A 71,850-nucleotide genomic window follows, 5' to 3' on the forward strand; every position below is an offset into this window, starting at 1 on the left:
GCCCTGGAGGGCCACACCCGGACCCTAGACCTGAGGCTCCCCACCTCCTGAGGTTTGTGCTACAAACTGGGCTTTTAGTATTGCAGCTCCAGCCGTCTGAAATCAGGATGTGTGAAGAGCTCCGTTTTGCTTTTGTAACGTGAAATGAACACCGCTGCCGGCCGCCCCCACAAGCATGTGATTTCAAAGGGGAGGGGGAAAAAAGACAGGAGATTGAGAAAGAAGGAAGACGAAAACCTTTTATAAATGTTACTGTCTGCCATCTCTCCCCCTCCCACCCCCAGTGTAACTGCGGTATGTTTATCTACAGTTATCTACAAATATCTACAGATTATCTACACTCTTTGCAGATATGACTCTTTGGTTGAGTTGAATATTCCGGCCCCCCTACCCCACCCCACCCTTCACTTTACACTGCAACTATCAAGAAGAGAAGAGAAAAAGAACACACACACACACCACAAATTGCATAATTGCTGAAAGGAAGAAAATAATATTAATAATAACAATAAATATACCAATGTCATGAAAGACCTGACCCAAAGCTTTGGCACTAATCCACGTAACTGGGGAGGAAACCCTTCCAATAATTTGGAAATAAGAGTGACAAAAGCAAAAGCTCTCCTAGAGGGGGAAGGGAGGTTCTTTGGTGATGGGCGGGTGATACACAGAATTGTAGAATGCTAGGGTCATAAGGGACACCCCTCCCAAAGGGCTATCTAGTCCAAACTCCCTACAACGCAGGAATCACACAACATAAACCTGCAGCCTTGGCCAGCCTGACTCCCTCCATCTGTTTCAGACCACAACTCCCATCAGCAGAACTGTGCTATCTGGGGCTGATGGGAGTTGTAGTCTGAAGCCGATAGAGGCGGTCAAGGGGCAATGGTTGCAATAGTCCAGGCTTCCTCAAACTCGGCCCTCCAGATGATTTGAGACTACAATTCCCATCATCCCTGACCACTGGTCCTGCTAGCTAGGGATCATGGGAGTTGTAGGCCAAAAACATCTGGAGGGCAGAGGTTGAAGAAGCCTGCAATAGTCCATCAGCCATCTTCTTAAGGGCAGTGCTTGACAACATGGTTTAGTCCAGCCCTTGAAAGAATGCACAATTACCACTACACTTTCTTTAAACTTTAAAGGATCCCTTTTTGCTCAACACATTGCGATTGAACCAGACTTTCTTGCAGCAGGAAAATAATAATATATAATTAACTAGAACACATCTGCTTTCGTCCGTGACTCTTCCAAAAGCTGCTAAAGCCTTCCAAAAGCAGAGTTCTCACTGCAGTAGTAACACTGTATATCCGGGGAAAGAGGGAGGAGGCAGGAGAAGCTCCCTTGAAGGAGATCAAGGAGCAACTTGCAGAATCTGGGGTGCAGAGGCACGAAGTTGCACTCAGAGCTTGGGTATGTTTAGGCTAGAGGTGGGTCATGATTGCTGTTGTACATATGAGATAGATTTGCCAAGTTGAAGATAGATAAGCCTGTATCAGGGATGATCAGAGCACCAGGGAGAACAGTGTTAGAACATCTGCTTGGCATGCAGAAGGTCCCAGGTTCAGTCCCCGGCATGTCCTGGTAGGGCTGGAAGAGAACCTTGCCTGATACCCTGGATAGACACTGCCAGCTGGGAGTAGACAATATTGAACTCTGAACTCCAGAGAACTGTTGCCTGAGTCCCTTCCAGGAAGCCCACACTTAAGGCATTAACTCTCCCCATCCTGTTGCCCCTGCCCCCCCCCAACCACTGGTAAACTAAGTGATAGACATCCACTGATCATAGGTGATTTATTTAGCTGTGCTAGCAAAGCATTTCTGGGGAAGGCATAGCTCAGTGGTAGAGCCTGGGGTGCAGAAACCTCCAATCCCTGCATCTCCAGGCAGAGAAGCCCTGGAAACCTGCTGCCAGCCTGTGCAGGCAATACTGAGTCCAATAGACTAAGGGTCCAACTTGGAATATAGTGGTGTCTTATGTTGCCAAAAGCTGTGAATGGATCTTCTTGCAATGACCCCCCCAAAACCCCTTTAAAGCCCATCTATGTCAGACAAGCCACCTCCGCTTCTTACATCAAGTTTAAAGAGTACACCTAAGAAAGTAGGTGGTGCTGTGGGGACGCGGGTGGCGCTGTGGTCTAAACCACAGAGCCTAGGACTTGCCAATCAGAAGGTTGGCGGTTCGAATCCCTGCAATGGGGTGAGCTCCCGTTGCTCCCCTGCTCCTGCCCACCTAGCAGTTCGAAAGCACGTCAAAGTGCAAGTAGATAAATAGGTACCACTCTGGCGGGAAGGTAAATGGCGTTTCCGTGCGCTGCTCTGGTTCGCCAGAAGCGGCTTAGTCATGCTGGCCACATGACCCGGAAGCTGTCTGCAGACAAACGCCGGCTCCCTCGGCCTATAGAGTGAGCTGAGCGCGCAACCCCAGAGTTGTCTGCGACTGGACCTAATGGTCAGGCGTCCCTTTACCTTTAAGAAAGTAATAAGCAAAGGCTGGTGCCCATTGGGGCTGATAGGGGAAAACGCAGGGAGGCCAACAGTAGGTGGCGCCAGAGCCAGCAGTGGGAGGAGCCAACTCAATTCTGGTTTTGTCCTTTCTGAGCTAGGGGACTTGACGCAAGGCAGCTTCTAGGAAGGTCAGAGAGTCCGACAGCTCTTTCAAAGAAGAGCAGGTGCATAGGACAACAGACCACTGCTGAAATTTGAAAGCCAAAACTCCGCTGCTGATTAAAGCACACTTTGTCAGATAAAGTGGAATGGAAGCAGTGATCTCCAGCCCACCAAAGCAATAAATGTATTCGCCTTTAAGGCGTTGCAAATCTTGGTTCTGTTTGTGCTCCAATGAATGCCCCTCCTCCTCCAGAAGGGGCAGTAACACAGTGGCAGAGGGAGGGGGGCATGCGGGGCGGACAGGTTCAACCCCTGGCATCTCCAGGTAGGACCAAGAGAGACGACTTCTGCCTGATGCTCCAGAGAGCCACTGCCAGTCAGTGTAGAACCAATAGCCTGATTCGGTAAAAAGGCAATTTCGTATACTGGGGTGAGAGCTGAACCAGAGGCGCAGTGGTGCAATGCATATTATTCCTGCAAAGGGTTGCAGGATCAATCTCCAACATCTCTAGGTTAGAGCTGGGAATGGTTCCTCTCTGAATCCCTAGGGGGCAGCTGCCAGTCAGCGCAGACAGTACTAAGCGTGATGAACCAGTAAGGCAGCAAGGGAGAGAATCTCCTGTGCATGCAGAAAGTCCCAGGTTGAATGCCAGGTTCTCCCCAGGTAGGGCTGGGACAGAGCCCTGGTTGAATCCCTGGAGAGCCTCTGCCAGCCAGTGCAGACAATATTGAGCTGGATAGACTAATGGTCTGGCTCCTTATAAGGCATCTTCTTGTTAGGGTTAGGGACATAATTCAGTGGTTGAGTATCTGCCTTGCATGCAGAGCATCTCAGGCCCAATCCAAATTGGTGGAGAGCTGCTGCCAGCCAGTGTGGACCACCAACCTGGTTCCTTCCAGGCGTTTTGTACCACACTACCTGCCAGCATGCGAGATAAGAAATAAATAAAATAAATATAATGACCAGCATGCAAGGACCTCCTGTTAGGGTCCAGAAATGCTTCCAACCATAATTTTTGGCCGGGGGTGTTTGGAACAGGACAGGACAGCTGCTTCAGAACAGGCTGGTACCATCAAGGTCTACTAGTCAGGGTGGCTATGATCTGCCTCTGCTGTTGGAGACTCGAAAGTGGGGAGAGCCCTGTTGCACCCAGGTCCTTCTCTGGGGCTTCCAAGGGGGTTCTGGTTGGCCTCACAAAGAGGATGATGACTTGGTTGGCCACTGGCCTGATCCCATCAGAGCTCTTTGTACCTGAACCCACTAGAGGGACCTTCTCGGTCATTCTTAAGGTCAGACACAGCTCCGGTCAAGTCGGCGGAGGTTCCTTTGTTGTTGCAGCTGCGTGGGGAGACTGAAACTTCCTTTCCCTGCTCTCTGCTATGTGACGGGGGGGGGGGGGACGGGACCCGACAGCAGCCCATGAACCCAAGTGTTATGTTTTGATTCTGCTCAAAGTCTTCACTACAGCTTCCTTGTCTAAAAACTGCCTTTGGGGAAAGAAGCATAACCTGGGCTATTCAGTCGTGAGTTTTAGGGGGTCAGGGTGCCTTTCCTTCCAAACTAGCCCGCACGCTGCAAGAAGATCAAACGTGTCCATGTGCCCACACACACTTGTGTAACTTCTCTGGTTCGTGTGACAAGTGTGTGAAAATAAAATATCTAGACAACCCAGAGATAGCCTCTGGTGTTGAGCAGTAGGGGGTTAGCCCCATACTTCAGGACAAGCCTGACCACCACTGCACACAAATGGTAACAAAGGAGATGTTGGCATTTGTGTGATTTAGTCCAACTCCCTCTCTCTCTCTCTGTCCCCCAGCAAAAATGGAGGTGTTGTCTATAAAGCTTACACCCATTTGCATGAGTGCAATACCCAGCTTACACGATCCATGATGCAGCCGGCACATGTACCTGCTCTCTGCCATTGAAAGGAAGCTCTTGAGCTAGGTCCATCTATGCCACTTATCTTCAGCTAATGGGTGGGGACCCGCTATTGGGTGCCAGCCTGATCCCATGTGGGTCACAACAGGAGCACAACCACCAAATGCACATTTGGGTTAAAAGTGGGTCCTGGATCGGAAAAGGTTGGCAATACCTGATCTAGGCAATTAGTATTGCCTAGGACTCGGACAGATGTATGGAAGTGGGAGCTGGACCATAAAGAAGGCTGATTGCCGAAGAATTGATGCTTTTGAATTATGGTGCTGGAGGACACTCTTGAGAGTCCCATGGACTGCAAGAAGATCAGACCTCTCCATTCTGAAGGAAATCAGCCCTGAGTGCTCACAGAAGAAGAAGAAGAAGAAGAAGAAGAAGAAGAAGAAGAAGAAGAAGAAGAAGAAGAAGAAGAAGAAGAAGAGTAGTAGTAGTAGTAGTAGTAGTAGTAGTAGTAGTAGTTTGGATTTGATATCCCGCCTTTCACTCCCTTTAAGGAGTCTCAAAGCGGCTAACATTCTCCTTTCCCTTCCTCCCCCACAACAAACACTCTGTGAGGTGAGTGGGGCTGAGAGACTTCAAAGAAGTGTGACTGGCCCAAGGTCACCCAGCAGCTGCATGTGGAGGAGAGGAGACGTGAACCCGGTTCCCCAGATTACGAGACTACCGCTCTTAACCACTACACCACACTGGAAGGACAGATCGTGAAGCTGAGGCTCCAGTACTTTGGCCACCTCATGAGAAGAGAAGACTCCCTGGAAAAGACCCTGATGTTGGGAAAGATGGAGGGCACAAGGAGAAGGGGACCGCAGAGGACGAGATGGTGGGACAGTGTTCTTGAAGCTACCAGCATGAGTTTGACCAAACTGCGGGAGGCAGTAGAAGACAGGAGTGCCTGGCGTGCTCTGGTCCATGGGGTCACGAAGAGTCTGACACGACTAAACGACTAAACAAACAAAACAACCTTTCTTATACTGAGTCATCAGGTCCATCTAGCTTAGTATTGTCTACACTGACTGGCAGGGGCTCTCTGAGGTTTCAAGCAGGGGACATACCCAGCTTTACTTGGAGATGCTGAGGACCTTTTCTATGCAAAGACAGATGCTCTGCCACTGAGCCAAAAACCTTAAACTGCAGACAACTTCTAAGGATACTCCCACGCGGACAAAATCAGAACCAGTATCTACTGCAATTTCACACCACCTTGATGCATAATCATCAGTCTCAGCAGTGCCCTAAGCCTGGCAAAAACATTGTGTACATAATTCAAAAATACCTGCAGTTCTGAAAGTCTTTCTCAACGTAGCACCCCTTTTGCGTAGGCATGTAATGATTCTGATGGACCTTACAGAAGAAACCCACCTTTGCAGACACTGGAAACCCTGTGAGTACGTATCACAGAAGTGCTCCTGGTGGTCTCAGCTGTGCCACTCCAAGGGCTCCCTGGGCTGTATCCAATGCCGGTCCTACTCAGAGAAGGCCCACTGGAATCAATGGGCCCAAGCTAGCCATGCCCATTGATTTCAGCAAGTTTACTCTCACAAGGACTAGCGCCGGATACAAACCTATGTATGGTTTGGGACTATGGTGGAATGGGTTGAGATGCATTCTGTTCTCACAGTGACCGACCAGATGCCCATGGGAAACTCCCAAGCAGGATCCGAGAAGAAGAGAGCTCTCCCCTCCTGAGGTCTCCAACAAATGGTACCATGAGCATTCAGGGCCCGTGCAACAGATGAGAAATAGAGGCCACTCTTGGTGTTGAAACCAGACACATGCCAGAAGAGCAAGCACTTTAAAACTGCCATGCCAGCTGCAAGGGGCCTGATCCAGCTACAGTTCTGCCCTAGTGGTAGCCAGCACAATGAGTCCCACTAGTGCAGCGGTTCTCAACCTTTGGGTCCCCAGATGTTGTTGGACTACAAATCCCATCATCCCTGGCCACGCTGGCTAGGCATGATGGGAGTTGTAGTCGTCCAACAACATCTGGGGACCCACTAGTGAAATGGGACTTTCCCCATCCTTTCCTGCCCTTGTACGCCCGCCCCCCCAATCAAATCTGCTCGGGAGGATTGGGAGAATACCCCAGAGCACGATGTGAGGGGACGAGAGGGGAGGTTGCTCCATCCAGCAAAAGCAGAAGTCATTGTACTGACGGAACGGTCATCTTAGTGTGACACTGAATTCCACCCAAGGTCCACAGATGCTCAACTCACCTGTAGGACATGCAGGCCTGCTGCACACCAGTACTCTGCCTGCAACAGAAAGGTCCTGGACTATGACCAGCTATTTGCCCATGTATCCCAGCATTGTCTACATCAGGCATGGCCAAACTCGGCCTTCCAGCTGTTTTGGGAATACAACTCCCATCATCCCTAGCTAACAGGACCAGTGGTCAGAGATGATGGGAATTGTAGTCCCAAAACAGCTGGAGGGCCAAGTTTGGCCATGCCTGGTCTAGACTGACCACCAGCAGCTCACCAGGGTCTTGGAGGTAGAGGCTTTCCCCATAATCTGCCCTCTGGTCTGAGATACAACCTGGGGGCCTTCTGCACTGAATCATGGTCCTTCCCCACTGTTACACTGACTGATGGATTTGCACCTGCCTTCCCCAATGCCCTCCAGATGTCCTGGACTAATTCTCCTGTCCGTGCCAAGGCTAATGGGAGTTGTAGTCCAAATCACTTAGAGCACACCAGGTTGGGGAAGTCTGCCATCTACCTAGATCAGCTGACAGATAAAGCTTGTCACCTACCTTAGAGCGGTAAGATAGGCAAGCTAAGATTCAGGCAAAAATAAAAACTGAGCTGTTCTGATGCTCACGCTTTAGGTCCACAGCCGTGTCGGCACGATCACCTGACCTACCTGCACAGTGGCAGTGCTGTAAGTAGTATTCAGCAAGCACTCTGAGCAGGTAAACAACTGCATAAACACTAAAAGGTTATTATGATGACAGCAGCGAGGGCAACAGAACAACATATGGCTTCATTTATAAAGCAAAGGAAGGAAAGTGCAGCTGTCAATCACTGTGTCGGGGGGGGGGGACGGGACGGGACGGGACGAGAATGGTGGTGCCCTCCAAGCAGGGCGGCAGGCGGCGCAAAATGCTCCGAGTAAAGTCTCAACCTCCATCCATCCATCCATCACGCATGTCAAGAGACTGATCATTTCCTCCTCCGGGACGAGGAAGGAAACCAAGTCATGAAGGACGATTCCAACGTTGCAAGAAGGGATGAGTAGAAAGCGTGTGCAAGAGACAAAGGACCCCCTCATGGAAACAGGGAAGGGTTGTTGTTTTTTTGCGGGGAGGTGAGACAAGGGGATGTTCTTTCGACAAGATAGTGCTCTCTGAAAACTGAGCCGTTCAAACCCATGCAGATAGCCAGTCATATAAGCTAGAGGACCTTGCGTCTCAAAGGTTATCTTGGTCCATAGTCATAGCTGGTGGGAGCTCCTGCGGTGGAATACATGTTGGCCGCAGCGGCAGCTGCTGCAGCGGCAGCTGCCGAATTCATGTGGTGGTGATGATGGTGGTAACTGTGTCCCCGGATGCTGGGCAAAGGGTAAGGGGCTGGCCTGCTCTTTGCCCCCAGGTAATGGTCGTAGGCAGAGACCGGGTGCTTGTAGGGGTGGTGGTGGAGGGGCTCTGAAGTGGACGGCTCCAGCCGCAGTTCGTGGTGTGGGGGGCTGGGCCGGCTCCCTGCCGGGCTGGTGAGGGGGACCAGACCCCCTCCACCGGGCACAGGGAGCGCCGGGCTCAACACTCGGGACATGAGCTGCTGGTGGGCAGGATCTGCGTGGAGTGGCGTCCCGCCGGCTGCGTCCCTCTCGTATTCCCGACGACTCTCCGCCACATCTGCAGGGGGCGCCAAAGAGGAAGGGGGGGGGAGAAAAGCACAAGAGTCAGTTGGCTGGCAGGGGGCTTGGAAACTCCAGGTCACCTCCAGGTGCCCATCTAACCTCTAGAGATGGGACCCATCACTCCAGAGTGAAGCCAGGTAACTCAAACCAATACAGTTTTAGCCATAGCAAAATAAGACAATACAAAAATGCTAGAGACAAGCAACCAAGCAAAATTCAAGGCGATATTGCTGGTGTAATGACATTTAAATTACCCTAAGACAACAATGCAAAGATTTAGTTGCCAGCGCCAGAAATCTAATATGCGGATATATATAAAGCATAAAATGGCCCCAAAATAAGCTCGGCACGTTGAGTTTTTTTTAAAAAAATGTAATAAAAAGAATTAAAACAGGTCCAGGTCTAGGACACACTACCCTGTCAGAGTAGCCCTGAGTTTCAGAGCCTGCACTATGAAGATTGCCACCCCACGTGAAATTTGAGGATTTGCATCCACAAGAAGCGATTTCAGTCTTCCTTAGACGTAATGGTGGACGGGATCAAGAGGAGGAGCTTAGATCTTATTGGCTCATAAATAGGGCAGTAGAAAAAGAAATGTATGAAGTCCTCTACTTCATTCATTGTACATGGACATAGACGCTGAGTAATAGGGGTCTTAGAGTAAATCCCCTGAAGGAAGGCCGTGGGTATAGAATGGAAATGGGCCATAGTTATTTTGCTATGGCTGTATGCTAATGCAATAAAGGTTTGATGATGATACAGTTTTAGCCTTTGTAGTGCAAACATGCGCCACTGCAGATAAGAACATAACCTACATAACCCATCCAGTCTGGCGTCCTGTTCTCACAGTGGCCAAGCAGATGGGAAAGCAGCAAGCAGGATTCAAGCGCAAGGTGCCTGTGGTTACCAGCAAGTGGTAGAGAAAGGCTGGGCAATATGGCGGAGGCACCCAATTCTGACCTTTTGTCAAGCAACGTCATTAGAAAATATGGTGTATGGTTGCCCCAGGTGCTTTGGCTTCTAGGCCACTTTGACACCAGAAGAGGAGTCCTGCCAGATCAAGCTGAACATAGAACAAGCTGAACACATGTAGAACATATCCATCATGGTGAGCAGCCATTGATTTGTCTAATATCCTTAAGAATGTAAGAGCAGTTCTGGTGGATCAGGCCAGTGTGCCCCATCTAGTCCAGAATCCTGTTCTCGCAGTGGCCAGCCAGATGTTCACCGGAAACCCACAAGCGAGACTTTCCCCAGCCTCCTGTGGTTTCTAGCAACTGGTATTTGGAAGTACATTGCCTTCAGCTGCAAAGGTGGAGCATAACCTCCATCACCCCTGACTTGGAAGGAAGAGACATTACATGCGAAGGAGTCTCCTACATATTCCCACTTTGATCTCTCCTTGCTTGCTTAGAGGGGACACATAAACAGGCCATGTCAGCCAGGGAGAGACTACATCGAATGGCAGCAGCCCCCTCACTGGGCAGTGGGACCTCTGCAAGCACCTAAGAATGCCAACCTATGGTCCCACTCCTTTTCTTGGAGCTGTGGGCTCAGACACTCAAAGCACTCCAAGTCACCCCAGAGACCTGCCCTGTCCCCAGTGCAAAATGGGGTGCGGTGGAGAGATTGAGAATAAGATGCGCTTTTACAAACAGAAGCGGTTTGCTACTGGTCATGGTTTGTTGGAGGAAAACAAACCACTATTGAAGGAACGTGGGAAGCTACTTCACACTGAGCAGCACCAATTGGTCCATCTAGCCCAGTACTGTCTACACTGACTGACAGCAGCTTTCCAGGGTTTCAGGCAGGGGGATTCCCAATCCTACCTGGAGCCTTCTGCCTGTAACGCAGGTGGTCTCCCACTGGGAGCCATGGGACCTTCCTGGTTCAGACACAGTGCTAAACCAGAGATTGTGACCACCTGTTTTGTAGAGGCTTGGGGGAGAGGAGGGTTCTGAACCAAAGAGTGCAGTTATTATTTCTGGATGATTAAAGGAGGAGATTGAGATTTTGATTGATTGCTTTGCATGTTCTACTAAGCTCTTGTGAAGCTTTAGAAATAGCTTCTGCACACCTACACCTACTGAGACGCTGCTCTGTTCCGTGCGACCACGTTTCTTAAACAAAAGGACAGCCCTTTTTGTGTGTGTGTGTGTACGTTGTTGTTTTTTCTTAGCTCAATGATCTTAAGTTAACAGAAGGGAGAGGAGGAATGCCAGGGATAGCAGCTCCCACCCCCCACCCCGCTCAAATGAAGTGTTTAACATTGTGTTCAGCAGAAATCTGTGCTCCTGGGACAAGGCATTCTGACTGTGATAAATAGAGCTGAGTTGAGTGACAAGTTTGCACACGCTTGAAATTTTTGCAATTGTATAACACTAAACAAATAGAGACTTCTCTTTATTTTAATAGGCCTGGAGTGTGCTGGGGGGAGGGAGGAAAGGCCCCCACCCCCAAGATTCTCTGCGCAACTGTTTACTCTGGGTAATGGAAAAGGAATCAAATAGAGGTGCCTAATGGGTTTGCTAGGGGGGTCCTGCAAGAGGCTAAATACAACTACTGGTGGTTGTGTTTTCTTACTCCTTCTCTTTTGGTTTAAAGAACAAGAAGAGGAGCATGGAAAATGCTCTGCTCAGGTGATTGTTGAGAAGAGTGAAAGCCTCAGAGGTTAAAGAGAAGCCAAACTAAACAAATCGCTAACTAATTTTAAGTTTCATCATCATAGGCAGGCAATCTGGAAGTAAAACAAATAATCTATGCTCTGGTTTATGTTGTTTCCCTGGGATTTATGTTTATCGTTATAATTATTTTTGAACATTTCAAAACTGAAGTGTGTGTGCATGCTAATACACTATACAATTTTATATAATGCATCTAAGGACAGGTAAAGGTAAAGGGACCCCTGACCATTAGGCCCAGTCGTGGCCAACTCTGGGGTTGCGGCGCTCATCTCGCTTTATTGGCCGAGGGAGCCGGCGTACAGCTTCCGGGTCATGTGGCCAGCATGACTAAGCCGCTTCTGGCGAACCAGAGCAGCGCATGGAAACGCCGTTTACCTTCCCGCCGGAGTGGTACCTGTTTATCTACTTGCACTTGATGTGCTTTTGAACTGCTAGGTGGGCAGGAGCTGGGATCAAACAATGGGAGCTCACCCCATTGCAGGGATTTGAACCACCGACCTTCCGATCGGCAAGCCCTAGGCTCTGTGGTTTAGACCACAGCACCACCCGCGTCCCTTCCATCAAGTATAATGGGACTTAATTCTGAGTAAAATATGCATAGAATCAGGTTGCACAGCTGCAAGCTGTAGATACTTACTTGGAAGTAGGTCCCATTGAACACAGAAGGACTTACTTGTGGGTACACACACATAGGATTGGTCTGCAAATTTAAGACATAAAATTGGAGGGGCCAAAATTCAATAGATGCCAATAAATGTTCTTATCTTTATATATCAGATGCAGGACAGTATGTGTTTATGTATACGGACAGACAGACATATATTTTCACCTGCATCCAATGAAGTGGACTCTAGCCCATGAAAGGGAATGCCATAACGACTTTAACATGCCACGAGTCTCCTTGCCATTAATCTGAGTAGCTTATGCACTTCTATGCATACTTATCTGATAACATTCCATTGAATTCAATGGGCTTTATTTGGAGTATACATGTATAGTCTGCACTGGAACAGAGTCTGCCTTTGAGCAACATCCTTCAATTTCACAATTAAATATGTGTTTATACTTTACCGTTAAATATTTATATTGTTAGATGTTAAGTTTTGATTAGGTTTGGTTTCGCTGTGTTTGTCATTTGATGACATAATATTAACTTTTTTGCTTTGTATTCGAGAATATATATGACACGTTGTTAAAATATGTGATTTGGTTCAATCAAACTTCAGATTCTCGTTTTTGAATTAACAATTGTTTCTTCGGGCATCATTGTAGGTTTATGAAAATAATGATGGCATTGCACTAATCCTTTACATAAAACTGTTGACATTATTTTGTTTGTCAACTACACAGGGAACATTTATCAATGGGTAGTTACATGCATCTAATAAATAATAATATCAAACCAACAAATTTGTTCTATGCACATTTTTTTTAAAAAAAATACTAATTAATAGCCAAAATCAAATCCACCCAAATTCAGATAGTTGCACTGTATCCTGTACATGCCTACTCAGAAGTAAGCTTTATCAGGTTCAATGGGACTTGCCCCCAGGTAAATGACTTCCCAGACTTCTGAACTGCCGTTCCTTGGATTGCCCTGTTAAGGCCTTACATTGCACAAATAACACAGTCATGATTGGCTCTAGATTAAAGTATTCATCATTCCTGATATAAATATTTAAAAAACCACAATACCCCACCCTCTGGACTCTGACTGAAATTGATACGATCGTTGACATTACTTATTATTTCATAAGAAAACCTCAAAGCAGTTTACGATATCTATGTATAATGAAAATGCACAACAAATTTAAAATTAGAGACCAACTATCATTCAGCTAACTATCATGGAATTAAGATGTGCTCTTAATTGTCTGCGTAAGCCTGGTGGGATAGCAAAAAAGTTTTTTTTGCAGTCATTTGAAGGTGCCTGCACAGTCTCTGTTTGCAGGGCATTCCATAGTTCTGTGCTTAAAGGGAACTCTGAAATGTTTTGCTCATGCACACAGGGACAATATATCAACCACTAGAATCCTGGGGCAGTATGGGTTATGTGTTCGGGTGCCCTTCCAGACCTCCCTCTTTAAATTGCAATTCAGTAGGTCTTTAAGTCATTCTCCCAAAGGCTCGAACTAAATGCACGAGACCATCCATGCAATTGGCAACTCTGTGGCTGGCTTTTAAAGCGTAAATCGCAGAGGCTGGAGTGAGGGAGGGCGATTTGGAATGGGGCTCCAGAAGGCAGGTGGAGGGAGGGTGTGATCCAGATTCATTCACCTCCTGCTCGAGAGCCTGGTTCCCCTTTCCAGCATTTTTTGATAGTGGTCTCTCATCCCTGCAGAGCAGAAGAATTCTGTGCACCTAATACAGAAAGTTTTGCTTGTGGAAACCTGTTTTTCTCAGGCGCATTGAGGCCACTGGATAGAAACTACTGGATTGAGGAAGAGGCAGTGAGCCCCACTTGCTTAAATAGGATAAACAGCCTATTGTGAAGTTTGCCACCTGAGCAAGTAAGTGCTTGGGGTGGTTTCTGCAGCCGTGGGCATTAGCAGCAAAACCCCAGAAGAATAACCAGATCAGCCAGCAGAAGGGAAATAAAGAAGTAGAAGCTTCCTCCCGCTGAAGCTCTGCTAGTAACTCAGACGCTTTCTCTTTTGTGAGCAAGATGTTTTTCTTGTAAGACTATAAACCAGACTGGCAAATCTCCAGGCACTGTGCCTCGACTAGTCAGCGGATCTGGCTGTTAATCACATTTAATTTAAGGCTCCTTTGCATCACACCACTTAAAGCCAAGCGCACACTTAGAGCTTCGTGTGGAGGGTGGAATCCCTAACTCTTACTACGGCCGTCCCTTGTTCCAACGAAGTGACTTGCGGCGCTTGAACGACTTCCCACATTTACCCATTATTGGCCCTACCATTAGGAAGAGTGAGATATCCTCTTTTTCCATGGGGAGAAGGGTCACAGCTCAGAGGAAGAGCATATGCTTTGCCTACATAAGGTCCCAGGTTTAATCCCCAACCTCTCCAGGTAGGGGCACACATTTGCCTCTGCTGTGGGCAGTTGGGAATCTGGGGAAGGGCCAAAGCTCAGTGATGGAGCCAGTGGCGTTGCAACGGGGGTGGGGGGTAGGGCGGTGTGCTCCGGGTGCCATGTCTGCAGGGGTCAGCAATGTCTAGGCAACACAATGACCATGTGCATACGCTATAGACAATCTTTATAGAATTCCTTCAAACCATAACAAGTACAAAATGAAATCTTTAGTCTCAAAGTCTCTTAAAATCTTTAAATGAAGCCAGGTACCAGGCTTTGTACGATGAAAGACAAGCTGTGAATTCTACGAAACAGTAGTCAATATCCGGAATCCCTGTTCAGTGTTGGGCATCATATTTGCTGAATACACAAAGCTTCACAGCTTGTCTCTCATCATACAAAGTCTGGTACCTCGCTTCATTTAAAGATTTTCAGAGATTTTGAGACTAAAGATTTCATTTTGTACTTCTTGTGGTTTGAAGGAATTCTATAAAGATTGTCTATTGCGTATGTACATGGTCATCGTGTTGCCTAGACATTGCTGACGTTCTCTTTGAAACACAGATGTCTGCGGGGGTGACAAGAAGGAACCCCGTGGCGGCGCGAGCATCCATCGTGCCACCGCCCATGTGGAGAATCCTCCGTTTGCAGCTGCAGCTGTGAGCAGAGGATCCCGGCACCATCCATATGGCGCTGGAGTGGTGCCACCGGCAAACCGCTAAGTACAGCACATGTGCTACGGCGCTACGTACACCGCATACGTCATATGTAGCAACGCCGCACATATGCCCTATGTAGCGACGCCCTGCCCCGGGTGTCACAATGCCTTAGTTCGCCCCTGGATGGAGCAGGCACTTTGCTTGCAGAAGGTCCCAGTTAAAAAAGGATCACAGGTAGCAAATGATGGGAAAGATCTCTATGCCTGAAACCCCAAAGAGCCCCTGCCAGTGAGAGCAGACAGTCTAGGGCTAGATGAACAAATAGTCTGACCTGTCCCAGACTCAATCCATGGCATCTCCAGGTAGGGCTGGGAGAGACCCACTGCCAGGCAGTGTAGTAATTCTGAGCTCGATGGACCAATGGTTTGGCTCATTATAAGGCAGCTTCCTGTGAGGTGGATGCTTCAGGGAGCAGATGCCAGGGGTCGGGGAGCAGTGAGGAGGTGTTGGAGGACACTGTTGTGTGTGCCAAGCATGGCAAGTCCTGCACCTGCTAAGTTAACGTGCTGCCTTCTGTTGCAGTAGACAATGTCCTGTTGCCTGCATTGAAGATTCAGCTTTCAGTCTATAAAGTGGAATTGGGGAGGTGGGTTTGATATTGTCCTTCACATCAGGCAACAAATTTCCTTGGCCTAACCTTGCATGGTGCTGGAGAGAGAACCTGATATAGAATCATAGAACTGTAGAGTTGGCCGGGACCCTGAGGTTCATCTCATCCAACCTTCTGCAAGGCAGGAATCTCAGCTAAAGCATCCATGACAGATGACCATCCAACCTCTATGGCTCCTGGGATGTTCTCCCAGATGTCCTGGGATTGCATCTTATCATGACCACTCCACTGGAATTTGTCCAAAGCCTTGCTGCATTCAGACTAAAGGTCTGTCTAGTCCAGTCTTTTTTTTCTTTCTCAGTGAGCCAGCCAGATTCACCCAAGAACCCCACAATCAGAACATGAGGGCATTCACTCTGTCCTGCAGTTGTTCCCCAGTGGCTAGTATACTTGGAGGCAGCGATGTGTATATCCGCCATGGCTAGTAGCAATTGATAATCTCGGCCTCTTCTATGAATACCGGTTGCTGGGAATCATTCAAAAGCAAGGAGAAGGCTACTGTACTCATTTCTCGCTTGCTGGCTTCCCATGGTGCATCTGTTTAGCCACTGCAATAACTAAATGGGGGGCTAATCCAAGCAGGAGGAACATGGGAAACTGTTTGCTATCAGAACATTGGTCCACCTAGCTCAGTACTGTCTACATGAACCTGCAGTAGGCCATTGGGATTTCAGGCCCAGGGATATTCCCAGATCTACCTGGTTGGACCTTCTGCATACAAAGCTGTCAGCCTACTACTGAGCTATGGACCTTCTCTGTTCTTAGGTTGAGTTTTTAAATCTACCATAACAAGCCACAGCTGCCCTGAATGCAGGAGGTTTTCTACCATTGTGACAAAGACTCACCTTTCTCGGTCCCATTCTGGTGCACAGGGGAAGATACTGGATTTCTAGATCTGGCAAAAGCACTCATGAGAGGCAGGGCTCCGGGCCGGTGATTCCTGGGCCTAATGTGGGAAAAGATTGGACAGAGTTTAGACTTTTCAAAGGAATAATGGGCTCTGAATAATGAATACACACAGCAAGATGTTATGTGGATAATCCAGCCAGCCAGCCAAGCAACCAACCCAATTCTCCAAGACACAATCTAAATAAGGCTTCCCAAATCTCAGCGCCCCCAAGTTGAAGTTGAAGTTGAGGTAGCGCTCCAAATGGACTCCAGCTCCATCTTCCCTTGCTCTCTACACCAGGGACATGTTTGAATCCAAACCTAGGATGAACCAGGACCTTAGCAGAGGAAGAGAAGAAAAACATCCTTACCAGTCTTCTGGATCACAGTCCCGGAATCCTTTTGCAAAAGGGTTGCTGGCAATCTTTAGCTGGGTTATCTGAAGAGAGAGGTTCAAGGAAAGTAAAGATGTCAAGGGCCATTAAGGAACAACAATGTCACACTAACCAAGAGGGTGGAATCCCCAGGGCCTCAAGAGGGCAAGTTGCTCTGTTTTATCCTATATCAATTGTTCCAAAGCATGCCACACCATAAAGTCAGGGATGAGGAACATGTTGGACTCCAGTCTCCATCAGCCCAATCTAGCATGGTCAATGATCAGGGATGATGGAAGTTGTAGTCCATACCAGCATCCTCAGTAGGACCATAGGCTCCCCACTTCTGTTTTACACTGAATATGCAAGGAATTGACCCGGGGACCTTCTGTATGCAAAGCTATTTATGAGCCACTGTCAGCTCCCTCAGTGAAACTTGCTGAATGTTGGGCACAAAACCCGCTCAAAGAACTAACTCTCAGAAAGTACATAGGGTTTGTTTATTTGCAGCTCCCTTTATTCTGAGCACATTTTGATCATAGCATGGTTTTCCTTCTTCACTCCTAAATAAAAGATTTTTGTACCTTTTAAGAGAGAACACTGAATAGGATCCACCCCAGTCTGGTATGCACAGGGCACATTAAGCACTTGAAATCCACATTGGGTTTCATGCCAGAGAGTTGAGCACATATGCATCTTGCTCCAACTAATGGGATTTAAACAATTTTAGTTATGGCTGTGTTGTTGCAGCCTAGAGATGTACAACACACCAAGTACAGCATGTCTGTGGTGTGTGTGTGTGTGTGTGTGTGTGTGTGTGTGTGTGTGTCCTGGATTGGGACATGAATGTACAGTGCTGGATTACCCAATAAGCAGTCTATGCAGGGACACCAGAAAAAACGAGTTGGGTGGTTTTTTTTTAAAAAAAAGAATTTGACATGAGGTAGAAGAAGAAGAGGAAGGAAGGAAGGAAGGAAGGAAGGAAGGAAGGACAACAGCAGCAGAAATATGGAGTATCATACAAACACAGATCGAAATAATGCAAGGGAATCAGATTCTGTCATGTGTTGCAATAAATCCTTGTTTTTTTATTGCAATTTATTCTTCTGAGCCATACGTACTTGATTCATTTTTCTTTCGTGTGTGTGTCATAATTAAGTTCGCTTTTGAATGTGAACCGAATCACATTTCTCCCCCATGCCTAATATTGGGCCCCCTTTTTGGTCCTGGCACCAGGGATGTTTCGAAAATGGTTACAGGCAAATCCTCTCTCTCCCTCTATGCCTTGGAAGTTCAACCACATGGCTGCTCCCAAATGCAAAATTGTATTCTGTGCTAACGCTAATTTGGGGCACCAGGGAAAGGCAGACCCACCCCCACCCCCCCAACATACATTGATCTGTCTGAAGAAATGCAAATAAACTTGAAAGAAGACGTCACTTCATGTGCCCTCCCCCCACCTCCCTCCTCTGCCAAACCATCCCATCACCACAAGAGCAATCATGTATTTGTTTCATTCACCAGGGAGAAAGACAGGGCATTCTCTCCCCCCCCCCTTCCACCCACCCCCATATTTAAGCGAATCCAAGGATAAAGTATGTGATTGTGAGTTTCCGGAATGGGTTGAAAAACAAACTTTAAGCCCCTCAGTGACAGTTCCAGCCTTAGAGGTCAAACTGATAGAAAGCAGAAGAGAAGGAGCAGCTGTCCCAAGCCATCAGATAAATGCCAGTCGGGAGGTGGGGGGCAGAGAAGTCTCTTAAAGGCACCGTACTTGGCTCCCATGAAGGTTATTTTCAGATGTTGTCAGAACAGCAATTGTGGAACCTCTGCCCCTCTGCCCACCCCCCCGCCTGCTTCACTTCTGATCTTATTCTTTTTCGGGGGGAAATGAAAATTTATAGGCCCAGAGTTCCATATTCTTTAGCAGTATGAGTAATACTACTCTTGTTTCTTAGAATCGAGTCATAAACAAAAAGACTATCAGCAGCAATACAGGTTTACACACACACACACACACACACACACACACACACACACAGGCAAATTGTCGCATCTGCAGATCAGATTGGACCCACGGATTCAGAGGGACTTCCTGCTGTGTGGTCCTGTACGCGCCTGCTCAGAAGTAAGTCTCACTGAGTTCTGTGAGGCTTGCCCCCAAGGTTCATACGTATGGGATTGCAGCACAACAGAGCAATCCTCTGCGTGTTCTCTCAGAAGTAAGTCCCACTGTGTTCAGTAGGGCTTGCTCCCAGGCAAGCATGCTTTAGGATTGTCAGCAAAGTGTTGATGTGCAGGATTCATGGTGACACTGTGTGTCATCAGTTGTAACCTTGTGTGATGCTGCAGTGACAAAAAGTAGATATTCAGCCCAATTGTCTTGATACTGATTTGCAGATCCTGATTTCTCTACAGAGAAACACTTCCATCTAGGAAAATGGATGAAGCTTGAGTTTCTCCTCCTAACTAAGCAACACAGGCAGCTAATCCATTAATGGTTGGAATGGGATGACCATTTAAAATGGATTCTCAGATTCAAGGTACCTTTGGGGTGGTTAATGTGTTCATTGGCTGATTATCAGTTAAACCAACAGCTTATGGACCACATCAATATTTATTTTGGCAAGGAAGTGGGTATTTATATAAAAAACAAATCTGTCACACAAGAAACCCCAGAATCGATATTCTAGTCTGTACTTCAGAAAGGCAACTCATGTTTTATGCCATATTGAGTTCTATGGTTCAGCAGAACAAGTCCAGATAAAACGGAGACCTCCCCCAAGAGGAGTTTTTCGGCTTACCAATTTTTACGTACTGTATTTGTATCACCTTGGTGGTGCATTTCCTGCAGTACCTCAGACAGTGCTTGAGGCTTAGGTTTATACAAGCCGTGATGTCTCACTGATGTTCAGGACATTTTTGTGGGAGGTTTTCTTTAAGGCAAAACATGGAACCCTTGCCAGCTTCTTGGGGGGGGGGGGAGATAATACTTCAAGGCCTCCCAGGGTGATCAAATTCCTTCAGAAACCAAGAGACGGGCTTAGCAGATGAACTGCTGCAGCAGAAAGAGGAGGAGGGCAACTCCCTAGGCAGTCTACGCAACTTGCTTTGAGACTCAAAAAGCTGAATGCAGATTATTCAGCCAGAGGACTCTGTCAGGCCTGTAGAAAGAGTTTAGTAGAACAAAAAGCAATGGGCTGGCTCTGACAGTCCATTACTGATCCTTCTCTCAGTAGCTCTGGTGATGGGCTTGTCTGCACTACAAACACAATCCAGTTTCGAACCTGTTCTCATCTATCATGGTTCCCCTCACTGCAAGGGGACGCTGTGAATTAGGGCATTATGAAGCTGCTGCAAATTCTCTACAAGTGCTCCTCATCTTTCTGTACACAGTCCCATAGGTAGTCAAGGAAAAGGGACCCCTGACCATTAGGTCGAGTCATGACTGACTCAGGGGTTGTGGCGCTCATCTTGCTTTATTGGCCAAGGGAGCCAGCGTACAGCTTCCGGGTCATGTGGCCAACATTGCTAAGCCACTTCTGGCGAACCAGAGTAGCACACGGAAACGCCGTTTACCTTCCTGCCAGAGCGGTACCTATTTATCTACTTGCACTTTGACGTGCTTTCGAACTGCTAGGTTGGCAGGAGCAGGGACCGAGCAACGGGAGCTCACCCCGTCACGGGGATTCGAACTGCCGACCTTCTGATCGGCAAGTCCTAGGCTTTGTGGTTTAACCCACAGCGCCACCCGTGTCCCATAGTCTCATAGGTAGAAAGACTCAATAGTAGTACTTTGATAAATCCAAATTCAAGTTTCTTTCCACCCTAGTTTTATTAAACTCAGTGGTGTAAGCTGTTTCCTGTTGTTGTGATTTTAAGATTATGAACTCGGGAGCTGTAATGTCAAGAAAGAGACTTGGGGTCTTACCTAGTGTTAAACCTACTCAGAGTTGACCCATTGCAAATAATAGGCATGGCTATGGCCAACTTATATCCATTGATTTTCATGAGTCTAATCTGAGAACAGTTGGGTACAACTCACAGTCTGTGCAATTAGCTTGGAGTTGGTGGTGGGGCTATAAAGTATTACCATTTTGGAAGGCACCCCAAGGGGCATCTAGTCCACCCCCCCTGCAACGCAGGAATCACAGCTAAAGAATCCCTGGCAGATAGCCATCCAACCTCTGTTTAAAAACCGATAGTGAAGGATAGTCCACAACCATTCAAGGCCATCAGTTCCACTGCCAAACAGCTCTTATCAGAAAGTTATTCCTAATGTTTAGTCACAATCTCTTGCCATTTGAATACATTGGTTCAGGTCCTACCCTCCGGAACAGCAGAAAACAAGCTTGCTTGATTTGTGTTTAAGAAAGGTTATCAGTGATCCTAACAATATTTACAGTTCCTTCCAGTAGCACCTTAGAGACCAACTAAGTTTGTTATTGGTATGAGCATGCACACCAATAACAAACTTAGTTGGTCTCTAAGGTGCTACTGGAAGGAATTTTGGTATTTTGTTTCGACTACGGCAGACCAACACGGCTACCTACCTGTAACTAGAAATATTTACAGTGTGTGCAACAGAAACAACATCTAAGCGAGCGCGCTGAGGAGATGTCTGAACTGGTTGGGTCCAAGCGCTATGTTGTTGCTGGTTTGTGGATGGAAGTTATTAACGGCTGTTCTTACTAAATCACTGCTAAGTTGGACTAGTGTGCTTCTAAGCTGAAATCCAGCAATTCACAGTTGCCATATTTCCCAAAGACCTCCATTCAAAGCCATGGGATTATCTAGGGAGCATGACACATACGTGAAACATGTAAGGCAAATATGCATCCGTAGCTATATTAGCAGTGACTAAAAAAGCAGAGATATCAAAGTCTTAAAGCCATCAGAGCAGCTGAAGAAGCTGGAACATTTTGCTTTAGGACTTTAATCTGTTTTGTTAACAAATTATGGTTTTAGGGATTTAGCTGCATCTTTCCATGATCCATAGCAAACAAGTGCTGTTTTACGCTTTACGAATTGTAGTTTTACCACTGCGATATTTTGGATTTGGACTTTCTTGTCTTAATTTGCTTTAGGATCAAGCCAAGGGAGGTAAGTGTTCCAGGTGTGCTAGACTTTTGCTTCACAAATCTATTTAGGGCCATATTTTCATAGCTACTGCTTACTGAGTCACTTCAACAAGATCTATGTCAAAAACACAACTGCCTTTGAAGTGGGGGTGGGAATATACATTTTGCTTTTAATCCACATTGCTAATCTGCAAATTGCCTCTTTTCCTTGGCCTTTGACACCTGAGATGCCTTTTTGTTTTTTAAAGGGTCCACCCTATTTTTGTGAATGTGTTGAATAGAAATTTTTTTAATTGTTGCATTTTAAATTGTTGTAACCAGCCCTGGGACCCGAGTGCAGGGCAGATGACAAAAAAATCTATAGCAACAACAACAACGATTTCCAATTGGTTTATAGACTGTGGGTTGGATCCAGACAACACATGAGGAAATTCCATTCACGGAACCCTGCTGCTGGATAGAAAGGATGGGTGCTCTTTTTTGATTCATCCCAAATCTTCCTCCTGCAACACCCTAGTTCTACAAAATAAAAGGGGGGGAGGGGGCAACCAACCCGTTTTAACTCCTGTCATAGGGCTTATTTGTAGCATAGCTGCCCCTGTTCCTCCTTCTGAATACAGTGGTACCTCGGGTTAAGTACTTAATTTGTTCCGGAGGTCCGTACTTAGCTAATGGGGCCTCCTGCTGCTGCCGCGCCGCCGGAACATGATTTCTGTTCTCATCCTGAAGCAAAGTTCTTAACCTGAGGTACTATTACTGGGTTAGCGGAGTCTGTAAACTTGAAGCGTCTGTAACCTGAAGCGTATGTAACCCGAGGTACCACTGTATGTCTTTCTCAAGGAATACTTATGCTGTGGTTTGAAAGTCATTTCCTCTCTCTAGGGATCCCTTGGAATTTTAGTTTTTTGGGGGAGGGGGCACAGATTTCTTACAAAATACATAGCCCTTCCACTAAACCAAATGTTGAAGTCTTTAGGGGGGTCGCTGTTAGTGCTCCCCCATGGCTCAGATGCCGAGTTTGGATCAAGGGTCAGCAAACTTTTTCAGCAGGGGGCTGGTCCACTATCCCTCAGACCTTGTGGGGGGCCAGACTATATGGGGGGGGGATGAACAAATCCCTACGCCCCACAAATAACCCAGAAATACATTTTAAATAAAAGCACATATTCTACTCATGTAAAAACACCAGGCAGGCCCCACAAATAACCCAGAGATGCATTTTAAATAAAAGGACACATTCTACTCATGTAAAAACACACTGATTCCCGGACCATCTGTGGGCCAGATTTAGAAGGCCATTGGGCCAGATCCGGCCCCCAGGCCTTAGTTTGCCTACCCATGGTTTGGATCTACGAGGAGCCGTGCATTGAGTACCAAGTGGCCAATTTTATGCAACTCCTCTCTCGATGAGGTCAGACAGACCGCCTCTGTGTTGAGTTTCCAGTGCCTCCTGAATATTTTTTTCATTCTAGCACTCATGTGTGATCGTATGGTTTTAACCGCTGTCCATTTTCATTGTATTGCATCCCTTGTATGCTGTTTAGAGATTACTGTAGCTAAACAATATAAAAACCTTCTAAACAAATCAATAAGAAACTGCCATCCAACTAAGTTATAACTCAGAGCAGACCCACTGAAATGGATAAACTTGAGTTAGTCATGTGCATTAATTTCAGTGCATCCACTTTGAGCAGGATACAACTCAATAATAATAGGAAGCCTAGTAAATATTAATAGGAAGCTGGTAAAAATTGGTTGTGTAGACATTTTTTCCCCTTCTGTCTTGCATTTTCCTTCTCTAGAGGCAATTCACACTCGACAGAAACCACAAACAAAGCTCCCTTGAAGTTTGGCAGTTCTGAGTGTGGAGGGCCCAGAGGCACAGAAATCTTTTTAAATGGCAGAGTGACAAGTTATATAATCTCAGGCTGCACCCCTTTACCCACTTTACCTGGGAGTAAGCCCCACTGAACTCAAGGAGACTTACCTCTGAGTGCGAACAAGACTGAGTGTATGGTTGGGCTCATTTAATTTCACTGCACACAGGTGGTGTAGTGACAATAAAGGTTTTTTAGTAGTAATAGTAGTACTAGTACTAGTAGTAGTATGCATGTGTGTATATATAGCATGGCACTGTTAACTCCTCTTCATTTTATAAAACTGATTGAATAATAATTTCTGAATTATTTTAACTGCCTTGGATGAAGAGCTTGTTATACTCAAAATGTGCTGGGCATAATATCTGCTTAGAGGCCTGCTTTGTATATACATTAAAATAGCAATAGTAGTAATAGTAGTAGTAATAATAAGAGGAGGAGAAACTGGAGACCACTTGCAAATGTAATTTCCTTTAGTGCCTTTTTAGGTTTGCCTCCTTGGGGTTTTTTTGGGGAGGGGGGGGATTGGTTTTGGAGCGCAACTTATGCAATGCATTTCATACATTTCTTCCTAAGGAATCTGCAAGCAATTTTTGCATCTCAACCAGTTTGATCCCATCTGCGTAGTCTCATCACATCTGAGCTGATTTAACTGGGGACACGTCACCTTAAAGCACTTTATGGATAGTTGTTTTGTGGCTGGTGGGATTTTTTTAAAAAAACCAATATCAGTTGATTGACTGCTCTTAACAATGTCTCTCTCTCTCTCTCTCTCTCTCTCTCTCTCTCTCTCTCTCTCTCTCTCCTGCCTTCTCTTTTCCGGCTCTCCATCCATCATGTGGCTCGAAGAGAAGGTTGGGAAAGGTGCTTTTTTCTTTTCTTTCTTTCTTTTGCTGATAAATGAAGTACCGGACGGAAGGTTTGTGTCTCAATAATGAACTCCAGATACTCACCCGATGGTTCTGGTAGGCGGTCACTGCGGTGAAGCGGGTCTCCTCGAAGACAAAAGTCTTATAGTTCTCTTCCGCGTATTTCTCGCTGTCTTTCCTAGGATCCACGTAGACCACGTGGAAGCGGGGCTGGTATCTGTGCATGGAGTTCAAAATGATCTGGATGATAAAACGAGCAAGGGAGATCGTAACTGAGTCATTCTACAACACCAAGATGGAAAGCAGAGAGGCAAAGGAAGGTCCCACGCAGGAAACTGACAGCGGTGCCAATCGGGGGCAAGGCTTTGGGGCAGACGTCTGGGCCCCTGCTTGATAGGAAAGTCCACACCCCCCCCAGCACAGCAGAGTTGGCTTCTTACCATATTTTGAAGTATGTGAAGCAATTCACATTCCCATCTGAAAAGTCCATATCTCCCCCCCCAATAAGACCATTAAATACAGAGTTTCAAATTACCTAGTTGAAGTATACCATGTCACAGAGGGGGCAGACTGGGGGTGAGGGGGGTCAATCTGTGCACCCCTAACTTTGAGGAGACATCTGGACCGCAGAAGGACTCCACAAGGACTACTGGTGTGCAATGTAAATCATTTGGGTGGATTTATTTATGAAATCACTGTGCCCCCCCCCCCAAAAAAAGGAAAAAATGAAATCTGGAGCAAAATATCAATGCCACTGCTGAGAAAACTGCACTGGCTGCCAGTTAGCTACTGGGTTAAGTTCAAGGTGATGATGCTGGTGTACAAAGCGCTGTACAATTAGGAACCAGGATACCTAAACATTATTTGTTCATTGTGTCAACGGATGCCAATATTCCACATTTTTTCCAAGGAGCTCCAGGTGGCACCCATGATTCTCCACCTCCTCATTTAACTCCCACAACAACCCTCTGAGGTAGGCTAGGCTGAGAAGCAGTGATTAGACCATAGGTACTACACACCTGTGCTAGCTACTCTCTCTCTCTCTCTCTCTCTCTCTCTCTCTCTCTCTCTCTCTCTCTCTCACCAGGCCTTTTGACCACACAGCCTCTTTATTTGAGTCAGTAAATCCCAATGATTTTGATTGAAACATTTTATTAATCTGGCTTGGAGGGTGTGCAATCTCTTCTAGCTTAGTTTTTTTGATGGGTGCCACTAAAGAAAGAAGCAACCCCATCAAAAAGTTATGCATTCTGAAGTCCAGGACACTTTGAACCATGCTTCTGCCTGCCGCAATTTCGGAGGGCCTGGGCTCTCAAATAAATACATTCAGGTTTGCAAGTTGTTCTCGTGCAAATTAAATAAGGCAACCTGCTTGGGCACCAAAATGTCTTCAAGTAAAATATGCAACGAACAAGCAGTTTAAAAAGCATGACAATGGTGTGTTTTGGTTTTTTTAAAAAAGCAAACAGTGTAAACAATAAAATCAGAAGTTCAGTTCAGCGGGAGACTTGTGAAACTGCAGTGTCTCTAGGGGCCAGCAGAATGCCAATGCTGATGGGGCTTCTCATATTTCATCAGGGAGGGGTTTCTACAACACTGGTGTCAGCAGTAGAAAAGTCCACCTCTGTGTGGACTTTTCTACTGCTGATAACCAACCAATGAGCTGATAACCAACTGGGTTCTATTAGCTGATTGTAGTGCACTTGCTGAGGAGCAGAAGGTAAAATGTGTTGGGGGGGAGGCGTTTATGGTCCAGAGTCATTTAGGGCTTTGTATGCAAGGAGCAGGGACACGGGTGGCACTGTGGGTTCAACCACAGAGCCTAGGACTTGTTGATCAGAAGGTCGGCGGTTTGAATCCCCGCGACGGGGTGAGCTCCCGTTGCTCGTTCCCTGCTCCTGCCAACCTAGCAGTTTGAAAGCACATCAAAGTGCAAGTAGATAAATAGGTACCGCTCCAGTGGGAAGGTAAACGGCGTTTCCGTGTGCTACTCTGGTTCGCCAGAAGTGGCTTAGTCATGCTGGCCACATGACCCGGAAGCTGTACGCCAGCTCCCTTGGCCAATAAAGTGAGATGAACGCATCAATCCCAGAGTCGGTCACGACTGGACCTAATGGTCAGGAGTCCCTTTACCTTTATGCAAGGAGCAGAACCTTAAAATTGGCTCAATGGCCTTATAGGCAGCTGTTGCAGATCCCCTTGTACTGGCAGGATATGTGCCAGATACAGAGCACCTCTCAGCACCCAACTGCAAGAACCATCCCACACCCAAGACTCATTCCATTATTATATTGTTCAATGTTTCCCAGTTAGCTTCGCCCTCTCCAAGACAACACTTACATGTCCATTGTCATCCAATAAATTGTTAGTGAGCTTGAGTTTATCAAAGGAGACAATCTGTTTCATCCACTGGGCTCCCCTAGCCGGGGAATCTGGGTGATAATGGACTCTCCCTGGAGTTGCAGGGTCTGCCTTGCCAGCCACCAGCCAGGAGGAACTGTGAAATGCATATCTGTATGGGGAGAAAAGCCAGCAGTGGGTTAGCCGCCATGCTAAGTTTTACATTTGCGAATCTACGTTGCCAACAGCGAATTCAACACTTGTAAAAACATCGATTTTGATACATCAAATAAGCACCCTGTTCTTCAGATAGGTTAAATAAACAACCAATTTAAAGAACGGGTTGTTTATTTACTCTGTCGAAATCAGCATCACCCTGTCTCAATGGACTTAAAAAATATTTAGGTGTTTTTAATTAGCGCAGCAATAGTGTACCATTTTTAACAGTATGATTAGAAAGTGAGGCAGTGTGGTGCAATGGTGTTAGACCCCACTAGGCAAGACCCTGGTTCAAGTCCCCACTCTGCCGTGAAGCTCCCTGGGGGACCTTGAGCCTCTCTCTCAATGTAACCTACCTCAAAGGGTTGTTGTGAGGATAAGATGGAGAGCAGGGAGGAAAACCACACGCACTGCCTTGAGCCTTGTGGGGGACAAGCAGAACTTCAACGTAATAGGTAAGTATTGCATTTGGGCACAGGTCACATCTACTGTAGTGAGGTTTAATTTATGATAGCGTTTATAAACTGCCGATCTATCTATCTATCTATCTATCTATCTATCTATCTGCTAATATATAATATATAATAAATATATAATATATGATATATGATATATGATATATGATATATGATATATGATATATGATATATAATATATAATATATAATATATAATATATAATATATAATATATAATATATAATATATAATATATAATATATAATATATAATATATAATGGTGGTGGTGTACAAGAAATTATAAAATAGGGAAATGATAGCGTTTATAAACTGCCGATCTATCTATCTATCTATCTATCTATCTATCTATCTATCTGCTAATATATAATATATAATATATAATATATAATATATAATATATAATATATAATATATAATATATAATATATAATATATAATATATAATATATAATATATAATATATAATATATAATATATAATGGTGGTGGTGTACAAGAAATTATAAAATAGGGAAATGTTCCCTGATACCAATATGAGGTATGGAATGCAGATAGAGAGAATTTATAAGAATAATGATCTGTTGTGACCTTGACGGAAGTGTGCAATAGATGAGCCTTCTTGTGTTTGGGCTCATTTTCCTCTCCCCCCCCTTTCCCCCCTCCTTCTTCTTTCCTTTTTCTTTTTTCTTTCCCATAACGGCTTAAGTTCTATGCCATGTACTCTGATATTTTTTGTAGTTTTTTTTAGCTTTTTCCATTATTATTATTATTATTGATTTTTCTTTTGTAATTTTGGTTGTTTATCTGTATTTGTTTAAAGCAAAATAAATGTATTAAATTATAAAGAAATTATAAAATCGTAAAATCCAGAACAAACGGTCAGCACTGACTAAGCACTTGGTGAAACAAAAAAATTTTGAGCAGGTGACAAAATATCAGCTTTGTAGGTATATTTGATTTCAACAGTAATAGGCAGAAGGAACACCATCCCATCCAGAGCTGAAAGCCCGAAAATGGGGCGTTCTGTTGGGGGGCAGGACTGAGATGGTCCAAGATCCACCAGATCCCAAGCTGGTATCCCAGCCAGTGTCAGCCAGTACTGGGCTCCATGCAAATGTAATCGCTGCACCAACCTGGAGCTAGCACACAGATCAGGCCCGATCTGTGGCTGGGTAGTAGACATGGAGACCCCTTTCCCATGTTTCAGAGCTCTGGCGGCAGCAGTGGGTAACTTGGACTGCTCTGCCTACCCCACAAGGAAACTAAGCAAATATGTGGTAATTGTGGGACAGTCAAGTATTGCATCTGTATAGGGCTGTAGCTTTAATCTAGGGAGCCCTTGGCAAAGGAACTTGGAAGCGAGACAAAGAGACCTACCACAGCCAGAGGCCGGGCAACATCTGAGCCACTGCTCAGCCAAAAAATTTGTTCTCATTGCCAGCACGTCGCCTTGAAAGATGCAAAATGATGGTAACTAGAGGGTGCCGCTGACCATGGGCAGAGAGTTCCTTTCACCACAGAGTAACCAAAAGCAGTGCGTGGACATCTGGGATGAGAGAAAAGAGCTCCAAAGTCAGAGTGGATGTCTTCAAGAAAGGGCCTTTCATTTCTGAACTTTAACATGTGGGTGTGTGAAGTGTCAGGCTTTGCTTTCCCTTCTGTGCGATGGGAACAACTTCACTTTCTGCTCTTGTAGCTTCTCAACCGCTAGCTTGCAAAGAAGCTGTAATATTTTAGTATGCTGTCTATAAGTTGGTGGGAACAGCTTATCAGGTGCTTAGGAAGTTAAGAACATTAGAAGAGCCCTGCTGGTTCAAGCTAAAGGTATCTCCAGTCACCTAGGCCACTGAGTCAGTAGGGCCCAATGGAGATATGGTAGGAATATAACAACAGCACTGCTAGGTAAAGGTAAAGGGACCGCTGACCATTAGAGGTCCAGTCGTGGCCGACTCTGGGGTTGCGGCGCTCATCTCGCTTTATTGGCTGAGGGAGCCAGCGTACAGCTTCCGGGTCATGTGGCCAGCATGACTAAGCCGCTTCTGGCAAACCAGAGCAGCGCACGGAAATGCCGTTTACCTTCCGTCTGGAGCGGTGCCTATTTATCTACTTGCACTTTGACGTGCTTTTGAACTGCTAGGTTGGCAGGAGCAGGGACCGAGCAACAGGAGCTCACCCCGTCGCGGGGATTCAAACCGCCAACCTTCTGATCGGCAAGTCCTAGGCTCTGTGGTTTAACCCACAGCGCCACCAGCATCCTTCCTAGGCCACTGAGTCAGTAGGGCCCAATGGAGATATGGTCAGAATATAACAACAGCCCTGCTAGGACAGGCCAAAGGCCCATGTTGTCTGACATCCTGTCCTTACATTGGAGAACCAAATGCAAGGAGGAACTGAATGTCCCAGGAACACTCTCTACTTATGATTCCCTGCAGCTGATATTTACAGGCATTCTGCCTCGAAAATGTCTGTCTGACGCTGAAATCAGCACCAACCCATCTTAGCAAAGGTGATCTTTCTATTAAAAAAAGAGAGAATCATTTGGCATGCCTCACCTGAATCAAGAGAGATGCATGCTGAAACAGTAATTGGTTTAAATGTCATCCCAACAGTTAAATATGTTGACATCTATGCATGTCTACTCAGAAGTAGGGGACGCGGGTGGCGCTGTGGGTAAAACCTCAGTGCCTAGGACTTGCCGATCGCATGGTCGGCGGTTTGAATCCCCGCGGCGGGGTGAGCTCCCGTCTTTCGGTCCCAGCTCCTGCCCATCTAGCAGTTCGAAAGCACCCCTAAGTGCAAGTAGATAAATAGGTACCGCTTTATAGCGGGAAGGTAAACAGCGTTTCCGTGTGCCGCGCTGGTGCTGGCTCGCCAGAGCAGCTTCGTCACGCTGGCCACGTGACCTGGAAGTGTCTCCAGACAGCGCTGGCCCCCGGCCTCTTAAGTGAGATGGGCGCACAACCCTAGAGTCGGACACGACTGGCCCATACGGGCAGGGGTACCTTTACCTTTACCTTTTACTCAGAAGTAAGGCCCATTGAGTTCAGTGGAAACTTCGCTCAAATCAATGCAGTCTCAAAGCAGGTTTCCAGCAAAACCTGCCCCCGATTTATTCTTCATGCATGTTTTTATCTTCCCCAAAGTCCACATTGATTCAAGAGAGTGCCAAGAGAGTGCCATTCTCTTTTTGTGATTGTTTATTTAAAAGTCTGCTTTGGCTCAGAGGGAGAATCTTCTCGCCTCGGAGTTGAGCAGAACCATCACTTGCCAAAAAAAATGGAGGGGAAGGAGAGGGTGGGAGGGAGAGAAAAAAGAGAGATATCCTCAATTAGATGTTCTATATCCCATTGCCTTTGACAAGCAAACATTTCTGAAATGCCCTGGGAAGCTGGAGATCTGTCTAAATATTTACATCTTTGGCATCGGGATTTCATAGGAGCAGGTTTTTTTGTTTTTCTGCCAGGCGCCTTGGACCTGGAGCAAAACGCATAAATGCTCCTTTCACTGGGTCTTTGAAAACCCTAGGCATGGGGGGGGGGGGAGTCAAAGCCTATAACAGGGGGAGGATGGGTGTGAAGGTGGGGAGTATAGAAAGCTGGCTTATATTGAGTCAGAACATCAGTCTTGGCAGTGGTTGTCCTGAGTTATTATTTACAGTATTTGTCTTTTTATTTTCCTCCAAGGATCTGGCACATGTGGTTATCTCCCTCCTTCCTTAATCTTCACAACAGCCCTGTGAGGTAGGTTAGGCTGAGAGGCAGAGATTACCCAGTCGGCTTCATAACCAAGTGGGTGGCACTGTGGGTTAAACCACAGAGCCTAGGACTTGCCGATCAGAAGGTCGGCAGTTCGAATCCCCGCGATGGGGTGAGCTCCCGTTGCTCGGTCCCTGCTCCTGCCAACCTAGCAGTTCGAAAGCACATCAAAGCGGGAAGGTAAACGGCGTTTCCGTGCACTGCTCTGGTTCGCCAGAAGCAGCTTAGTCATGCTGGGCACATGACCCAGAAGCTGTACGCCGGCTCCCTTGGCCAATAAAGCGAGATGAGCGCCGCAACCCCAGAGTTGGCCATGACTGGACCTAATGGTCAGGGGTCCCTTTACCTTTATCTCCCGGTCCTAGTCTAACACTCTAACCACCATGCCACACTGGCATGGACAGGGAGTCTCTCCAAGCCCTATCTAGAGATAACGGGGATGGAACTGGGACCTCCTGGCTGCAAAGCACTGAGCTGTTCCCCAAGCAGCTCCCCAGAGGAAGAGGAAGTGGGCGGGGGGAGGATGCATCCTTGCACTGGGGAACAGATAGAGCATAGGTAGGCAAACTAAGGCTGGGGGCCGGATCTGGCCCAAACGCCTTCTAAATCCGGCCTGTGGACGGTCCAGGAATCAGCGTGTTTTTACATGAGTAGAATGTGTCCTTTTATTTAATGCATCTCTGGGTTATTTGTGGGCCCTGCCTGGTGTTTTTACATGAGTAGAATGTGTGCTTTTATTTAATGCATCTCTGGATTATTTGTGGGGCATAGGAATTCGTTCATTCCCCCTCCCCCCAAAAAATATAGTCTGGCCCCCCACAAGGTCTGAGGGACAGTGGACCAGCCCCCTGCTGAAAAAGTTTGCTGACCCCTGAGACAGAGGCTCTTGTTGCCTAAAATGCGTCTCCCCTGTTTCCCCCACTTCACATTCTTATATGTCCCTTCTACTGCTCTCGTCAACATGTCTATGTCAGCGGCGCACTTAGATCACTTTAGACATTGTCTTATGAGGACACACCTCTTTCGATGGCAAGTAGTCAGTGTAGGTGCCTTGCAGATGTTGTTGCACTCCTGCCCCCAGCAGCCCAAGCCAGTATGGCCAGTTGTCAGAGATGATGGGAAATGTAGTCCAAAAAATATGCAGGACACCATGTTGGCGATGTGTTTTTAATGGGATTGTTATTTTGTGAGTTTTAATTATGGGTTTTTGTTTTTTATTATTGCTTATGTAATTGGTTCTTATGAACTGCTGAGAAGCCTAGCTTGACTTTAAGTGGATTATTATTATCATTATTATTATCTGACTCAGAAGACCAGGTGCTTACAAGGGTGCTAGTTTCGGGACACCAGGATTAAACTGTGCAAAGATGGAGAGCGACTAGAAATGTACCATATATGTACATTAACTATTAATAAATAATAAAATGATAATGGTGATGATTTTCTTCCTTTGAAATATGGGACACCAGATTCTGATAGACGGGGCCCTGCTCCAAAGTCCTGCGCTCTATGGGGCTTACTCCTCAGTAGCTGTCTACAGGATCGCAGACTCTACACCCAGTTCCCTTTCAGCTGGCTGTTGTTTCCTTCCTGACTGATGTACGCAGCAATTGCAATGGAGGACTGCAGGATCCTAAACGCAGCAGAACCTACAGAATAAACACGCATAGGAGTGTTGTAGCAGACAACAGATTGTGGCCAATTAAATTCTCCCGAGTTTGGGGGTGGATGGATCGGGCGGAGGGGGGTGGGTTGGTTCTCAGTCAACCCGATGATCCCACCCACGATTCCTAAGGGCCTGCAAGCCAGAAATCGACTTCCACCGACCGAACCCGTTTGGAAGGATGGCCGTGAGGCGGATTCTTTTACCGAGTACAAAATTGGAGATAATCGCTGACAAATTGCCGAGGCCTCGGAGCGAAAACACGATAAAAGAGGCAGTAAAATTGGGATGTAATCGCCATCCGGGCTTGGCATTCCTGCGCGTTGGAATGGCAGGGCTCAAAGCTGCCGGTTCTGCCGAGCCAAGGGATCCCATGGGGAGTGTTTTCCCCTCTCTCCCCTGCCGCGCGACTTATCACTCATCTGAGCCACCGCTCCCCACATTCCCACGGCATTGGCACGCAAGAAAGTGTTTGCACGTCGGAATGCGCCCAGGCGTGTCAGTGCCGCTGAAACGATATGCTCGAGCGGAGCGGCAGTCCAAAAGAGGGGTGTGGTGTGTGTGTGTGTGTTTCAACTTCTACTTTCAATGTTGCAATTATAAGCGTGAATTATCTTGGAAGTAAAGCCCAAGTAATATAAATGGGACTTGCTCGTGAGTAAAGATGGGTAGGGCCGGGCTGTGGTAGGCTTCGGGACACTTTAGCTGGGAAGAGTAAGCCTGCATCGGGCTGCACGACGGGAAAGTTACTTTCCCGTCTCCAGGGAAGGGCAAGAATTCTAGAACATGATGCATGGAGAGATTGTGAATTTACAGCTTTTGAGCTCCCTCGTGGGTTGGTTTATATAAGGGAATAAAGCCATACAAATGAGAATCCATTAGATAAATAAATAAACTGTCCTGATCTGGGATTTACGAGTGCTTATATCGAACTCAGTTTTGGGATTTCTTTAAAAAAAAGGTTTTTGTTTGTTTTGTTTGTTTTGCATTGGTTCCTAATATTTTCAATCGCCCCTTAGACTTTGATTTTAAGAGAACGTGAAAACACGACATCCTACAGCTTGAACACTAGCAAACCCCAAAAGAACCACTGGCGACTCCAGCCCCACAACTCTGCCCCCAAATGACCTTGCAACACCATCCTCACCACCATATCCATTTAGAAGCGAGTCCTAACTGAATTCAACGGGGCTCACTCCAAAGTCGGCGGAGTTTGGGAGTCTGGGGTTTATTTATATACTTGTAAACCGCTTAGTGCAAAGCGCTGAACAAGCGCTCCCTAGTCTCGCAGAGCTGCGCGGGACTCCAAAGTTTGCTGAGCGCCGATTTGGGCTCCCTTAATGAGAATCTTTGCTTCCAACCCGGGAAGATGGGCGGAAAGAAGTACTTGCCGGTATCGCTTGTCGTCCACCGGTACGAAGTCCATCAAGAGCATGTAGTCTGCCATAGGGTCCATCCCAAAAATCTTCACCTGGAAGGTGGGGAACATCCTCCTGGATTAGGGAAGGAAAGGACAGCGCAGATGATGAGCCAGTTACAGAAAAACGTTTTTTTTTTCTGATCCTGCCTGCACCCGGTGGATGGCGAGGTACGTGGGAAAACAAAACAAACCAACACATCTGACCCGACTGGGCGCTGCCCTAACGATCCACGGATTAGAAGCGGCTGCGCTGGAGCTGTCTCATAGCGAGTCAGATCATCGGGCCACCTAGCCCTACACCGACTGACAGCTGCTCTCCGAGATTTTAGACCTGCGGCGGGGTCTCTCCTCCACCTGGAGAGGCCTGCAAAGCGGATGGTCTACCAAGGAGCGCACACGCTGTGCGAGCGGTTGTTGGATCCTTTTATTTGAAGGCCCAGCTACCTGGAGAGCCGCTGCCTGTCAAACATACAGTGGTACCTCGGGTTAAGTACTTAATTCGTTCCGGAGGTCCGTACTTAACCTGAAACTGTTCTTAACCTGAAGCACCACTTTAGCTAATGGGGCCTCCCGCTGCTGCTGCGCGGCCGGAGCACGATTTCTCTTCTCATCCTGAAGCAAAGTTCTTAACCTGAAGCAAGCACTATTTCTGGGTTAGCAGAGTCGTATGTAACCTGAAGCGTATATAACCCGAGGTACCACTGTACTAAGCAGTTCTGAGGTAAATGGACAGCTAGCCTTTTCCTGGCGTGACTCTGCGAGGCAGCTTCAACTGCGCTCCTCACCCTGGCGTTTGGAAGGTGGTTACGCACGACCCAGGCAGCAAATGTAAGTCTCAGTGGAACCGGGGAGAAAACCTTTCAGCCCGTGTAAGACAAAACTAATTGCGCCTGCAATACCTAATTATACCTAATTGCAAATTCAAATGTATCCCTATCGTGTTGTATGACTTCCTTGATATTGTTTGTGGGCTGGAATTGGTCTGGGACCGAAATAATAAATTCATTCAGTCTTTGAAGCCCGTCCCTTCTCTCGGAAAGAAAGTGGCGTTAGTGGCGGGCCTAGAGATGAGTTTAAATCCAAGCGCCTGTGCTGTGACAAAGGTTTGGGTAAGCGTCGCCAGCCTGTCAGGGTAATGTTGGTTAGTTAGGCTGGCAATGCCCTAAGAACAGGTTAGGAGGATCAGAAGAAAGATTCGTCAGAAGAGGCAGTTTCCGAGCGCTTAAAACCCGTGGGACTTTGGGTAGCATTATAAAATGCTCTCCTCGGCTGGTTACGCACCATACATCTGAAGCAGATTACATCACACACACACACGAGAAATCTTGGGAACTATAGTTTACCCGCCACAGGGCTTCGAGTCACAGCACCCTTAAGCTACAGTTCCCATGGTCCTTTGGGGAGCGGGGGAGCTGTGCGCTTTAAACGCGTGGCATGTGTGCGCGCAGCCCTTGTCTGGCTGTCGTAAACATGCTGCTGGAAGCGCATGGAGAGCGTGCGCAGCTTAGTAGGCCAGTGAGTGCTCTGATTCAATCTCCGGTTTAAAGGGGCAGGGGTAGATTTCACAGAGTTGCATGCAGAGTTGGAAGGGACCACGTGGGTCATCTAGACCCTCCCCCTGCAACGCAGGAATGTTTCGACCGACGTGGGGTTCAAACCCACGATGGCCCTGAGATGGAGTCTTATGCTCTACTGCAGAAAAAGGGATGGTAGGAAGGAGCACCCGTCGGGGGTTTTGGAGAGCCGCAGCAGGGCGTGTAGACCAGGCTTCCTCAACCTCGGTCCTCCAGATGTTTTTGGCCCACAATTCCCATGATCCCTAGCTAGCAGGACCAGTGGTCAGGGATGATGGGAAATGTAGTCTCAAAAACATCTGGAGGGCGAGGTTGAGGAAGCCTGGTGTAGACTACAGTGGTACCTCGGGTTAAGAACTTAATTCGTTCTGGAGGTCCGTTCTTAACCTGAAACTGTTCTTAACCTGAAGCACCACTGTAGCTAATGGGGCCTCCTCCTGCTGCTGCCGTGCTGCCGGAGCACGATTTCTGTTCTCATCCTGAAGCAAAGTTCTTAACCCGAGGTAGTATTTCTGGGTTAGCGGAGTCTGTAACCTGAAGCGTATGTAACCCGAGGTACCACTGTATAGAGCGCGAGGTGAACCAAGGGCCTTCCTATGTTGTTCCTTAATGCACAACATAGAGAGAAGTTGTTTGTTAGAAGTGGATAAACTGGAAATGAAAGGAAGCCGCGTTGGATCATTTTTTTTTTTTTTTGGCAGTGGGGAGTAAGGTTGCTGTAGGACCAACAACTATTGCATCCAAAGATGATGGAGAGCAAAGTTCCGAGTCCCCCACGCCACTTCTTCACAGAAGAGCTCTGGGAGATCCAGAAGCTTGCTCATAGCTATGTTTTGGTTGGTCCTACGGAAAGGTATTCCCCACCCCACAGACCAATACACTGCTCTCACGCTCTCTCGCGTCTCCATTCAGAGTTGGGACCCCACGGGTCATCTAGCCCAACCCCCCGCAACGCAGGCAACTCCACACATCCAATCTGAAACCATACGGGGGGCGGAGCCCAGTTTAGCTTTGCAAATGTGCCAATTGTGTGTTTCATTGTTTCTTCTCACCCCGTCCCCTTGTTACAGCTTCGTGGTATTTTAGGGGCACCGGAAATGTAGATGCTGGTCACAGAGAAGAAAAGCGCAACGGTGCCAAAAAGGACACTTAAATCCCTTTGACTTCAGTGTAGTTTTCTTCGGAAGAGGGAGTGGCAAACATCTGCTTAAACTTATAAATCCAAATATTTTCGCTTCTAGCGGGGCTGGATTTTTCCCTCTCTCTCTGAGCTTTGGATGTCTCCCCTCCCTCCCCCCCATAAAAAAAATACAATTCTAGGGGCCAAAAGAGGAAAGTGAAAGCAGCCTGAGGAACTCTTAATAGGCCGACCTTCGCCCACGTGGGTACCACCCTCCTCCTCTACTTCTTCCGAGGACGCACGCTGCTCCCGAGATTCAGCAGCTTCGGATCAGGTCCCACATGCACAAGTCCCGCTCCCAGGGCCCAGGCTACCCCGCCTTAGGCTGTTTGTTGGTGGCGGCTTCTCCGCGGTGCAATGAATTCAAAACCCTTGCAGGCAGAAATCCAGCAGACCAAGGAGAAGGATTCTGCCTCGCCTTTCAGCCAGCATGCTTCTCTTCTAAGTGCGGGGAGCTTCTTCGCCCCCTCAAGTTGCACTCAGGGTAGACCCATCAAAGTGAATACACCCAAGTTAGTCGAGTCCTTCAGTTTTAATGGGTCTACTCTGCATAGGGCGAACGTCGGATAACATAAGACCCTTGAACATTGGGAACAGATGTGGACCGGCCAGGTGAAACAGCGCCGCTTGAGCCTGCTGCAAAGCGGTTGGTTCTCCGCCCACGTTTCCCCCCGGGGCCTGTCTGGAGCCTGCACAAATATGCGCGGCATCCTGGCTTGGGAAGGATTCCCCCTCCCATCTCCAGGATGAGCGCCCCAGCTTGCAGAAGGGTGCCGGCGTGATTCTGTTGCACCAAAAGCAAGCGAAGAGCCGCCCAGTGGGACGTTAAAGGCCAACAGATTTACTGTGGAAGAAGTTCCGGTGGATTGGCGCATTCCCGGGGCAGGAAAAGAATTTGCGCTCCATAAGAAGGCGATCCTGTTCCAGTTTGCCCGAGTGTGACATACATACGCGAACAGGAAGCTGCCTCCCATGGACTCACACTCATTGGTCCATCTGCCTCAGCACTGTCTGGCAGCCGTTCTCCAGGGTTGGAGATGCTCTGAGACTCAGCTACAGCCTTTCCCACCAGTGGCGTAGCGTGGGGGGTGCAGGGGGGGCCGGCCGCACCGGGCGCAACATCTGGGGGTTAGGGTTAGGGGGCGCAAATCCACGGGTTAGGGGGCGCAAATCCATGGGTTAGGGGGCGCAAATTACTTGCCTTGCCCCGGGTGCTGACAACCCACGCTACGCCACTGTTTCCCACGAAGCCCCTTTATAAGCTCCACAAACGGTGCTAACTTCGCCGAAAATCGCTCTGTAAGACGCTTCTTCTCTCCTCGCTCAGTTGTTAGGGCATATCGTCTCCGAGGTTTTCTGGTACTCCGTGCTGAGCAGGATGCAGGACTCGAAAGTTAGCAGCATCGCATAGGGCATTAACTCTTACTGGGGGCGAAATGCCCCAGCGCAACCCATGGCTCTGGCAGCAGCCCCAAACCTTTGCAACCCCAGCGAAAGTGTGCAGAGGAGACTAGGCGTAAAAGCTGTGGGAATGTCAAGGAAGGTAGGAGAGGATATATTGTTTTGATATTATCCCTCCTCACTCACGCTAGTGAGTAAACAGCAGCGCACATTGCCTTTGCAACTTATTGGAAGCAAGTTGATGATTCATTAGAACCGTTTAATGAATGAAGCAAACAGGTCTGGCTTGTCCAGTCTGGATTGTTCCTGGTAAGTTTCCCCTTTATCTCCCTCTTAGAATAATAATAACACAACACAGTCTTCTTTAAAAGCAAGAATAAAGTTTTACTCACATTCAGTCCACAGCAGGAACCTGAAGGCAGGCTTTATCATGTGGTTACAGTGAAAAGAAAAAAGGGATGCGGGTGGCGCTGTGGGTTAAACCACAGAGCCTAGCACTTGCCAATCAGAAGGTTGGCAGTTCGAATCCCCGTGACAGGGTGAGCTCCCATTGCTCAGTCCCAGCTCCTGCCAACCTAGCAGTTCGAAAGCATGTCAAAGTGCAAGTAGATAAATAGGTACCGCTCCGGTGGGAAGGTAAACGGCGTTTCTGTGCGCTGCTCTGGTTCGCCAGAAGCGGCCTAGTCATGCTGGCCACATGACCCGGAAGCTGTACACCGGCTCCCTCGGCCCATAAAGTGAGATGAGCGCCGCAACCCCAGAGTCGGCCACGACTGGACCTAATGGTCAGGGGTCCCTTACCTTTACAGTGAAAAGAAATCTGAGCTGCATCTCAGTCTTTCTGCTTGTGGGCTCCATCCTATGTGAAGGTTGAGCCATGCGCTGGCTAAGAGCCAGGAGAGCAAGAGTCCAAGACTAAGAGTAAATTCTGATGGCTCTTAAATGCAGGCATCTTCAACGGGGGTGGCCATAGGACTGTGGTACAGGGTCTGCTTCGCATGCACAATGTCCCACGTTCAATCCTGGCACCTTCATGTGGGTCTGAAACCATGGCTACCAGTCATTGTTGACAACGCTGAGCTAGATGGAGGAATGGTCTGAATCCCTACAGAGCAGCTTCCTCTGTGCCTATTCCCAGCTTGGCTCAGAAGAGCTTGAGGAGATCAGCCGAGGAAGGGCCCAGCATCCCAAGACTGGAGGCACGTTCCCCAGGCGAGCCGCTTTTCCAGGGACCAAACTTTTCCCAGCTGAGGGGGCGGGGTGTGATTCGGACTTATGCGTTTCTCAGAAGCTCAGCCTGGAGCTTAGACTGAGTACACCCCACCCGTTTCAAGTGCAAGGCTCTCCCGCAACAAAAGAATAATGCCAACTGCAGTTTGTTAAGGGTGCTGGGAACTGTAGCTCTAAAGGTAAAGGGACCCCTGACCATTAGGTCCAGTCGTGGTTGACTCTGGGGTTGCGGGCTCATCTCACTTTATTGGCCAAGGGAGTCGACTTACAGCTTCCGGGTCATGTGGCCAGCATGACTAAGCCGCTTCTGGCAAACCAGAGCAGCGCACGGAAACGCCGTTTGCCTTCCCGCTGGAGTGGTACCTATTTATCTACTTGCACTTTGATGCGCTTTCCAACTGCTAGCTTGGCAGAAGCAGGGATCGAGCAACAGGAGCTCACCCCATGGGGGGGATTCGAACCGCCGACCTTCTGATCGACAAGTCCTAGGCTCTGTGGTTTAACCCACAGCGCCACCCGCGTCCCTATAACTGTAGCTCTATGTGGGGCCAATTATAGTTCCTAGGATCTTTTGGAAGAATGTGTTTTAAAATGCATAGTGTGCGCATAAGCAGCCTCGGACTTTCTGAGCCAGTGTGGCCTAGTGGTTAGAGTGTGGACTCGTATCTGGAAGACCAGGGTTCAAATCCCCCCTGGGCCATGAAGCTCACTGGGTGACCTTGGGCAAGTCACTCTCTCTCAGCCTAACCTACCTCACAGGGCTATTGCGGAGATTAAATAAGGAGGGAGAGAAGCAGGTGGGTCACCTTGAGCTCCCTGGAGAAAAAAGTGGGATATAAATTAAAAATAAATCCTTAGGCGCCTCGCGCGCAATCCAGGCAGAGACCAAGGCAGGCGGGAGCCTTTTCTGAAAGCACCAGCCGGCTTCTGCTCACACAGCTAAGCGCGCAGCATTCAATTCTCTGGATCGCTTCCTCCCACCCCATTGGGAAATAACCCCCCCCTTGAAATCGGTCAGGACCCCCCAGCTAAAATGTTTAACTGCTAAGCTGATGGGAGGACAAAGCAGGTGTCAACTCCGAGCAAACTTGTTTGGGAGCAAATCCCACCCGAAATAAATTGGGTGTCTAAGAAAACGGATAGGATGGGGCTTCTGAAATCAAATGTGCAGGAGGCCCCACTCCGAAAAATATATAATGAATTTTATATCAGAGCAGCTTTCTGGGGATGGCTGAGTTAGCTCAGTGGGTAGAGCAAGAGGCTCTTAATCTCAGAGTCGTCGGTTCGAGCCTCACCTTGGACAAAAGATTCGGGCACCCCAGGGGGTTGGACTAGATGACCCGCGGGGTCCCTTGCAGCTCTACAATCCTAAAATTCTGTACTTAAACAATCCCGAAACGCTAAGGCTTCGTCTCTAAGGACAATACCTATTGCAGTAGAGTGGTATTTACTCCCAAGTAAGTATGCAGAGGCTCGATCTGCAAGGGGTCGGAAAGATAAAAGTTGGGTAAGGATGGCCACAATCCGTCCCATCAACAGCGCAGTCGAATATATATCTACTCAGCCCTGTTGAGTTCGTTGGGTTCGTTGGGTCCCGTTGTATAGAACTGTAGCCTCAGTACGTAGCTCCTCAGAGAATATGTCACAGTGCGGGACTTATGCGGCACCAGTAAACTTAGCAGCCTGTGGTAAAGAGACCCGCTTAGCTGTCCGTTTCTCTTGCTTCTAATCAGAGATGTCAGGGGCGATTCCCCGACACACAAACACCAAAAAAAAAAAAAGTTGTACCATCATATGAAGAAGATATCTGAGCAGGTTTGTTAAACTGGGTCCCTTTCAGGGAACACTGGTATGTTCTGAAAAATAAGGACGGCGCTTGGAAAGTGCAGAATAGCACTTGCTTGGCACAACGTCGTCTAATCTCTCTTCCTCCCTGCCGCAGAGCAGAACGACTTGCTGGTGAAATAGGCCTGCTACGTCGTCTAAACCTCCCCTCCCCAAAACAAGTCGGGCTGAATGGCTAACGAAACAACCGCCTGGAAGCGACCTTAAAAGCATGGGTTGGTTTACTGCGGCATAAACTTCTGCGAGAACCCAGTCCGCAAGACGCAGGGAGATGGGTTGTATATTTAAATTACTTATTGGATTTGTATACCGCCTTCTCTGCCAAGGCACCCAAGGCGGTTTACAATTTAAATACTAAAACAAATGGATTATCTTAAACGAAGGCGGACAAGAGTCCTCTCCTGCCAGCTGCGTACTGCTGGTCTGTGGGCTCCCTGGTGCGTAGGTTTTCTTGCTCCTGCCTTCCCTCGGGGCACGCAGATCTTCAGCAGCTCCCCAGGCAAGGGGAGTTCAACGGGCGTTTACTCCCAGGCAAAGAGGCGCAGGGGTGCAGGCTCGTTTGCTCGCTGCAACAGAAGACTGGCCACCCCTTCGCTTTACAGGGGGAAGAAGCACAGGCTCCGTTGGAAAAGAGAGGCAGAGAAGGAGAGGGAGGGAGGGAGAAGTCTCCATTGCGGATTGGGACAGCTGTCCTTTCTGTTCCCGACGTTTCACGAGCCTTCCCCCTAACATTTCTCTGCCCGCCCCCCGTCTGCGCTTGGGAGAGAGAGATTCTCTGGCCGGCTCCGAACCAAACGTGCTCTTTGTAGAAAACGTGCGGGCATCTCTGCTTATCGGTGCCTGCTTGTCCCGTCTGGTGGGGACTGGGACGACTTCGGAGTCGTTCGGGGAAAAACCAAACCACACACCCCCAGACCCGGAGCGCAATATTGTGTCAGGCCCTGAGCTGATAGTTTAACAGGAGGTGAACCCTATTAACCTCCCGCCCCGGTGTTTTTTCGCGTTTGGCCTTAAATGAAGCTTGAAAAACAAACACGTTAACTTGAGAAACTCCAGCTTGAAGCATCACCGGTTTTAAGGAGTCGTTAAAATAAACCGGACCACTCGCCCTTACCAGGGACTAGAAGCCTGTCTTAAAAAAATTAGATCGGTTTGTTTTGCCCCCTTTTAACCTTTCCCTTTCCCCACCTCTGGTAGAGGCGTTCAGAATTTTAAAACGGTTTGGGCTAAAATGTAAGGACAGTATACACGTGAGAGAGTTTAAAATACAGACAGGAACGACATCCAGTAACTTTTCCCACCGCTTTCGCCGAACATTTTTGCCTTTACTCGGAACTGAGTCCAAGTAAGTTAAACGGGACTTACTCCCCAGTAAATGTTTAGGAATTAAGCCTTAATTCTTCCCGATTACAGCTATAACAAAGGCGGCATTTTTTCATCTCCGCCAAGCTAAGCAGTTGGCCCCTTATCTCTCTCGTCCTGACCTAGCCACTGTGATCCATGCGACGGTCACCTCCAGACTGGATTATTGTAACTCGCTCTACGTGGGGCTGCCCTTGAGACTGACCCAGAAACTCCAGCGGGTGCAGAATGCCGCGGCGAGACTCCTTATGGGGTCTTCGCTGCGAGAGCACATTCATCCGGTATTATACCAGCTGCACTGGCTCCCGGTGGAGTACAGGATCAGGTTTAAGGTGCTGGTTTTAACCTTTAAAGCCCTATACGGCCTAGGACCCTCGTACCTACGGGACCGCCTCTCCTGGTATGCCCCACAGAGAAACCTACGGTCTGCAAATAATAACATCCTCAAGGTCCCAGGCCTCAGAGAGGTTAGGCTGGCCTCAACTAGAGCCAGGGCCTTCTCGGCTGCAGCTCCAAACTGGTGGAATGCTCTGTCAAAAGAGACTAGGGCCCTGCGGGACCTGACATCTTTCCGCAGGGCCTGCAAGACAGAGTTGTTCCGCCAGGCCTTTGGTCAGGGCGCAGCCTGACTCCCTCCTCTGGCAACCTGCACATAATTCTACTTAATTGGTTGCCATCAATTTGATTTAATTAATTTTTATAATGAAATATTTTTAGATTGTGTGATTATTTGATTGATTATTTTATTGTTGTTAGCCGCCCTGAGCCCGGCTTTGGCTGGGGAGGGCGGGATATAAATAAAATTTATTATTATTATTATTATTACTCGTTGTTCCACTTAAAAATAATCCATCAGATTCTCAAACGCACAAGCACGATTTTTAGAAGACCTCCCTAGGGAATCTTGCTTCGTAATCAACTCTACTAAAATCAGTCAAGACGAAGAAGCAAAGAAAACCGCTTTGGAGTGACCCACCTCCAAATGAACTAGGGAAGACAAGGGGTTCGCGGATAATAGAATCGTGAATTATTTTTCTACAATTTAGATGGGCGAAATCAAGTTCTAGAGCAGCACGGATCAGCGCAGAACTACGTCGAGCAAACTCGCCCTGGCCGGACCTAAGCGTTTAGGGGATTTGCAATTGTAATTCTATCTAAAATTAACGTTTAAAAATTTGACAACCCGCTATTTTACACCCCCCCCCAAATAAATAGGAGTCCGGAAGGGGTTAACGGTCCGATTCACAATCTCAGGACTTCGTTAACATACGAAATGCGTGGATTTCAGATCTGCAGACCCTAACATAAACCCTAAAACCGCTTACAGCCAGGGGGTTTTTTATTTTAAAAAATTAAGCTGTGTATCAGTGTTGCTAATAAATAAACACGTTCACTGGGACGTGACCCCCGTTGAAATCAACGGCGCTGACCTTTTCTTAAAAAAGGAAATCCGTTTCAGATAGAGGGCTTCTTGGGGAAACCACGATCGCGGCTTTCAAATCCAAAAACCACGCCCCACAAAACCCCCAACTCACTTATGGAGGCCCGCGCACACAGCAGGGCCCAGGAATGTGGGCAAAGAACTCTGAAACCAAACCGAAATCAATGCGAAGAGCATTTCCCCCATTGAAACAATCGCCGAGGTTTTAGGAAGTCGCCCATTCCCCCGCTCCATTATTTCAGCCCTACCAATTCAGAACAAAAGCAGCCATTGACTTAGAAGCTGCCGGATGGTATGAACCCTAATTCTCGCGAATCTGAGAGAGAAACTGGGGCATCAGTTTCCTTTTCCCGCAAGTCTTTGTTTTTTTAAAATCAAACCAAGAAGCTCGCCCATGGAGAGATTCCTTTCAAATCCAGAATCTCTGCTTTCCTAAATGAACGTTTTCCACATTGTACTTTTTACTGCAATCCTCGCAGGCATGTTTATTCAGAGACAAATCGCATCGAGTCCAGTGGGACTCGATCCCAAGTGACTGCGTATAGCCTTTTAGATTTAGGGTGGCAATGTCACGCTTTGCTCGCTCACTTTTCTGCGGGGCATCCACATGAGGTAGTGACTATCTCATAGCCAGTCTGTATTTTCCCCCGTGTCCCTTCGGTTAGCTCCAAAGGGACTGGAAAGGAAATTGTGTGTGTCTGTGTCTGTCTGTCTGTCTGTCTGTCTGTCTGTCTGTCTCTCTCTCTCTCTCTCTCTCTCTCTCTCTCTCTCTCTCTCTCTGTGTGTGTGTGTGTGTGCTGTTTAAACGCAACAACTGTGTACATTTACGTTTTCGTACAGCGAGGTTTACTTCTGAGCAAACACTCAAAGCGACAGGAACAACGCTAAGCAATTTCTGTTGTGCCTGGGGGAGGAAATTCATGTTTATGTATTAGTTAAAAGGGTTCTTCTAACACGATCAACAATTATAAACTGTGCCATCCAGGTAGAACTTTGGGGGCAGAAGTCCAGGGACCCACTCAGAAGAATGAGCAGGAGGGTCCCCAAACACGTATCTATAGAGTCACCGTAGGACTGTGAAGTCCAGAGTCAAATATTATTTAAACTTAACTACTGTACTGCCAAGTAAAGTAAGTAAACAGAGTGTTCTTTTGTGGAAGTTTAAAAGGCGTGGGTATTCTCTTTCTGACACTGCTACGTAACTTCTAGACCAGTAATTTTAAAAATCGCCTCCCAGGAAAGGAAAAATCCTTGATCTAAAAAGGCTGGGCAAGATCCAGGCAAAGCAAAGTTCCTTGGAAATCGCCTAGATTCCCCTGGGAGAGATCAAGTTGCGTACACACCATACATTTAAAGCACACCCCCCAGACAAAAGTAATCAAGGAAACTGTAGTTTGTTAAGGGTACTGGGGATTCTAAGGTGTAAACCACGGTTCCTAGGATTGGGAAGGTGTTTTTATTAAATGTATGACATTCTGATAAGAAAAGAGGGGGAGATCAATGCAGTTTAATAGAGCATGGATCGTGCCCAATGCCTACCAGCAGGTGTTCTGCATCCCTCCTTGCTGCAGAGGTGTAAACGGAAAGGGAAAGAGAGCGGGGGCGACTGGAAAAAGAAAATTATGACCGGGTTGGCTAATAATTCCTACCGAGCATTCTCGGCAGGAGACGATGGTGGACTTGGCAGGCTTTGTTCCTTTCTGCTCACGGTTTGCTACCAGCAAACATGTGCAGGCGTTTCTGCTTCCCGAGGAACAGTCGGGGGGAGAGAGAGCGAGAAAGAAAGAAAGAAAGAAAGAAAGAAAGAAAGAAAGAAAGAAAGAAAGAAAGAAAGAAAGAGAAAATAAATTCCCCCAAAGCGTCAGACCCAAATGGGACTCCAGCGCACACCGGGCCTCTTCTCTGCAATGGAGTCTTTCCTTTCCAGAACCAAAGCGGCTCCTCTCCGAAAAGGTTATGGGGCTGACAAGCCAGATCCGGAGCTCCTTGCTCTAACAAAATAAAAGTGAGCCCGTGTGCTGCGATTGGAAGACCAACGATATTTGCCACGCTGGTTGGGATCAGATTCAAGGCCCCAGCTAGCCCTCCCCCTCTCTCCGCATACTTGCCATAAAAAGAAGTTAGGGACTGTGATTCTTCAATCAATTCCCCTTTGAAACCAGCGGGGCTGATCTACCAACTGCTGGCCGTATACCCACAGAGGATGTCACCCTAAAGACTCTTAGCTAGTGAGGAACTGAACTTTGCTGGGTCTTACTTCCGAGGAACTAAGCGCAGGCTTGAACTTTCTCCTGACGCGGAAGCGGAGGTCTGTTTATAGCGCCTTGGGCGGCGTTCATTGCCTCGGCAGAAACCGCTCCATAATCGGGGCCCCAACGGAGCAACAACTCCCAATAATTTCAACTTAACTCAATTGTGGGTTGTTGCTGTAAGAAAACTGGAGCATAATATAAGACAACTCCTGCTGGGACAGGAAAGTTGGGGGTGGGGGTGGCTATGTGTGTTCAAGTTAATTTATGCGGCCCTCTGAAGTAGGTGTTTCATTTAGTATATACCCAAAATTTAAAATGCAAAAAAATAATAATTAAAAAATCCCCAGCATTTTATAAATGAATGTTTAAATTATGCTGAACTAAAGCTTTAACGAAACGTAATACTTTTTTAAAAAACCCAACCTATTTTTGTTTTTATTGTGTATGTATATATACTATATATATATATATGTACTATATAGTATAGTACATATATAGAGGCCTGCTAGGGCGAATCCTGAATTTATTTTACTTCCCTTCCGAAGGCATGAATAGAAAGAGGTGACTAAACAAGCGAAATCCCATCATTTCCCCCGCTCAAAATAAAGTACTAACAAAGCTCCGTATTGATATAACCCCCTCCCTGTATTTTTTCATATATATTTTAAGCAATGTAAACACACGTTTGCCTCTCCGCGCTTCCCCACACATTTATAAGAGGCTTTCTCTGTTCTGCGCTCCCAACTCTTCTTTTCCACACTGAGACAAAACGCAGAGCTTCCCCTTAAAGAAACACAAGTGACTGAAAGCAGATTACCCTGAAAGAGTGAAGTTTTTAAATATATATTTTCTTCCAGAACAGGCCTATAAAATGTTTCCAACCTATCTATCCCCCGAAGGGAATTTGAATTCATTCCTTAGGAACTTAAAAAAAAGCATTAAAACGGCATTGAAATTCTGAACTTTAATTTTCTGCACTGTGGTGGGACGGTAGAAAGAAAGAAAGAAAGAAAGAAAGAAAGAAAGAAAGAAAGAAAGAAAGAAAGAAAGAAAGAACCGTATGTTGCGAAACCCGCATTTTACGCGACTCAACAGAGACTAGAACCCAAACTCTGGACAATGAAAAGAAACGACGCGTAATTAAGATTTTGCGCCAGCTAAAATATTAAGATATATAATTTTAAAGCGTGCAGCGTATCCCTGTGGAAGTTAAAATCTCCGCTCGACTGCCTGAATCTCAACTTTTAATTCTGATTTTTGTACATTTTTTTCCCCAAAATAGGGAATGAACCCTGGTGGTCACGCGTTGACCCCTTTACACGTTACAACCCGCAAACCAAGTCAGGCCAGGCGGGCTGCTTCTACCTGATCGAAGGGTTTTAGGGATCGAGCTTGCCTTTTCCTCCGAATCAAAGGGAGACCGCTGACGCCCCCACCCGAAACAATTTATTTAGGTGAAAATGAGTCCTCGTTAAATCAGCCGGAATGACATGTACACGTTGTTGCGTTCAGGATCAAAGCGGATCAGCCAGTTTTGAGTACAATTACGTTTAGTTAATTTGTGGGCTACCACCTTGCGGGAAGCTATTTTAAAGTTATAATGGGCAGCAAATTATCGGAAGGAAATGACGAGGAGGGTAGGGTGGGGCGGGGCGGTAAAGGGAGCGCAGGCTGCGATCCTAGGCGCGCACACACACACTTTGGAGCAATTCTCATTCAACTCAGTAGGACTTCTTTCTGAGTAAACGTGTACAGGATCTATTAAACCATTACAGCGCTACTTTTTAAAAATACACATTGTGCATATATGTAAAGGTTGGGGCTCAAGCAAGAGTTTTGGAAGGATGAGGGTTGATTAAGACTGGTAATGAACTAATCATTTAATCATCGCATTATGATAATGATAATAATGATCCTCCACACCTATTTTTCAAATCAAAAAGGTTTCCACCAGCATTAGCCTGTACTACTGTGAACTGTAAAGGGGATTTTTTTTTTTAAAAAAAGCAAACAAATCAGCAACATTTTGGGTCAGATAAGCGGAGATGTCGCTACATGAAATCCGGAGTCAATAAACTGAAGGATCCTGGATCACATAGTCTTACTTGGAAGTAAGCACCGCTGAAGGAGGAGAGGAGGAAACGAGTGAAAGTGATTGGGATCGGGGCGTTTAGGGACGAATTCGTTCCTTAGTAACTCCTGCACTTAACCAAAGCCACAGCAAGAAGAGCGTAAGGAAAACAATGAAGGGGAGGGTGAAAAAAATGCCACAAGCAAGAAAGGGGGGGTACCTAGTGGTATTCACGGCAGGAACGAAGAATAAACTCCAGGAAGTCGATTAAAAGTCCCAACGCGCTCAAAGGCTTTTACTATCCAAAGCGCGCCTTAACGCCGCAATCCACAGCGTGCCTTCTGCTCAGAAGAAAGCCCAACATAGCTTGCAAGTTTCTGCAGGCATAGGATCGCAGCCCTCGCTCCTTCCCAATCCCCCCAGACATCCCCAAAGCGCCCAACTGTGGCAGGATCGTGTGATAATAATAATAATAATAATAATAATAATAATAATAATAATAATAATAATAATAATAATAATCGCCTTAAAATAAATAAATAAAAGAACCCCTGTTATGTTTCCCATTCGTCTGCACTGCCTGCCCATCGGGGCAGAAAGCACCTGAGAAGGGGGTCTTTTGGGGAAGAAGTTTGGGGGTGAGGAGAAACGGCGGACCCCACTTTCTGGGAAGGAAGCCCCTAGCGCCCCATAGAGTCCCATGCTAGCCTTGCTCAGAGTAGCCCCGTTGAAGTCAACGGACCTGACTCCCTTAGGCCCGTCCATTTCAAAAAGCACCACGAAGGGAAGCCTCTCCCGATCTCCTCTGAGCAAGACTAGGAAGCCTGCCGCTTGCTTTTCGAGAGGCAGGGATGGAATGGCAGAATTGGAAGGGACCGTCCGGGGTCATCCAGTCCAACCCCCCCCCCCTGCGCGCAAAGGGGCTCTGACCTGCCGGCCTTGGTGACGATCATCTCGGTGCCCAGCTGGTTGAACTCGTCCCACAGCGCCTTCATCTCCAGCTGCACGTTGACGTTGGCCACTTTGGGGTTCTTCTTGACCGGCGCCTTGGCCGAGGCCGGCGCCGATCCCCCTCCGCCGCCTCCCCCTCCGCCGCTCTCGGGGGTGTCGGAGCCCGGCGGCTGCGGCGGAGGAGGAGGGTTGGCCCCGGAGCCGCCTGGGAAGGCGTAGCCGAGCTGCTGCGGTTGCTGCTGTTGCTGCTGCTGGCTGGCGTGGTGGTGCTGCGGCGCCGGTGGCGGCTGAGGCGGCGGGTGTTGCTGCTGCTGCTGCTGCTGCGCCGAGCAGGGCTCGTAGTGCGGCGGCTCATGCTGGCCGTACGGGTCCCCCGGCGACGGCGAGAGGTGGTGGTAGCCGGCCGCGGCCGCCGCCGACGCGTTGAGGCTGCTCAGGCTGTTGGCCGTGAAAGCGGCGACGTCGCAGAAATGGGACAGCTGCGTCAGCCAAGGGCTGGAGATGGCTGATATCATGCCGGAGGAAGAAGAAGAAGAAGAAGAAAAGAGAGAGAGAAAGGAAGGAGGGAGGGGGAATAGAGAGAGAGAGAACAGCGGGCGGTCAGGTCGGTTGCTCGCTCGCTTCCCGGAGCTGCTCGCCCTCCTGAGGTAAACTGGGCCGCGGCGCCACAGCCGCCTCAATTTATAGCGCCCCGCCGCTGAGGGAGAAAGAGAATGGAGGCCCCTCTCTCGGTTGACTTGGCCTCTTCTCCTCTCTCGCTCTCTCTCTCTCTCACCTCCCCCCCCCTTAAAAAAAAAAAGGCGCTCGGCCAAGTTCGCCTCAGCGCCGGCTAGCTCGCTTCTCCGCTCTCGGTGGCGCGCCTGCGCGCGCACCAGAAACTTTACAGCTTATCCCCGCGGCTGCTTCTCCTCATAAACGCGCCGGGGGCTCTCCGAGGAAGGCCACCGCCTCGGCTCCGGCTAGACGCCGAGAGAAGTGAACGCCGAGAAAGAGAGAGAGAGAGGCCCAGAAAAAAAGCCCCTCGCGCTCTGAAGGAACGAGTTCCTTTTCTCTGGCGTTCTCTCGCTTCCCCGGCGGCGCGAGAGAGCGAGCGCTACTGACAAGAACTCCCTCAGACTGCTTCTCTCTTTTTCTCTCGCGCTGTGGCGCTCCTGACTGACTGACTGACTGACAGACGGACTGAGTCATTCCCCCCGGGACTGGGGGGGGGGGAGAGCGCGGCGGTGGAGAGGCCTGGGCGCGCGCGCCACGCTCTCCTATCTCCTCCTCGCGCCCAGCCCAGCAGGGGACGTCCCTCCTCCCACCTCCAAACTCTTTCTCTCCCCCCCCCCTCGCGCCTGGGCTTTTGGCCTCGCCCCCGAAAAGGGAGAGGGCGAGTCAACCAGCCCGGCCGTCAGTCAGCCAGCGAGCGCTGGCGGCTGGCTGCCCGGGCAGGGCTCGGCACCTCCGCCCCCCACCCACCCTCTTCCTTTTCGTCCCCCTCATCTTTTAAACGCCTTCTTTGCTTCCATTTTCTCCTGGCTTGGCTGTGAGACGGCCTCTTTTCCCTCTCTCTTTCTCTCAGCAGAGGGCCTCCCTCTTTTCGCTGCCACCAAACCGGTTCTTACTTTCCTCCCCCCCTCTCCCTTCTTCTTTAATGGCGATAAAGGGGAGCCCCTGCAGGTAACGCGCGCGCGCGCGCTTTTCCTTGCCTCGGGAGCCGCGGAGTGATTGACAAGCGGGGAGAGAGAGCGCGCGCGCTTGGAGAGGGTGGGCTTTTCCTGGAGCTCTCCCTTAGCTCGCTCTCCCAGCTTTGATGCAAGCAAAAATTTACATGCAACCTCTTTAAAACCAAAACAAAACAACAACCCCCCCCACTTGCATCGCCTCTCATCCACCCCCACCCCCACCCCCATCTCCTATTATACTGCAAATTAATTATCTGCATATTATAGACGTGCAAACTCATTCAGCACCACTGCAGCTTTCCTACCCATTCAAACAGGCTCGTTTTTAACCCAGGACCTCTGAAGCTTCAGCAAGCGCCGGTCCACAAATCTCTTAAGCCGTATACTGGAAGCAAAAGCGAGCTCTTAACTCTATTTAAATGGCCAGGAGGACTCGGACAGAAATCCCCTCTCCACCCCGAAATTGTCCGTATTAGGCCCCCGATCTATATACAGTACAGTGTTGAATGAGGTTTACTGTCCTATATATGAGGTTGCGGTACTAATCCGGATTGCGGGCTCGCTAATATGTGAACACAGTATTGAAGAGGGTAGGGGGATAAATTCACTGTTGCTAACCCAGAGTCAGATCACTGATCTTTCTAGTTCAATATTGTCCCCAATGACAGGCAACGGTTCTCCAGGGTTTTAGAAAAGGAACATTCCCAGCTCTACCTGAGATGCCCGGGACCTTCTGCATGCAAGGCAGATGTCCTACAACTGAGCTATGACGTTCCCCCCAATGCTCTGCACGCTGGAAGGAATGAAATGGTATTGGTTTCAAGAAGAGGCATTATTATTATAATTAGATTAGTTTGGGAAGTTATTGTTATTATTAGATTGCCGTGGGAAGTGCATTTCCTTGGAAGTCAAGTTCCAAGGAAACCACAGAATTATTCTGATTCCTCTGTTCGGATTTAAAAATAAAATCAAGATTAAAGTGATTCCTGCGGAGAATACTCACTGAAATCAGACTGAATGGGCATCTTTTCCTACACGACTCTTTAGATATCCTATTCAATGGAGTTTACTTCCTCTCAAAAAAATGTTCCTGTAAGAGAATTGGGTTACTAAGAAATTTGGGGAAAGTTGGCAGGACTCTCCTGCCGAGGTTAAATCTCGCTATATAATGAAATAGCGAATATACAATATAAGTTTTATTGTTGTTTAAGATTCAATTCAAGTAAGTATAGTCTGTTTTAAAAGTAACCTTTAAAAAGCAACTTTAAAAAAAGTTGTTATGGCTTATTTTAAGGTGTAGTGTGGAAGCCCGTCATATTATTCTGAGCTACTCTTGGACACCTCCTCAAGCCAGAAGATCTCATTCTGGAGAGAGAGAGAGCCATGGAAGTGAACGGGAACCGCGCAGTACCACATCTCTCCCATTCACTTCCGTGGGGTTCCTATAGGTGACCTTTCCGCGAAGTTTAATTAATTGAAGTTTATTTGTATCCTGCATTGCCACCAGCTAGTTCTTCCACGCGGTTTACAAACACGCGCTAAATCCATATTGAGTCCTGTGTTATTCGCTTGCTGTTTAGCACGGTGTTCTTGCTGCGCTGTAATACAGCATATAGCCTTCATTGCTCTGGTCGTCTGGATGAGCCCCCAGTCTCTCTCCCCTCCCCCCCACAAATGGAATATTTGAAACAGAGAATCCTCTCCGCCACTCTCCAATTAAACGCCTTTATTGATTTCAGCTACTCTGTGGCCTTGTTGTAGAAAATCGCCTCCTGACTTTGAACCAGCCGGGGTTTTTTTAAAGTTCTAAAACCATTGTTTTATACTTTCTATAAGCGCCATATGACTTCCTATACCATAACACTGCTATTTTATTTTCTTTCTAATTATTTGTATTTCTTCCAAGCTCTGTAATCTCGTGAATTAATTCCTCCCCGCCAAGGCTAACGCCCCGTTGCGCGTTGAAATGAACCGGGCTATCGCAGTGGAATCTAGCACAAGTTCATTTCTGTGTGTTTATTTATAGTAAACTTTAAAAAAAAACTTAAATGGAACAGGCTTCCAAGTTAAGTGATTAAGATCTCTGTATATAAAATACAACCCAGTGTTTACCATACTTACCGGGAAGCAAGACTCAAACGTGTTTTATGTCAGCTCCACAGAACGTTAGCGTGATCCTGTGTGTATAATCTGCACCGTATAAGGGAACCATCCGGTCATTCATTTATTCCGAAGTTTCAGCCATTTATTTTTTAGTAAGTGTTAAGAGAAGACTTCACCTCTTCCCACTTTAAAAAATCCTGCGGTTAGATTTGCATTCCCTTGACTTTCCTTATGTAGAAGGGAACTATTATAGTTCCTTGTAAATTTAATAATTAGAATTTAATAATAATACTTATATGTCCCAAATACTCAACTTTCTCTTGTTCTTACAGGCAAATTAGAGAGAGCTTCTCCCCCCCTCCCCCCAAACACACACGTGGTCCCTTCCTGACTGCGCTGCAATCGCTGCTAATAACTCCATACCTCAGGGCTACTTTGCTAATTGACAGCGAAGCAGCACATTACAAGCATGTGCCTAACCTAGATTTACTATCGATTTGAGAGAGCCTGTGGTTTGTTTGTTTTTTCCGTGGGCGGTGGCTCCAGTTGCTAACGTTATATGTGCCACCCAAATGCCACAGATGCTTTTACTCGGAAGCCAACCCCACTGGGTTCAATGAGGCTGACGCCCAGGTAGGCTTCTGTTTCGGGACTCCAGCCTCGGTTACTTTCAGAGGAGAGTCGTTTTCCAAAGAAAAGACTCCGGGCGGGCGAGCAAACCAGAAGAGGTTGTGGTTTAGTTCCTAGATCGGTTAAACAAAAGTATGGACTATTTTATTTTTTTAAGAACCCCGAACAAAACTGCAATGTTTGCTGCTCACAGACCCATCGGCTCACACGGTGAGTTTAATGCTAAGTGACTTGGTAATGCTGCACAACATTCATCATCATAGTAATTATTATTATTGTCGTTAATTATTATGAATTATAATGGGTACTCCAAGCAGAACCCATTGAAACTAATGGGCATGACTAGCAGGTTCATTAGCTCCTTTGGGTCTACTCTGAGTATATCTCCGCTGGCTACAGCCCGGAGCTGGAGGATCCGGGGGCGCTTTTTGCTGCGGATCTCCATTGGGGAGGTTATATACGAGGAAAGATCGTTCGTGGCTAAGCCGCAAACGGCATGCTCTGTAGGCAGGTTGCTCCCCAGTTCAGACCCCTTAGGATCGGGGAAAATTTGCGCCCCAGACCCCCGGAGACCCAGTGCCAGTAAGAAGAGTTTAGAGGGACCGCTGGTCTAACTCGGCAGCAGGCAGCTCCCTAAGTCCAGAAGCCCCCAAAACCCGCGTTATTCCTCGGTGACAAAGCGCCACGGAAAATAATATACGCGAAACAAGGCACATTTTCATTGCACGGAAGTTCCTTGGAGCAAGGGAGCCGGAGCAGGGCAAGCGGAGGCGTGTCTACTCGGAAGTAAACCCAGACACCTTGAATTTCCAGGTGTCGGCGTGCGCGCCGCAGAGGGACTGGCGTGCTGGGTTTTGCTTTGTTTGAGGCTGTTGTCAAGAGGTTTCCTTGCTGCAATAAAGCCCCTTGGGCCGTCTCCGGGTCTCCGTGAGCGGCAGAGCCGGGTTACTCTAACCGGGAGAAGAGTATCCGAGCAAACTGTGCGAGTGTCTGTGGGCGAGATCCCCGGAGCTCCCTTCGCCCTTGACCTTTGGGTGCTGGCTGCGCTAAGCAGTGGCTGAGGGGCGCCACATATTTTTGCAGACATCCCCTCTCCCCTCCCCACCAACTGATTTATTTAAAAGCAAATTTCTCGAGTCTCTTCGCCGCTTACCTTCCATGTCCCGGGTAACGGCGCTAAAATGCATCCTCCTCCGGGCGGCAGCAGCGGCGGCAGCGGAGGGGCTGTAAGGTCTGCGCAGGCCCCCACCGACGGCGGCGGCGGCGCTGGGCTCGGAGTCCAGCGCAGCGACTGCAACCTCCTCCTCGTCGTCGTTGTCGTCGTCTTCTTCGTCGCCGCCGCCTCCTTTTCCCTCGCGCTCAGCGGCTGAAATCAGAGAGGCGATACTGAACGCGTTGGCCTTGGGGGATAGGGGGCTCGCGTCGTCCATAGGAGGGCAGAGAACCGCCGAGCCCGCGTGGAAACGGCTCGCCCGTCGGGGAGATCAGCGCGCCAGGGCCAGCTGCGCTGGGACGCGCGCGGCGCGCATGGCAGGGGCCCGGCGGCGGCCCGGCGGCAGAAACTGCTGCGGGAAGAGAAGGAGCCGAAGGAAGTTTCCGAAGCGGCTCCCCCACCCCTCTCTCCTCTGCCCTGGCCCTTCCCTCCCCCTCCCCCCCCTTTCCAGCAACCCATCGCCGTTCCCTCCTCCCAGCTGGCGGAAAGTGGCTCCGCGCGCCTTGGCCCAACCCGAAATCTCCCTCCTCCTCCTCTTCCTCTGCCACCTCGTCCCCCCTCCCGCTTGCCTCCCCCCCCAGCACCTCGGATCGGCAGCCGGCCTAGCCACGTTTACTCGGAAGTAAGCGCCGCGCCTGCTCAGGGAGGTTTACCTCCAGGTAAAGCGCTTAGGATCGAGTGGGAGTTTTATGTTCTTGCTTTCTCCACACATTTCTCCCGCATTCCTTCTTTTCCCCCAGCAATGAATAGTTCAGGTAAATGCTCCTGGGTTTTTTTCCGGTTTCCCCTGGATTTATTGCGTTTTTTTACACCACTCTCCTCCCTCCCCGGAGCGCGCCTTCCTTGCAAGGCTGAGGGCGCAGCTCCCTTCCCTGTCGCAGAGGATTCCTCTCGCTCGCTCTGCGCACCTTCCCGTGGGTGGCGATGGCACACGGACTTGTAAGGATGGCCTTCTGCCCCGCCGCTAATTTCGCATCCTCCGCTCTCCGCTTCCTTTGCGGAAACACTACCAGCGACAAACTAGCAAAGAAGAGAGCTATAAATTGGAGAGGATTGCGGCGGGGAGCAGTAGAGCGGGTAGACTGCGTCTCCTTCATTTTTCCAGTTCTCTTGCCGTGGCCAACAGAATAATAATAGCAGAAACTTTGTGGGGGGTGTCTGCCCAGGTGTGGAAGGACACCCCAGAATCACCACCAATTATTATGTATATAGGAGGAAGCAGCACAACCCCCTCCCAGAGTGAGTCCAGCCTAGAAGCGAAACAGTCCGCTCTGCAGTTGCCCGAATCAAAGAAGGGGTCTTCTCGCCCCGCAAGACCTTGAGAATGAACAATCCCTTCTTCAGCCCGGTCTGTGGGCCGGCACTGAGAACGGTTTCTCCAGAGGTGCGGGTGGACAGATTAGTTCTACCGCGTTGTACTGCTTCGACCTATAAACAGGCCGCACTGTTAGCGGTGACCCCACCACACACAACGACAGACACACACGCCCCAATACACCAGTCCCATGCGCTACTGTATCCTCAGAAGTGCGTGCGCTTAGATCTCCCTCACTCCCAACAAAGCGCTCGTCGGGTTGTGCGAAGCCGCGTTTCACTGCAAAACTGAACGTTGCGTAAGACAGCAATTACAGCTCTATGGCAATTATGGTGAGGAGCCTTGATTCGCACCCCAAACCTCTCCTCCCCTCGCGCCGGAGATGTCATCACCGACCCATAATGTCTGGCTTCGAGGCTTGGGGACGAGACGCGTACCAGCTTAGTTTGCGAAGGATTGCCAGGGGTGGGTTTTATTTTTTGCGGGGGTGGGGGGGGGGGAATACCGCCCCAGATCCAAACACCACCTGCTTAAAAACTTAAAACACTTTCTCGGGGTGGGAATAAGCTTCGTAGAGACCTAGGCAGAGACAACTCTTTCCGATCCAGACTCAGACGTCCAGAGAGGCGCGGGCCACTTTCGGTTTTTGAGGCCTCTAGCCATAATAATAATTTAAAAAATGACGACGGGGTGTGGGAGGAAGAAAACATGTCCAAAAAGTGGATGGTTTGTTTAATCAGCTGATCTGAGAGGACACATTCACCGCGGTCTAATCTTGAGCCATTCCAACCGTTTTATTGTATTAATATATAGGAACACTTTAAACTATCTAATATGACAAAGTTCTATATTGGTCAAAAACAAAGTCTTTGATCAAATCCCTTATCTGAATATATTTGAAGCTCTGAGCCGAAAGGATGTGTCATTTTTTGGTTTCTTAAGCAAAAAAAAAATAAATTGCAAAAAGTTATCAAATGCTCCCAAATTTTAAAAAGTGTCAAAATTTGAGATTAAGGTTAAGAGCAAATGGGTCCCCCTTCCTAAAGCAAAATTACTCTAGGAATGAAATATGAACCGAGCATGAATCGGGCTCTCAATCCCATAATAGTCCCAAACCCTTCTGCGTTAGTATGATTTTATACCAACAGTAACTGCGGAGTATTTATCCCTACCGTTGCATAGTATTCAGAGTAATCCTCTTACAATTAGTAGGGTAGTACAATACATTCTATTAAGAACGTTTACTTGCAGCTGGAGAATGCTTTAAGTGAGGAAACCATAATAAAAAGAATTAGCACTTCTTAAACAATTTTTCCATCTGGATCGAGAACGCTCGATGCAAAACGGTGATAAACCAGGATGGATACGGAAGAAGGAAGGAATTTTACATGAAATATCCCTTTGGGACCAAAGCTACAGTAAAAAGAATTATGGATCTTTTGTGCAATGCTGAATTCGGAGGAAGGAAGAAAACGCTTTCTGGGTTCCAAACCGTATAAAAGTCATAGCTGTTTTGTGAAATCGCAAAACATTCCCAGGTGCTATATCTCTCGGGAGTCTGAAAGCCCGCGCACCTTTTCTGGATAAAGACATACATAATTTCTGGAGGTATAAAAAGGATTTTGTCCGGGTTCACACACGTCTCCAGTCCTTGTCACGTGAGAGAGAGAGGGAGAAAAGGGAATGACTTTAGAGTTGAGCAATCAGCATTGGTTTCGAGGACACACCGCCGCCGAAAAGACCCCCACCCACTCAAATCTTCGTGCCACGGGAGCCTTCGCTCGGCTGCGCACGTCTCGGATCCCTTCCAGGGGGCTGCGATCCTAACCGCACATCCTTGGGATTAAGCCCCATTGAGTTCAATAGGACTCCCGAGCGAGCTAGGCACAGAAATACACACAAATACATCTGCTTAACTGGCCAGGTCACCTGCAAAGGCTGCCTTGAAGCGCCGTCCCCCTTTTCTCTGCTGCAACGTTAGAAGGCCAGAGGCGGAGAACAGGATCGCTTTCCGCGGCTGCTCCCGGCACAGCACTCCTGCAACCCGATCTCTCCTCCGGCTACAGACGAGCCCTTCCAAGTCCGAAGTGGTGGGGGGGGGGCTGGATAAGCAGACTTTGCCTCCCCCACTGCATTATACCCAAGACCCTTCTCCACATGAGAACCCACGGAAAAACTAAAAAATAAACCCAGGCTAGGGCTACTGGGACCTCGATGGGTAAGGCAGACACACCATCGCCGCAGGGTCAGGGAGCGTGTTGCGTGTTTTGCATAGAGACTGTCTGCAATTAACCACCATTATCATCATCATTAAAGGGAGAACCGCCAAGTGAAACCTCTGAATTGGCATTAATCAGGAAGTTCGACCGCATCACTCCTGGACTGAATCGCGACAAGGGCTTGGTGTTACGTTACACGTGCGAACCGGCTTCTCCGTGTTCCGAGAGACGCCTGTGTTATCAGCCACAACTGTCTGTAAACCGCCACCGGGAATCACGGGATCTGTGTTCTGCTTCTGATCTCAATGTTTACAACTCTCTCCCCCCACGCCCGGAAAAAGCACCACTCTCATATGTACATATATTTGTAAAACAGAATAAAACTCCATCCATCTGCTGAAGTGGACTGCAACCTACGGAAGCTTATGCCATCATAAATCGACGAAGTTTTCGAAGTGCCGCAAGGGTGTTCCCTAATAAGGAGCAAAAATATATATTTATGCAGCACATTTTTTACAAAAAAAATACGCTTAATATTATGCAGGAGGACTTACAGTATGTGACATAAGCAGTCCTAGCCAAGTCAATGGGATCCCTATGGAGCCCGTAAGAAGTGTGCGGGATGTTATCACGCAATGGATCCCTCGATGACCACGATCGCAAGGATATCCCTCCGTGTTTTCCAACTAAAGTTCCACTTTTGAGTAAGCCGTAGAACATTGTTCCAGGTCACTGGGGGTAGGAAGAGAGGCTAGCTGCCCTACTTTCAACCGGTTCCGTTGATTTATTTGCTGGACCTGGGTGTGAATTGTGCGGAAGGACCCCCAGGATTGGACGTGTAAGCCGCCTTGAGCTCCGGGATGGAGGAAAAGACGGTTTGTTATAAATAGAATAAACAAACGAATAAAATTGTGGGTTTTTTTGGAAGAAGGAAAAAAACTTCAACCACGATTCCGTACTTTATAAAGCCCCTTTTATATCAGTGGGACATATTTATGCGTAACTGCCCCATTGGAATAATAATAATCCTTGGCCTTTTGACTGGAAAGTGCGTTTACAAGATAGTTTCAGAACAGGTGATGATCGGATAATGCCTTAAGAAAATAAGAGCTCTAAATAAAACGGATTTATTTGTCTTTCTTTCCTTCTTTTTTTTAAAAAAAATACAAATCGTGCCTGGGTGTCTATAATTTTACAATGATTCTCCCCCCCCCCCATCCAATGAATAAACAGCACTTTTTACAACACTTTGCCCAGATTTTTTTTAAAGAAAATTTTGAAATCCCTATTTTAGGTCTCCCTACCATGAATGACAAAACTCACAACTCTCATGATTAATCCACCGCTTGAAGAAACAAACCACCAAAACCCACTATTTGATCTTCCTATAATCAATTTCAAATCCGCAGTATCATTCTGTTGCTATGGCTGATTTTTATGACTCATAATAATAGCAGTGTGTCATTTAAATCGTGTTCATGCTGACCTCATTTGATATCAACAAAAAAAATATTGCAGTAATAATAATTTAATAATGAACAGGACTGGGGAAGCGGAGGTGTAAAACTTAGTGTTCAGCTAAGTCCTACTTAGAAAAGACCCACGGGAATTAATGGACCTAAGTAAGTCCTGTCCATTAACTTCAACAGGTCTACTCTGAGTAGGACTAGCACGCAATACCGCCTACTGAACCTGACAAATTGATCCTTAGCAATAACCCCTTAGAGTTTGCCCACAAGACTTACAACCTTACATACATGAAGACATAAGGTTCAGTGGCACTTACAACAATTCTATAGGCACTGACCTTGAACTCAACTAGACTTATGTAAGATATATGAGGTGGTGATGTCTGGGGCTTTTTAAAGGGACCCCTGGAAGTTGGCTTTTGAAAGTGAATAAAAAAAAAAGCTGCATTTTCAGAAGGTGGACAGTCAGACTCTGAAAGGTTGCTGAGTCTCTTCTCTGTTTCTTCTCCTCAGTGGTAATTTGCATTGTGCAATGTGTGTCTCCCAATCACCCAATGTCTGCCACGCTGCCTGCAGAAGACCTGGAGGAAATAGGTCACTATGCTTTTATTCCCATTTTACAGATGAGGAACTAAAGTTGAGAAAGCCCGATTTTTCCTTGCTGAGTCCCATCCCACCGTCCACTACTATTTATCTCTCCTGCACTCGATGGCTGTCAATTCACTCCCATTCAGTCCTATGTATCAGAAGGAGGTCCCACTGCATTCAACAGAGCCTAATTAAAATGAATGTGCCTTAGGATTGCTACCTGAAGCTATGACCTGACTGTGCTGTTTATGGCCTCACAACACATGCAAGAAATTCCTTCTTGTTGAAACCATTAAATGAGCGGTGTGCACTAGTGAAAGAGCTCAGAGGGAGCAGCTAGAGTGACATGTAGCAATCATGTGACAGAGCTCTGCTTGGGAGGAACACTGAATGCCACCCGGCTCCATCAGGCATGGATCGCTGGAGGGCAGTTGTGACTGGCACCCTGGTAGGATGAGAGGCAAGGGCATTAGCTGTGCCATGACATTGCGGCATGGCACACGTGCTCTGTGCACCCACAGTGTGGAGCCCAAGTTGGCACTACTGACACCCCTCTTCCTGCAAGCAAGGCAGATGCTCTATCACTGAGCTATGATTCCTTCCCCAAGAAAACCTCTTGATGTATCAAGAACACATCTCTCTGTGTGTATAAGGCCAGAGAAGTCCTAGAAGGTAAGTGAAGAGTTATTTAGAAATCCAGAACCTAACTGACATGTGTGTATCTATCTTACGTGTTCTTGGAAATCTCAAAACAGCCAGATTCCAGGGGTTGCAATCCTATACATCCATTGAATAATAATAATAATAATAATAATAATAATAATAATAATAATAATAATAATAATAATAATTTATTTATACCCTGCCCATCTGGCTGAGTTTCCCCAGCCACTCTGGGCGGCTCCCAATCGAGTGTTAAAAACAATACAGCATTAAATATTAAAAACTTCCCTAAACAGGGCTGCCTTCAGATGTCTTTTAAAGATAAGATAGCTGCTTATTTCCTTGACATCTGACGGGAGGGTGTTCCACGGGGTGGGCGCCACTACCGAGAAGGCCCTCTGTCTGGTTCCCTGTAACATTACTTCTTGCAATGAGGGAACCTCCAGAAGGCCCTTGGTGCTGGATCTCAGGCTGAACGATGGGGGTGGACACGCTCCTTCAGGTATACAGGACCGAGGCCTCAATGGGACTTACATCACAAGAGATGGTTGGCTCTCCCAATCAGGCATCTCTCAGATTTACAACCTCCTGGTTGTAAACATACTTACTAGGGTTCCTTGCGTTGAAAGGTGAGATATTAAATGTGCTAATATAAAACAAAGCGAAACAAGAACTTTGCCACCAGATTCCAACCCCCCCCCCCAATGTCTAGTGGTGCGTGTCTACCATTTGATTAGTCCCAGATGACTGTGTTAAACTCATAGGTGAGTATGTAAAACATGGTCTGACTGCACTTCTCAAATGTCTGGAAGTCGAACCCTTTCTCTGAAAGCTGCTGAACAGGTTTATGGGGAAGACTTCGGATAAAGCAGTTTGTGGATTTTTGTGGTTATAACCCAGCCGGTTCAGAATATATCAAGTAAAAGGCCTCTACTGCCATACCTGATAAACTGAACATTATCCTAGATGCTAAGAACATAAGATCAGGAAGAAAAGCCCACCTTATCCAGGGTCCTGTTCTTACAGTGGCCTATGAGAAGATACTCCTAAAGAAGAAGAAGAGTTTGGATTTGATATCCCGCTTTATCACTACCCAAAGGAGTCTCAAAGCAGCTAACAATCTCCTTTCCCTTCCTTGCCCACAACAAACACTTTGTGAGGTGAGTGAGGCTGATAGACTTCAAAGAAGTGTGACTGGCCCAAGGTCACCCAGCAGCTGCATGTGGAGGAGTGGGGAAGCGAACCCGGTTCACCAGATTACTAGTCCACCGCTCTTAATCACTATACCACACTGGCTCCAAACAGAACGTGAACACCATCCTTGCTTCCTGGTGAGTATGAGCAACTGGTAGTCAGAGGCATACTGGAGGCAGAACATAACCATTATGGTTTGTAGTCACTGGTCACCTCATCCTGCATTGATTTGTGTAATCTAAGCCATGCAAATTGGTGGAACATCACTACATCCTGTGGAACGCTGCAGTGTAGACTAGGGGCGGGGAACCTTTTTGGCTACACAGACCAGATCCTCGTCTCAGGATTTGCTTCCCAAGCTAAACTTGACAGGTGGGTGGGGTCAACCACCTGTCAATCAAATCACCTGTAGTCACATCACATCAGCCCTGCCCACCTCTCAAAATCCTTTGCACAGTCAGCTGGAGGTTTGCAAAAGGGCTTTCTATGGCAGTCCTGGGCTTGCATGCACTCCCACTCCGGAGGGAGGCTCAAGCAGGAAAGTAGGAGTGCGCTTTGCAAAAGTGCTATTTGAAGCAGCTCCTCGCTTCTCTCTTTCACTGTGCGTCCATAGAAGGGGGAGAAGAGAAAGTCCCGTCCATCAGCAGCTGGCATTACCAGTGCTGTCAGCTGATGGTCAGGTGTGCGTGTTTTAAGGGAAATTGTCCCATGGGCCAAACTGAACACCATTGTGGGCCAGGATTGGCCCTTGAGCCTGAGCATAGCCCACTACTCCATCTGCTGTAGTCTGATTTCCTGGATTCAGGCAATTCAGGAGTGCCTGAATTGGCAGGGATTTGGACTAAAGCAGCATCATTCAATCTAGGGTCTCCAGATGTTGTTAGACTACAATGCATTGTGGATTTTCAGTCTGAAGTCTTGCAGAAAGAACAAATGCTCTTAATGAAAGATGGTGTGATTTGCACCTGGCAATGTAATCTCAGGCCAGCAATTACTGTATTAGTCAAGTCGTTGAGAAGTTCTATAAAAATAAGGACTGTTTCTTCATTTCCTCCCCCCCCCCCTTTGCTTTTTTAAAAACAATATTCTTTATTATTTGGCACATTTTGCAACATACCAATGAAAAATCTGCTTTGGGCTTCAAAACCATTGCCAAAATGAGACACCCTCACCCAGGAATTGTTGGACTACAACTCTCATCATCTCCAGCCAGCATAGCCAATGGTCATGGATTATGGAAACTGTTGTCCAACAACATCTGAGGACCCAAGTTTGAGGAACACTGATTTTGGTTACCTTTGAGGTCCTTTACAATTACATTTCTCACCACGATGGTAACCTTGAATTGACCAATCCAGCCAACATCCTAAATCAGTGTTAAATTATAAACCGCATAGCCAGGGAGGGGATTCACAATACAGTGGTACCTCGGGTTAAGTACTTAATTCGTTCCGGAGGTCCATTCTTAACCTGAAACTGTTCTTAACCTGAAGCACCACTTTAGTTAATGGGGCCTCCTGCTGCTGCCGTGCTGCCGGAGCACGATTTCTGTTCTCATCCTGAAGCAAAGTTCTTAACCTGAAGTATTATTTCTGGGTTAGCGGAGTCTGTAATCTGAAGTGTATGTAACCTGAAGCGAATGTAACCTGAGGTACCACTGTAGAGACTGACACGTAAAAAACAGTTTTATCAGGAAAGATCAACAAGCATACTTTGTTAGAAAATCTGGGCATCCTTTAAACCAGGACTTAACCTCCTGAACTGTTTTTGGTGTTGCTACTCAGTCATCAGAATCATAGAACCACAGAATCATAGAGTTGGAAGGGACCACAAGGGTCGTCTAGTCCAACTCTCTGCAATGCAGGAAACTTTTGCCCAATGTGGGGCTCCAGCCCACAACCCTGAAATTAAGATTCTCATGCTCTACTGACTAAGTTATGTAGGAGAGGTCTGAAAAAGATGTTGAAATATACATTCTTACAAAAAACCAGAAGCATTTTTACGTGGTATTATAGGCCAAGACATTAATAGGCAAGGTGTTAAATTGTTCTTATATGCAACAACAGCGGCAAGAGTATTGTTAGCCCAGAAATGGAAGGAAAAAGAAATTCCGATGAAAGAAGAATGGCAGACAAAATTGATGGACTATGCAGAATTGGACAAAATGACAGGAAGGATTCGAAACCTGAGGAACCAGAGATTTACAGAAGATTGGAAGAAGTATATGAATTATTTGAAGAGCAACTGTAATCAACAAATTATGCTAGTAGGACTACAAGAAGTTTTGTAAGGAGAAATATACGAAGTGTTACAAAGCGGGAAAATATAGAGATATTGGTTATGAGTTTGAAATGTAATAGGGAAGATAAGAAATGCATCCTGAGAGATTAGATTGGAAAATTTTCAGACAGGACTGAAAAGTAAAAAAAAGTGAATAAGATGTAAAAGTATGTTTAAGTACTGTTGAAAATGGTATGTTAAAAAACTAATAACAATATATATATATCGATAGATAGATATAGATATAGATATAGATAGTATAAAGAGTTATGTAGGAGAGGTCTGACATTGTCTAGAAAAGACTAAGGGTTTCTGTTCTGTTAATATGTAAAGTGTATTTTAGAAACACAGGAAGCTGTGTTATATAGAATTAGTCGTCTAGTTCATCTAGAAACATAGGAAACTGCCTTTTTTCTGATTACAGTGGTACCTCGGGTTAAGTGCCGTATTTTTCGCTCTATAAGACGCACCAGACCACAAGATGCACCTAGTTTTGGGAGGAGGAAAACAAGAAAAAAAAATATTCTGAATCTCAGAAGCCAGAACAGCAAGAGGGATCGCTGCGCAGTGAAAGCAGCAATCCCTCTTGCTGTTCTGGCTTCTGGGATAGCTGCGCAGCCTGCATTCGCTCCATAAGACGCACAGACATTTCCCCTTACTTTTTAGGAGGGAAAAAGTGAGTCTTACAGAGCAAAAAATACGGTACTTAATTCGTTCCGGAGGTCCGTACTTAACCTGAAACTGTTCTTAACCTGAAGCACCACTTTAGCTAATGGGACCTCCAGCTGCCGCCAGAGCACGATTTCTGTTCTCATCCTGAAGCAAAGTTCTTAACCTGAAGCACTATTTCTGGGTTAGCGGAGTCTGTAACCTGAAGCGTATGTAACCTGAAGCATATGTAACCCGAGGTACCACTGTATTGGTTCACCAAGCTCAGTACTGTCTGACTAGCAGCAGCTTTCTAGGATTTCAAGGAAGATTTTCTCTCCCAGACCTATTTGGAGATGCTGGGGATCAAACTTGGGACCTTCTGTACACAAAGCAGATGCTCTGCCATTGAAAACTACAGCCTTTCCCCTAGCTCAGTATTGTCCTCATTGACTTCTTGTTGGACTCCAGTGCCCACCAGCTGCAACTAGCACAGTCAATGGTGGGGGTTGATGGGAGTCCAATGGCATCTGGAGGCCACAGGCTCCCTATTCCTGCACTAGACCAACAGGCCTAACATTTCCCTCTCTGCTTCACCAACCTCTGGAAAGGAGAACTGTGTTAGAACATATAGTCACAAACACCTCCTTACATATCCTACCCGCCAAAAAACTGAGCACTTTTGAAAATCCAAAGCTCCCGTTGAATGTAGTATGGTCCATGCCTGAGCATTTGTCATAAAGCCTAGAGGCTCAATGCAGCTGATAAAATATCCTCAAGCTTGTATTTATTGATTAAAGCTTTTGTATCCCACCCTCTCTTGGGACGCGGGTGGCGCTGTGGTCTAAACCACAGAGCCTAGGACTTGCCGATCAGAAGGTCAGCGATTCGAATCCCCGCGACGGGGTGAGCTCCCGTTGCTCAGTCCCTGCTCCTGCCAACCTAGCAGTTCGAAAGCACGTCAAAGTGCAAGTAGATAAATAGGTACCACTCCGGCGGGAAGGTAAACGGCGTTTCTGTGCACTGCTCTGGTTCGCCAGAAGCGGCTTAGTCATGCTGGCCACATGACCCAGAAGCTGCTCCCTTGGCCAATAAAGCGAGATGAGTGCTGCAACCGCAGAGCCAGCCACGACTGGACCTAATGGTCAGGGGTCCCTTTACATTTACCTTTATCCCACCCTCTCACAAAATATCAGCTTGGTGTACAGCCCCTTAACAAACCTTTATAAGGCAATGCAGAACAATCAGTAAAAGATCTGACTGCTCAGGAAAGCTTTTAAACAATTGTATAGGCCTGTTAGTATAAAAAAGTTTTCAAGGTACACCTGGCAGTCAAAAGCAAGGCTGCCTGTCAAGTTTCTGCTGGGACTGGCACCACCAAACGCTTGACTTCTGGTTGAGGCCAGTTGGGTTTCTGTAACATGGGGGACAGCTAATAGCGCTCATCTGGATGATCCCAGTGATTGGGCTAGAATATATACAGGCTTCGTTGTTCCTTAAAGTATCCTGGACCCAAGTTGTTCAGGGCTTTGTATATAAATGCAAGAGACTTGAACCTGGCCTGATAACTCACATGTAGACTATGATGTCCCATGTGTGAGGATGTGCAGCCAAAATCACAAATGCATGATTGCTAGAGAGTCACAGAGAGGGGCAATGGCACCATGGAGTTTTAGAACCTATGTAGAGGGGACTCTGATATCATACCCACAAACCTGGTATCTCCTTCTTTCTGTCACTACACATTATTTTATGTACCTGCAATGGGGGAACTATGGACTATGGGTATTTGTAATGTTTAAGGATTATTGGCTGCCTGATTTTCCACACTGCAACTGTTGAAGCCTGGCAAGACCTTTGATGTGAGTAAACCTTGCATTTTCTTGTTCACTTAACAGCCTGAGAGTGATTTCTTTCTTAAGAGGGGAAAATAAAAAAGGGAGAAGATAGTCAAAGTCTGCTTAAAGCACCCTTGGATATTCTAATTGTTCTAGAAGGTTATGCAAACTTGTCCCAATAACTTCTAAAGATAAGCGTCACATAGACGGTGATTTTTAACTCTGCTGAATTAGGCATTTGCTTTCTCACGCCAGTGAGAAAAAGGAAGGATAATTGCAAAATAAAATATCATCTCCTACTCATCTAAATCCAGCCAGCATCCCAAACGGTGCCTTAACCCCTGATAGACATCTGGCTGCTTCGTAAACAACGCTGAGTTTATAGAGCACCAATACATACTTGGAACCTACAGATTTCATCTCTGCAGAGCATCTAAAAAACAAAATGGCTCCAACTCCCAGGCAGTGGCATAGCGTGGGTTGTCAGCACCCGGGGCAAGGCAAGTAATTTGCGCCTCCTAACCCATGGATTTGCGCCCCCTAACCCGTGGATTTGCGCCCCCTAACCCGTGGATTTGCGCCCCCTAACCCTAACCCCCAGAGGTTGCGCCCGGTGCGGCCGGCCCCCCCTGCACCCCCCACGCTACGCCACTGCTCCCAGGGAGCAGATGCTACACACTTTAATAGGATGGGCACCATCCACAGTGGGAGCTGTCAACATGGTGCTCACTAGATGCTGTGAGACTACCACACCTTAGCATTGGCTATGTTGGTTAGGACTGATGGGAGTTGGAGTTCAACAGCATCTGGAGAGTGCCACATTGGCTATTCTCCCATATTGTCACATTGTGGAAGAGAGCAAAATATCTTCACATCATGAGCCAGACAAAAACTGGACAGATTCCTACAGAGGAGCCAACCAAACAAATTGCCAGCCCCATGCAAATCGGGAGCCCAATCTACATTTCATCAAAGCCTGGCTAGGATGGAGTGTGGGGGTTGAAACCTGTTCTCCTTATCAAGGTCAACGGTGGGACACCAGCTCGACTCACCACTCCCTTGTTTTTCCCATATGCCAAGCCCAAAATGTCACAAACCAAAACACCCCCATGATTGCATCACTGCTTCAGCTGTTCTTAGGAAGCAAGGGTGTAATAATAAACCTCACCATTGCCTCTGAAGACAATCGAGCATCAAAGACTGTCCAGAGTTCCTGACTCATCTGGAAGAGGGAAGAGTTTGAATCGGCAGAGAGGGTGGAGCAAAGGTGGAGGCGAGGAGATCTATGGAGAATCCTGGAAGGGATGTTGGAAGTCATCTAATCCAAGGATCTGCTCAGTACAGTATAAATACATATTGCAACTTCATCTTCCCTGAGAGATGACTGTCCTGAGTCTAGTTCAGGTGTGGGGAACCTGCAGCCCTCCAAATGTTGCAGAACTACAGCTCCCATCAGCCCTAGCAAGCATCTCATATACATAGCACCCTTAAAAAGCTCCACATTGCACTTTCATAATAAATAATAGTAAAAAAAATTGTTGCTTAACATCTTTTAAGCAAAATAACCAATAGACATTTCCCAGACTCAGGCTATTATTATTATTATTATTATTATTATTATTATTATTATTTTATTATTTTATACCCCGCCCATCTGGCTGGGCCTCCCCAGCCACTCTGGGTGGCCTCCAACAAAATATTAAAATACCGTAATACATCAAACATTAAAAGCAATTTGTTTTTGTGTGTTTAAAAAGTCTCTTATCATAAAGCTGATACATAACAACTGAACCCTGTCAGTAGACCGGTACTCACAAGCTGTCTGTGGACAAACGCTGGCTCCCTCGGCCTGAAAGCAAGATGAGCGCCACACCCCATTGTCACCTTTGACTGGACTTAACTGTCCAGGGGTCCTTTACCTTTACCATTTACTAACAAAAGATTTGGTGTGTGTGTCGGGGGGGGGGACGACATCTAGGCAGAACAATCAAGAACCTAAACATATTGTGTAGCTTAGAACAGTGTTTCCCAACCTTTTTTTGGCAAAGGCACACTTGTTTGATGAAAAAAATCTCCAGGCACACCACCATTACAGCCCCGTGACGTCAGCGCGCAGCGTCACGCCGGGAGGGACGCACGAAAGTGTAAGTTTCAATTTTTTCCCCTCCCCCTTGCCGGGGAACCTCCAAGCTTTGGGGGTGGGGGGGGAGGAGGCAGCAAAGCGAGGCAGGAAGGAGAGCGCGGCTTGGCTGGGTGAGCTTTGGCAGGGGCAGGGAATGAGAGCCGCGAGGCGGGCGCTGCGGACGGAGGCGCTGCCCGCCGAGCTCGCAGGCAGCCAGGCAGGCAGATGGCGAGAGCCCCGCGCTGGGCGGCCTCTCCTCACCGTCGCCGCCCCGCCTCTCATCGCCTGACTCGCCCGCCTCCCTCCAGGCAACATCTCGCGGCACACCAGGCAACATCTCGCGGCACACTAGTGTGCCGCGGAACAGTGGTTGGGAAACACTGGCTTAGAAGGAAGACTGATTGAACTCAATGGGATTTACTTCTAAATAGAGACACACAGAATTTCCTCACCAATGCCCTCCTTGTTGATCTGGAGAGCCTGAAAATCAGCATCCTATTTTGTGATATTTTGTCTGATATCTAGGCATTGCCTAGATGTTGGCCAACAGTTGTATTGCTTCAGTTAACTTGAATAATAATAATAATAATAATAATAATAATAATAATAATAATAATAAGTCTATGGCTTGCTGGTTTCCCCAGTGTCACTACACTGGAAGGTAAGGAGCAGACGAGTACAATACTGTCTGCACATTTTTCCTTGTGTCTGTCTTAGTATCTAGAGGATTACTTAAAAAAAAAAAAATCACACACACCATGAAAACATCAGAAAAAGGGTTTGCATTCCCCAGACCCCATCAGTGGCCCCAGAGACCACAATAAAAATATAAAATGTTGACATCTCCACCTGTCTGAGCGATGCATAAGTTGAAAGCAAAAACGAAAGCTAGACTTAACTCTCCAGTTAAACCAACAGGACTTTGTAAAATCAACGAAGGCCGTAGCTCTGCTAAAACAGTGCTTTCCACGTAAGGCTGGGAGACAGTCCCTACCTGAAACCCTGGAGTGCGACTGCCGGTCAGTGCCAACAAGACTGAAGTAGATGAGCCAGTGCTCAGAATCAGTATAAGGAATTTCCTATGATACTGTCCATAAGAGAAACACGGCTGCATCCCCTAGTACAGGCTTCCTCAAACTCGGCCCTCCAGATGTTTTTGGCCTACAACTCCCGTGATCCCTAGCTAGCAGGACCAGTGGTCAGGGATGATGGGAATTGTAGTCTTGAAACATCTGGAGGGCCGAGTTTGAGGAAGCTTGCCCTTGTACAAGAAAGGCCCTTCCTTGAAAAAACACCCTAGTTCTTCTGAACACTCTATACTTCTATAATTGGGCATTTCTTACAATATCATGCAGGTGGCCTTCAGGGCAGAAGATGTCCATGCTAGATGATGACACCACACAGGCTGGTGAAGTTCAAAGAGGGAGAGGTGTTAACAGCAGGCTTTCGCCCAGCTAAACACAGTAGCTGCTCTATCAGTTAAATTTGCATACAAGAAAAACAAAACACTGCAATAGTTCTAAAGCATAAAACATAATCCTTTTGATGATAGTTTATGCAGGTGTGTGTGTGTGTGTGTGTGTGTGTGTGTGTGTCGCAGCCCATGCCATCTTAAAAGTAGCTTCCTGCTCCTTGCTCCAAGGAGAATCTCTCTCCTAAAATTCACTTGCCACCTGCAATTTATTAAACCCTTGTATTAAAAATAATAGGAGAAAAAATTACGTCGCCCAATTAATTTTGGGGACATTTCTTCAGTTGGTTCATCTGCCATGAATCAGCTAAGTTGCTGCAACACCAATAATTATAAAAATGTAATTGCCTCTGGTGAAGAAAGAAAAAATTGATACACAGACACAATGCTACAGATCCAAGGCGTAACTTTTTATTCTTCTCCAAGTAAAGGATACTGTTTTTAGAATCATTGCGAGCAGAATTTAATCTTAGCTGTTTTAACAGCTGTCCAGTTGTTGTTTTTAATGCAAGGCTTTGTTTTGTGATGTGTGTGTGTTTGTTTGTTTGTTTGTTTGTGTGTGTGTGTGTTTCTATATTGACAGTGAACATAACAGCTGTAACAAAAAGAGACAGTTTTGCGATTGATTTCAGTGGGATATGAATTACAGACCAAGTCATAAAAGGTGGCTGATTTAAGATAGGTTTCTCTACTGCAGTGGAATATAAGCAAG

At 47.3% G+C, this 71,850-nt stretch overlaps 1 protein-coding gene across 2 annotated transcripts; it reads right to left on the bottom strand.

Moving 5' to 3' along the window:
- Positions 1-465: 465 nt before the first annotated feature.
- Positions 466-55,563, bottom strand: TBX1 (T-box transcription factor 1). 2 transcript variants are annotated; one of them, XM_081174913.1, is made up of 9 exons: positions 55,272-55,563; positions 49,698-50,223; positions 34,383-34,484; positions 26,877-27,048; positions 24,621-24,776; positions 16,707-16,774; positions 16,293-16,393; positions 11,723-11,785; positions 466-8,396 (listed from the first exon to the last, which is right to left on the bottom strand). In XM_081174913.1, the coding sequence occupies exons 1-9, from the start codon at positions 55,546-55,548 to the stop codon at positions 7,960-7,962; spliced, it is 1,902 nt and encodes a 633-aa protein (XP_081031039.1). In that variant the 5' UTR covers positions 55,549-55,563; the 3' UTR covers positions 466-7,959. The 2 variants fall into 2 exon arrangements, with proteins under 2 accessions (XP_081031039.1, XP_081031040.1); XM_081174914.1 differs by lacking the exon at positions 11,723-11,785.
- Between the last annotated feature and the right edge of the window lie 16,287 nt (positions 55,564-71,850).

The sequence above is a fragment of the Podarcis bocagei genome (genome assembly GCF_964188305.1).
Source record: "Podarcis bocagei genome assembly, chromosome: 16".
Lineage (NCBI taxonomy): Eukaryota > Metazoa > Chordata > Lepidosauria > Squamata > Lacertidae > Podarcis > Podarcis bocagei.

Coding starts and splice junctions, on each gene's coding strand:
- TBX1 (XM_081174913.1), bottom strand. CDS start 55,548: ATGGACGACGCGAGCCCCCTATCCCCCAAGGCCAACGCGTTCAGTATC. Junction 24,777..26,876: donor TATTGGATGACAATGGACAT/GTAAGTGTTGTC, acceptor TTTATCATCCAG/ATCATTTTGAACTCCATGCA. Junction 16,394..16,706: donor GACTGTGATCCAGAAGACTG/GTAAGGATGTTT, acceptor TTCCCACATTAG/GCCCAGGAATCACCGGCCCG.